Below are 72089 nucleotides of genomic sequence, written 5' to 3' on the forward strand. Positions count from 1 at the left end.
CCTCGATGCCCCTGCAAAGGCGCCAGCTCGCATTTGTACTCACAGCAATCTGCACGTGGGGTTTTCTCAGTAGTGAGCCCACACCATTTGGGATTCATTCACTCAATAAATCCTTATAAAACAGCTAATATATGTGGAGCATCCTGACTTGAGATCTGGTTCCTGAGTTTGCCCCTCATTCCCCAAAAGGGGGACGGACTTAGACAACCCTTCTCCCAGCCCCTTCCATCTGTGGTGACTGGGGCTTCCACCTGTCATTCAGTCACACCCTGCTTGTGTGCCAATACTGACCATGAGGAGACACCCCACTAATTGCGGATTGAACCTGTAGCAGGTCTTTCTGCTGTGGGCCCCGTACCCAGGTATCCAGTGCACCTGGAATGAGCCCCCTGCTTTGCAGCGCTCTCGTCCTTCCTGCTGTATTGCCCAATCCATACCATGAAGTCTACGCACTGATTCAGTTTCTAAACTTGTATCCCAGCCGCGCTCCCAGGCCTGGGAGGTGCCTTAAGCCAGTCCACTGAGGGGGCCCTGGCTCAGCCGGCTCCCAACAGTGTGTCTCCACCGTCATTGCCAGAACCGGCCGCTCTGTGCACCCACACGGAGTCTTGTTCTGTGCAGAACTGGATCGTAGGACTGGTTCTGAGACGCCTGAGGAAGAGCCAACCAGAGGGGCAGCAAAGCCTTGGAGCAGAAGGCAACATGGAACAGGGTGCAGGGGACACAGAGCACTTGGTTTGGAGAAACAGCAGGAGGAGGGACCTTTCCCATTTTAGAAACAGGAAGAAAGAGGGAAAAGATAGACAAAGTCACAGGAAAATTCATAAATTTGACAGCAGAAAACTGAGACAATTCCTGACCAATGGTATCTTTTTTTTTTCTTTTATCCCTATGACATTAGGAGATCAAGTGTCAAGGTCATAAATTTGAATACAATAAAGAAGGTTAGAAATAGTTATGATTGAAAATAGGAGTATTTAGAGAGACAAAGGCTCAGCAAAATATATGGAAAATTTTAGGAAGGGAATTTTCTTTCCTTTCTCTCTAATTTTTGAAGATACACCAAAATGGTTTTTAGGGAAAAAAACAAAGTGTCATTTCTAGTTTGTGTGGCACCCTTAAAGGCGTTTGCTCATCTTCCCTGGGGCCAGGCGCCTGCAGGAAGTCTCTGGTTAGGCTGTGGCCACAGCTGCCTGCGGTGATTCAGGAATGCAGCCCCTGCCCTCAGCCTTGTTTGCTCAGGAGGGACACGTTCCTCCTGCTTGATGCATGGTCTCAACTGTCTGTGTGACCTCTCTGCGGGAGGGCACACCTCCCTTCTACCAAGTGCCACCAGCCAACCTGGGTGGCACAAGCGTTCCTTTGTGAGGGGACCCTTCCAGCCTTCTGACAGGGGTCAGGGGTGGGGACCGCCTGGCACTGGGGCTCCCAGCATCCAAGAGAGAAGGGGGGAGGCAGAACTGGGGGTGGGCATGGGGGAGAAGCAGGAATGGGAAACTGGGAGGAAGAGGGGGACGGGGGAGAAGGGGCACATGCCACGATAACAGACTAGGATGGCAGAAGTAAATGGAAAGTCCTCAAAGCTCCTCTGCTCCCTCCAGCTGTCAAGAGGGGGAGGAGAAAACCCCGTGGGAGGGGGGAGGAGGGTGAAGGCTCTTAGGAAGTTATTTAAGAGCCAAGTTACTTGTCCTGTTTCCTGCCTGCCTGTGAGGAAGTAGCCGAGCCACAGAGGAGCCTGGCCGGGGCCGCAGGGCGCGCACCAGGTAAGCCGCCCCGACCCTGCTCGCCGCAGAGCCTGCTGCCGCACCCGCGCCGCCGCGGTGGCCCCAGTCCTCAGGCCGCTGCGCTGGGGTCCCGGGACGCCAGTTGGAGCCCCGCCTGCCCAATTCCCGCGCTTGGACCCCAACTCTGCATCTACCCAGTCCCACTCAGAAGTGGGGCTTCTCTCTCGGGCGCTCCTCGAAGGTCTCCCGAGGGCGCTGCTTGCTAAAAAGGCCACCAAATGGGAATGGGGGAGTTGGGAGAGCTCCCCCCAGGACAGGCCCCCTTTCCTCAGAGGACAAGGGACAGGACTTAGCTCCCTATGTCTGTGCATCGCCTCCCCTCATCCCAAAGCAGAGCTGAACTTGAGCCCCCTGCCCTCCCGGAGACCCCCAGAAAGGGGTGCTCCTGCCCACCTGTGCCCACCCAGCCAGGCCTGCAGGGGCTGGGACCTGGCTAGCACCTGGGGCCCCCAGTCCTCCCCTTCAGCAGCTCGCTCTCCCAACAGGGTGCTGCGCTCTTCTGGACGGTTCTCTTCACAACCCACACTCCCCTAGCGACCCCACCACCCACCCTTCCCATTAATACTTCTCACCAGGGGACTGCTTTTTCTTGCCTTTCTTCCATCATTAACGTTTTTCTCTCTCCTCCCCTCCTCTTCCCCTCAGGTCACTGGTGAATGTCTGTAAATGTGCTTATAGATATTTATGGATACCTATTCAGACCTCAGCCTTACAAACACTCCTGTCTCCTTCCAAGACCAAATGCCCGCGGAAGCAGTTCTCTTGTCCCCCAGTGTGTTGCCATTACTGCACATGTTTCTGGAACAGTTTCTACTCTGGTGGCCTCTATAATAGTGACTCTTCATCTTTGGAGGGTGTGCCTGGTTTTTGAAAACAGCCAAGCTGCCAGGAGTCATGACTGGGTAATCCAGGTGATGAAGGGGGAAAACTTCATTTGGTCCAGAAACAAAGTCCCCCTTCATTCGGTCAGTGGTCAACAAGTGCTTGCTGGGGCGGACAGGCATGTGGTGTGTGAGTTGGCTCCGCGCCCGCATGAACCTGGAGCAGGGAGAGCAGACTGGGAGCGAGGGCGGTGGGGCACCTCTCCCCACTTGCACGTCCGCTGATAGCCTTGCTTGCAGTTGCAGCGGGCCTCCTCCCAGCTGCCCAAGCTGCTCCATCTCCTTACCCTCCTCCATGTGGTTGTTTCCAAAGCAGTTCCCACCTCCTCACCCCCAGCTGGCTTTGTTCATGAATCTTGGGGAGCTCTTTCCTCACCCCACCAGACTGTATGCTCTCAGAGCAGAAATCCTGTTTTGTTCTCCGATGTATCCCAAGTACCTGGATCACAGCTTGGCACATCGTGGGCCCTCCGTAAATACTGTTTGAATTAAATTGCAGATGTGAACGCTTTAGAGAACAACACTGATCTGGACATGTTGTATGAGTTTATTCCAACAGTGACTTATAATCTCATAAATCTCTATGAAATGAGCACAGACACAGTGCATGTGTACGCCAGTCAACGTTTCTTACAATGATGTTGCCTTCAGAGGTACAGGGCTGGGGGAATCTGCTCTCCAAAATCTTTTAAATTTTCCATTTCTTCAAATCAGCCCCTGCTTTCCATATGTTTTGACCCAGATGAAATCTCCTCGAGCTCCTCCGGGAACTGCATTCCACCATTAGACCAATCTTTGCTTCCACTTCTCAGTTGTTATTTATGTGAAACTCAAAATGTGCTGCTCGAGTGCTACCACACACGGATATGTCTGCTTCTCTATTTTGGAATCGTGGTCTCAAATGTCCTTCACTTCACATGCCTTTTCTACTGTCTTTTTATTTTTTCCCCAAGGATTTTATAAAGCTGAGGATGTCGGAGACCTCCACGCCCGCCTTTGGAGGCAGGAGAGCGGTGCCACCCAACACCTCCAACGCTGAGGAAGATGACCTCCCCACGGTGGAGCTGCAGGGCCTGGTGCCCCGGGGCGTCAATCTGCAAGGTAGGAGCTCACCTCCAGCGCCAGGCACTATGGCCCTGGCCTCTCTTCCCTGCGGGAGAGCATCCTCTGTCTCCACAGGAGCTCCCACAAAAGGAGGCCCCCTGGCACGTCTCTAGTTTTTATAAAGAAAGGACTCAAAAAACCCCTTTTAAGTGGGAAAGCACCAGAGACCCAGATCCTTGTCCCAGTTCTGCCATTTACTGACCTTGTAACCTCAGGGAAGTCACTTTGTCTTTCTGTCTCTCAACTGTTTCCTCTACAAAACCAGGGTGCTGGATTAGTTGGGGCCTCTTCCAGCCTTACTGTTCAATGCTTTTAAGAATTTTCTCTGGCTGGAAGATTCCACTTCCAAAATATTGTGGCTGTTTTGATTGTCTGGCTTGCACCTCCTTCCTTCTCCCTCCTCCCTCCTCCATCCATTGCTGTGAATCTCAGAGCGGGGAGAGGTGCCAGACTCTGACAGTAGCAGAGATGGAAGCCTCTATTTCTCTCCAGGGAAGCTGGTGAGCTGGCAAAGCAAGCTGCTTCCCTGCCTCTCGCCTCTGCCTCATCCCAAGAAACCTGCTCTGGGTGCAGCAGCCAGCAGCTGACCTCCTCTCAGCCCTGTCAGCTGTGACAAGGCCCAGGTGCCATCGCTGGCTTGGTGATACAGACGCCAGTCCCTTGGGACACAGCAGGGACATTCGGACTCATTTCCCTGAATGGCAGCTAGTAGGGAGCCCTTTTTGTCAATAACGTTCATGCACCAAAATTCTGTTTTGCTCCTGAGGGTGCTCTGTACTGGGTTTTAATGGGGCCAGACACCCATTTGCGGGGGCAGGTGGGCACGATCATTCTGGAGCTGGGTGGCTGACTTGCCTCGTTGGAAGAAGAGCAGCTCTTGAAAGCCCCAGATTGACGCAGCCCTCCTGGTAGCAAAGGGAAGGGCAGTGCTGGTTGCCACCAAATCAGCAAGTCAGAGCCTGGCCTAGATGTTGCAGGCAGGTTTGATGGTGTCACTATCACATCTCTACAATTGCTATCAAACTGCAGAAACAGAGAGGTATCCAGTACCATCCATCAGGTACCGTCCAGGTTTGGGGAGGGGCTCACAGAACAGAAAGCCATCCTCAGTCAAGCCCTAGAGTTTGAGGGGCCAAAGCAGACCACTAGTTTTGAACACTCTTTCCCATCGGGAGCCTCACTCTGACATCCCACCAGGACAGCCGCGGAATGGAGTTGGGGAAGACTTGCTAACCACCCAACCTCCACCCCCAAGCTACAGGTTAGGAAACGGAGGCCCAAGGCAAGTAGTTGATATTCACTCTTTCCTGCTCAGCCTTCCCTCTCTTTTTATTTTTATTTTTGTAATAATGAAAATAAAATTGGAAAGCCTGCAGACATCAAACTGTCAAGCAGGTCACCTTGCTGTATTCAGTCTTCTAGCAAAATTCTCCTCTGACAGAAAGAACTCTGGGCCCCTGGAAGGGGGTCTCCAGGGACTGGGAAAAGTGGGCAGGAAGAGCAGGCAGAGCTCCCCCGGGTTGGGGAGGGGAAGTGCAGGTCTCCACGAAGCAAAGAGTGCCCTGGGCCAGGAGGCAGAGGTCCAGCGTCCTTTCCCTCATCTGCCTCTTCTTGCTCACTCTGGGACCCAGGGAACCCCCATCCTCAGTTTCCCCATAAGCAAAATGGAAGCAAGACTGACTTCCCAGGTTGTCATGAGGGTCTAAGGAACAGTGTCTGCGACAGTAGCTGACCCACAGCACACAACCAGCAAGTGTTCATTGGTTCGGAATGTGCGACTTACCGTGCCCCAGCAAGGTCAGGAAAGCTCTCCAGTGAACACTCATTTCTGCGGGGAATGTGTGCAGCCTGTAGCCCCTGCAAATATGAAATCTGGACAAAATGTTGCCAATAGCACATCAAAACTGCCAGAGAACTTGAGCCGGTAGATCAGTTAAGAATAAATCTGAGATTACTGTTTCTGTTTATTTGTTTTTGGGGGCAGAAGGGAGGAGTAGCTTCACTGAATTATTTTGAAAAATCAGTCGTTGCTTACTTGGCAGTCATATGTGTCCACAACCCAAGTGACACTCTGAATATTCACTAGACACCCTGGCATGGGAGTGTGAGTGAGTGTCCAGTGGCCGTTTGTAGAATGAATGTGCGGACACAGTCACTTGCAAATTGAATGCCTCATAAGCTCCGGCGTCATTGTTATTTTATTATTAATACCAAGTTCCAGATTTTGTAAATATGCATGCATTTAATGCTTTTTTGTGCAGATGGGCTAAGTGCCACATGCTGTGGGGTTAGGGTCTCTGAACCCAGGAATTATGACAGGAAGTCCCCGATGAGTGGGACAGGAAAAAATACCAGCACACAAACAAGGAGGTCTGTCTCCTGGTTACCCTCTGCATTTCAGATTTCTGTTTAATTATTCTAAAAACAGGTTTTCTGGCACTATGTCAAGTTTTCCCCAAGTCACCTGCTAAGGGACTAAATCTAGGAAGGCATAGTCACTCACCTGTAAAATGCCATCTTCGTACATTTCATCCAGTGGCCACTAGTGGCCTCTCAGAGGACTTAAGTCTCTGATCACTTCTGAGGGTGGCTGGCTTCAGGAACACAGGCCCTCAGTCAAACTCTCTCCATTTTTCTTCACTGGGGCTCTTTCCTTTAGCCAGCTGCCCTTGTGAAACTGACTGAGAAGCACAGAGACACAAGAAGAGGAAAATGCCGGTTTTTTCATTTTGAATAGTTTTGTAGCAGTGAGTCCAGCCCATCACTGTGTACGATGGATGTAATTAAATTATACAAGTATACTGAGTATGTGCAATACCTTTAAGTTATGGCTTTGGTGAAAATTTTGTTAAGAATTATTTTGGTAAAATCTCTATTTCAAAATGTATAAACTCATGTAAGTTCCCTCCCATACACACCATGGTATTTAAGAAGAATTGAAATAGTTGAGGGCACACTGGAATCCCAGAGGTGAGACCAGCCAGTTAGTGGTGGTGGTCAACATTGTCACACAGTTTTAGGCATCTTCATGTCCCCCTTTGAACTCAGTTGTAGCCAGGAAAAGTATCATGACAATCTCCTCAGATCTGGATTTGCATCAATTTCTAGTAGATTATTCTTCATGCTCAGTTGGTGTTTCTGAAAAATCTCTCTCTAGCCTTCCTGATCTGAAGGGTTGTGTGTAGCAAATGGAATGTTCCAGAAGAGAACCCGATATTCTTCGGCTGGTTTCACTCTACATTATTAACAATAGGTGGTCATTTGTAGCAGCAATTGGAATACTTATTTGACAGGTCTAATGTATTGAATTCAGACTGGAAAGCAGGCCTGGTTCCATAAAAAATCAAATGTAGGTGAGATCTAGTAGTTTTCAGGCCAGTAGGGTCTTATGCCTTTCTGAGAATCCCCTCCCTCCCACCACTCCTTGTTAGAACTAAATCAACCAATTAACCAGTTAATGACCAACCTCTCCTTTGTGCAAATTAAACCTCTCTGGTTTCAAGGTTATTAAGAGAATAAGAGAGGGATTCAGTGTATAATTAAGAAATAATGTTGTGTAGCACAAGTTTATCCTTTCATTCAGTTCATGGAAAAACACATACTGGTTGTCACATGTGTCAGGAGCTGCTCCAGGCTCTCTCTGGGAACACAAAGATGAGTAAGTCAGTCCCTGGCCTCAAGCAACTCTCAGTCTAGAAGACAAAATAAACAAATGAAAGGTAACTGCAATTCAATGTAATAAATACTGTGACTGAGATTTATGTATTAATAAGTTGCAGTGAAATAACCAAAAGGAATGTCTGGTGTGGGGTGGAGTGGGGAAGAGGGTGAGGAAGACTTCATGTGTTCTTGACAGACGAGCACATGGAAGGTCATTTGCAATAGAGGGAACAGCATATGTCAAGTGAGGCTTGACAAGGAGAAAAACAGCAGATGAGCCTGGGAAAAGATGGCAGGGTCACACCACAGCAGGCCTCGAAGACCTGACTTTTCATCCTGCGGATAACAGAGGCCTTGCAATGGATTCCAAGTAGCAGAATTACTTAATCAGAATCATGGTTTATAAAGTAGTAAGGAAACATGGAGAGAAGGAGATACATTTAGAAGCTGTCTTGATACCCCAGGTTAAAGAAGAGTAGACCAGAGGAATTTGAACCCCTGGAGAAGGCGGAGGTCTCATTTTTCTTGTTCTAGCTTCCTCCAAGGAGCTGAACATTTCTTCAACATAGTAGGGTAAAGGACATCATAATAGTAACATTTTTAAAAATAAGCCCCTTAAGAAAATGTTTCTAATCATTCTAATTAATGAGACTTAAAAATTCTGGGTATCCAAAAGAAGTGTAAGAAAGATCTCTTTTTTCTGTTTTCTTTTCACAATAAACAGACTTAGTTCCTTGTGGATAGCATTTATGCCTATAGTTTAGTAATATTACCAAAATTGCATGGAGAACTAAGTTCACCGGGGAATTCGTAGAATATGAACCTAAATATTTACCTTATTTCAAGATTCCATCTGTGACAGGTATAATCATTCTCTGAAGAATATTTTTAAAACCTAGGGAGAAAATAATCCACTTTTTTTCATATTAGGGAAAGAGTAGGAGGACAGGGAGGCAGCTGCTCCCAAGGAGAGACGTTTTTTATCTTCAACAGTCCATTTCCTAGTGTTTTTAGAATTAGGCTAAATTGTGTTAGGCAGACATTTTGAAAGCTGTGACACTGCAAGAGCGAGCTGTCAAGTCCCAGCTACAGGATCTCTTCAAAAGGACAGGGCTTAGCAAGGAGCTGCTCCATCTTGCCAGGACCTGGGCTTGGACAGGGAGAAGCAAATTCATTTCCTGTTTGTGGCAAATGGAGCCTGGATGATAAGAAGGCTTTTTCAGTCTAAACTATGTCTTGTTAAGCCAATAAACAAAGGAAAAATCAATATGCCAACTTAGTCAATGTTTGCTGAGTACCCTACATGGGAAGAGGCACTCTGAGGCAAAATGGGTGATAGAATGAACTACGATATTTTTATATCTATGCTCATATTTTGTGACAACTATCTTCAGAGTCCTTGCTACTATCAGATATTATAAGAACCAAATACTTGCCTTGATCTTTGGGTGACTGTCCATGAGCAACGGAAATAAGTGTTGTCTAATCAGTGGTATAGGGGACCTCTTTTCCTTTCCTAATACTTGGGTCAATGCCCAGTAAATCCATTGACCCACTAGGAGACTACATGGGGAAAGAGCAACATGGCTGTCATTTCCTTCTTTTTCTAAGGAATAAACCACTCACCTTTTAAGCTTCCAGATGTCTCATACATTCATTCAACTACAGTCTAGAACATTATTTCTTCAAACTCCTGACCTCTCAGTGTAGATTTTAATCTTCTACATCTTAGACAAGTTTTATTTTTAATGAAATGCCTTCTTATTTTAAATTATTTTCAGATGGATTTTTAAGAGATTATACAAGGAAATTTTACTTATCACTGCCTTAACTTTTCTCACTTAGTGTACCACTGTGATATTTTTTTCTTTCTTCCTGAAGACATTGACTTGTTAAAGTGATATTACAAAAGCAAATGACAGGATAACTTAGACAAAATAACATTTTTAAAAACTTCATACTTAGAATTAAATGTTGTCAAAAGTATGAGAATAATATAGACTACATTATTTTAAAGTAAACTATTTATAGATGTAGACATAGTTATATTTGTTTGTGTTCACTATGAAAAAAACTGTATACCCATGAGGTAGTTTTGTTTTGTTTTCTTTTGGCTTAAGTTTTATATACTCAAAGACATTTATTAGCACACTTTTTGCTTACCCTGTCTTGTAAGTAGTACGGGCAGCTATGAAGACACAGCATTTTTATTACAATATGAAACAAAACTGCTGATCTGGAGGCCTTGCATTATAAATCTTTACTTCACCACCTTCAACAATATATATGGTCTGAAACTGGCACATTTTCAGAAAGAAGGGTCTGATAAATGACATTTAAAAGACATCTATGGTTAATCCTATGGAAAATGGAATAATCCATTTTAAAATGAATAATCAACTCCAAATTTTCAGGTAAATGTTTTGCTCACATCGAAGGTGGCATGCTTGCTGTGGCATTTTTGCACATTGCCCCAGGCTGCGGTTCCCATCCTTTTTGGTACCAGGGACTGATTTCATGGAAAACAATGTTTCCATGGACTGAGGGTAGGCATAGTTTCAGGATGATTTGAGCACATTATATTTATTGTGCACTCAAACCTCTCTGCTAATGATAATCTGTATTTGCAGCCACTCCCCAGTGCCAGCATCACTGCCTCTGCTCCATCTCAGATCATCAGGCAGTAGATTCTCATAAGGAGCCACAACCTAGATCCCTTGAATGCTCAATTTACAGTAGGGTTTACGGTAGGGTTTACAGTAGGGGTCGTACTCCTATGAGAATCTAATGCTGCTGCTTATCTTACAAGAGGAAGAGCTTACGTGGTTATGTGAGAGATGGGGAGTGGCTATAAATACAGCTGAAACTTTGATGGCTCACCCGCCACTCACCTCCTGCTGTGCAGTGTGGATCCTAACAGGTCACGGACTGGTACTGGTCCTCAGCCCAGGGGTTGGGGACCACAGGCCCCAGGTGTGATGACAAGGTTGTTAAGACATGGTCTGCTCCTCAAGGGACTCATGGCTAAATAATCTCATGGCTAAAAAAACCACCTATAAAAAGAAAATACAAAGAGGTTAATGATAATATATATTAAAAAAAAGAGAAGTGTATTCTCTTGTGGAATCTTTGGGGTTTGCTAGGTATAAGATCATACTGTCAGCAAAAAGTGATAGTTTTATCTCCTCCTTCTTGATTTGGGTACCCTTAATTTCTTTCTCTTCTGATTACTCTGGCTAGGACTTCCAGCACTATGTTGAATAGAAGTGGTGACAATGGGCATCCTTGTCTTCTTCCAGTTCTTAGTGGAAATGTTTTCAGCTTTTCCCCATTTACTATGATGTTGACTGTGGGTTTGTCATATATGACTTTTATAATTTTGAGATATATTCCCTTCTATGCCTAGTTTGTTGAGGGTTTTTATCATGAAAGGATGCAGAGTTTTGTCCAATGGTTTTCCTGCCTCTATGAAGATGATCATATGATCTTTGTTTTTGCTTCTGTTTATGTGGTGAATCACATATTGATTTATGCATGTTGAACCATCCTTGCGTCCCTGGGATGAAGCCCACTTGGTCATGGTGGATTATTTTTTTGATATATTGTGGAATTTGGTTTGCTAGTATTTTATTGAGGATTTTTGCTTCTATATTCATACGGGATATAGATTTATAGTTTTGTTGTTTTGTTGTGTTGTTTCCTGGCTTTGGTATCAAGGTGATACTGGTCTCATAGAATGAGTTGAGGAGTATTCCTACCTTCTTGATGTATGGAATAATTTCTGCAGTGTGGGTACCAACTCTTATTTGTAGGTATGATAAAATTCAGCTGTGAATCCATTTAGTCCAGGGCTTTTTGTTGCTGGAAGATTTTTTATTTCTGCTTCAATCTCATTGCTCATTATTGGTCTGTTTAGGAGTTCTATTTCTTCCTGATTGAAGTTGTGTGATTCCAGGAATTTGCCAAACATATTAAGCAGAGTCTCGGGGTACAAAATCAATGAACTCAAATCAGTAATATTCCTATACACCAATAACAGTCAAGCTGAGAGTCAAATCAAAGAACCAATACCATTCACAATAGCTACAAAGGAAATAAAATACCTAGCAATATACTTGACCAAGGAGGTGAAATATCTCTATAAGGAAAATTATGAAACACTGAGAAAAGAAATTGCAAAGGATACAAACAAATGGAAAAACATATCATGCTGAATAATCTGTAGAATCAACATTGTTAAAATGTCCACACTACCCAAAGTGATTTACAGATTCAGAGCAATCCCCATCAAAATACCAATGTCATATTTCACAGATCTAGAAAAAATAATTCTACACTTTGTTTGGAATCAGAAAAGAGTCTGAACAACCAAAGCACACTTAAGCAAAAGGAACAAATCTGTAAGCATCACATTACCAGACTTCAAATTATACTACAAGGCTATAGTAACCAAAACAGCGTGGTATTGTCACAAAAATAGAGACATAGAATAATGGAACAGAACAGAAAACTTAGGTATAGAACTATCCACATACAGCCAACTGATCTTTGACAAAGAGATAAAAATATGCACTAGGGAAAAGAAGCCCTATTCAATAAATGGTGCAGGGAAAATTGGTTAGCCACATGCAGAAGAATGAAACAGGACCCCTATCTCTTACCACACACAAAAAATAATTCAAGATGGATAAATGACTTAAATGTAAGGCATGAAACCATAAGAATTCTAGAAGAAAATGTTGAAAAAACTCTTCTTGATATCAGCCTAAACAAAGAATTTATGAAGAAGACCCAAATGGCAATCACAGCAACAACAAAAATAAATAAATGGGATTTGATTAAATTAAAAGACTTCTGTACAGCTAAGTAAATAATCAACAGAGCAAATAGACAACCTACAGAATGGGGGAAAATAGTCACAAGCTACACATCCAATAAAGGGCTGATAACCAGAATCTAGAAACAACTCAAGCAAATTAGTAAGAAAAAAAATCAAACAACCCCATCAAAAAGTGGGCAAAAGACACAAACGGAAGCTTTTCAAAAGAAGATAGACAAACGGCCAACAAATATATGACAAAATGCTCAACATTACTAATCATCAGGGAAATGCAAATCAGAACACAATGAAATATCACCTTACCCCTGTTAGAATGGCTTTTATTAAAAAGTCTAACAATAATAGATACTGTCATGGATGCAGAGAGAAAGGAATGCTTCTACACCGTTGGTGGGACTGCAAATTAGTGAAATCTCTATGGAAAATAGTATGGAGATACCTCAAAGAATTAAAAATTGAACTACCATTTGATCCAGCAATCCCACTGCTTGGTATTTACCCAAAGAAAAAGAAGTCATTGTATCAAAAAGACACTTGCACTTGAGTGTTTATTGCAGCACAATTCACAATTTCAAAGATGTGCAACCAACCCAAGTGCCCATCAAATCATGAGTGGATCAACAAAATGTGGTATATGTGTACCATGGAATACTACTCAGCCACAAAGAAGGATGACTTAATAACTTTTGCAACAATTTGGATGGCACTGGAGACCATTATCCTAAGTTAAGTATCTAAAGAATGGAAAAATAGACACCACATATACTCACTATTAAATTGAAATTAACTGATAAGCACATGCATAGAAGGAAGTAAAACTTAACGGAAATCAAGCAGGGAGTAGGGGGGAGAATGGGGTGGGCGAAAACCTACCTAAAGAGTACAATGAACACTATCTGGATGACAGGCATGCTTATAACCATGACTTAAGCATTATAAAAGTGATTCATGCAACCAAAAATATTTGTACCCCATAACACTTTGAAATAAAAAAAAGTGAGAGAAAAATGTATTCTGAGAATTGAGAGGAGAAAAGGATTCCATCTACCTGTAGAAATACAGGAAAGGAAACGCAAGCCTGTCTGGCTCAGAAGACAGGGTGTGTAAAAAGGCATGTTTCCCTGGGAGGGTTGCAAGGCCACTTCTAAAAGCTTCCCCGGGGGCATTCTTTTCCAAGGTGACTCCAGTTGCTCAGATTCCAGCCTTCCACCATGCCTTCTCAGATACTGGATTTCTTAATTCCTTGACTCTAAGAGCCCGTCCAAATGTGCAGTGCTGTTCTGATAAGTATTGCTGTCATTGACCATGTGCCAGGCCCTGCACGATAGAGCTCTTGATTCATTTTCTCATTTAATCCCCACACCAATGCCATTTTATAGATGAGAAAACTGAGGCACAGGAAAAGGTCCAAGTAACTCGTCCAAGGTCAGAAAGACAATAAGTGACAGAGTTGAGATTTGGGCCCAGGCAGTCTGACTCCAGAGTCCATGTTCTTATCAACTATGCTATTCTACCTTAATAAATATTTATTAAGAATTTACCAGGTGCCAGGCACTCTATGAGGTAGGTACTGCATTCCCATATCGAAGACAAGAAAGCTGAGGCTCAGAGAGTTTGCATAATTAGTAATTCGGAGTTTGCGTAATTAGTAATTAGTGAAGCATTTCCCAAAGTATATTCTATAAAGCACAGATCTCCAAAAGAAAAGTTTTCATGGTCTTATAAGCCTGGAAACCATTGCACCTGTAGATTTATAGTGCACATCAAAATATTGAAGTCTCTCCCATAAATGCTACAGTAAAAAGTCCTGATCAACTTTGGTTAGGCCAGAATTTCCCACACTGGTTTAACCACGGAGTTCTTGTTCTTCCAATACCTATCAATATCCCACAAAACTAGCACTGCACTATGCAAAGATGGACTGGCTTTAACCAGACTCACTAGACATTAACCAGGTTCACTAGGCTGGGGTATAAAATTGGAAAGCCAGGTTTTCATTTGCTATGAGAACTAGAATTGAGAACTGAGTACCCAAAAATTACTTGAGTATTTGTCCCTCCCCAGCTTTATTTTTCCCTGTAGGTAGAGCTGCTTGGGAAGCTAAGGGAGTAAAAGAATATTATACTTGTTTCAGAGCACATTATCATGGAGGAGGAAGGGGAGGAGTAGAGGAGGCAAGTCCTGGGAGTGCTGGAGGAGCAGCTCACTCCTCCCCTACAGGCAGACGTCCCTCACCCAGAAGCTGCAGCAGCCTCCTAACTGGCCTCCCAGACCCCAACACTGCTCTCCTCAGCCCCCTTTCCACTCTGTCACCAAAAGCAGCTTAAATTCATTTATATATGTAAATCTAATCAGGTCAGTTTGCTGTTTCAGATTCTTCACTGGATCCCCAGTGCAATTAAAATCCAAACTCCTTAATATGGTCTGCAAGGCTTGCATGAGCAGGCTCCTCCCCACTCCACCTCTGTGGCTCCCACTGCTATACTCCAGCTACCCAATCATCTTTCAATTTCTAAGTCACCACACACTCCTTGGCCTCAAGTCTTTGGGTAGCCTCCTCTCTCTGCCTGAAGCATTCTTCCCCACCCGCCTTTCCAGAGGGACAACTTACTCCCATTTTGACCGCTGCTTCTATGTCACTTCCTATAGAACACTTCCTTAATCCCCCAGTTTGGGTTAGGGGATCCTTCTAGATACCACCCACCCAATACCCTATACTTCCTTTATCAGAGTATTTATTACACTGTATCATAATTATCTGTTCGCTTTTTAGTATCTACCACTGTGCCTTTACTTAGCTTATAGTTATTAGGCAGTTGTGTAGTCAACATTTATATCCGTATCTTGAGTGGTGACATAAAATAGCATAAAATTCCTGGAGGACAGAAAGGTAGGTAGACTATTAAATATATTGAATGCACACGTAGGTTCTAAAATTATCTTAAGAGCATGGAACAATGAACCAAATTCAATGAGAAGAAATTTCATATGAATACATGTAAGTCCTTAAAATTAAGCTAGAAAGAAGAAAACAACTGTACAAATAGATATGGCCAAATAGCAACAGGAGTGAGTGACTTGCAGGGGTATGGATTGAATTTTAATCCATTATTGGTAAAAATGACATTAGAATATATTTTTAAGGGTTTTGCATGAGCAGATGTTTAATATAAATCAACAATAAGAGTGTTCAAGACATTGATAATATCTGCAGCTGAAATAATAGCAATATACTACTTATTTTAGAAGATGTAATGGTCTCATTTGTTTTTTATTGTAAAAACCACAACCAGAGTAATACACATAATTATAGAGAAAACACTTCAAGAGAGAAATTGACAAACAGAAATATTCCAAAACAGAGTGATGGGTAAAAGTTCTGGAAAGAATTTCTTAAAGAACATTTGAAGAAATGGGGGAATGTTTTACTCAGAGGAAACCTAAGAGCAGTCTTTAAATACCTAAAGAATGCCAGAGGACTTATTCCATCTTTATCCAGAATTCCGAATGAGGATCCATGGTTAGAAAAATTACAAGGAAGCTGATGTCAGTTCATCTTATGTGGATTTTTCAAATATTTAGAGTTGTTTAAAAATGGACTTTTGCCCTGTGAGATAGTGAGTTCCCTGTTCAGGCAGAAGCTGGATGCCCAGGTATTAATACTAAGGCTTTCGTGAAATGTTTCATGTGGTATATAGCAGGTGTACCCGATGGCCCAGAAAGTTCATTGCCACCTGAGATTCTGTGAGGCTGTAGCATCAGTATATTCCTTCCATGGGTGCTGATGGATGGAGAACTGATTAAATCTGTTTCTGGGGATTCAATTTTTTAGCTTTTAAAAAAATAATAATGATCAAAAGCCAGTGTGCTAAGAAAGAGGACCAGATGAGCTGGTTATGAAGGTCCCTTTCAACCGGGACATTTATGATACTCTAGCTCTATAATAGGCTGGTTTATCACTGGGGATTGTAACCTTAATAAGACCAGAGAACTTAGGAAAAAGTCTACTTGGAAGAGAGAGGTCTAGAGAATTAAACATCTTTAGTCCACAGCATAATAGGAAGAAAGTGCCCTTCAGGGGGACATGTACTATGACAAGGTTCTGAGATGAGGTAAAAATAAAACTGCAGCTTGCACTTTCTGTTTGCTGTAATGCTGCAGTCAGAATAACCCCCGGAGCACCATGCCACGTGAAATGGCTCCGTCAGAGTTCGTATCCCATGAGCCACGGGTAAGCCTGTGGCCGTATGTACAGGCACAGTATCAGAGGAGTTGCATCATTGTCTCACTGACTCTTCATAGAAGTTCTTTTTTATTTGAAAATATTTTTATTTTAAAATATTAATGGTTTTGTTACATGGCATGAATCAGGGCTATAAATGTGCCCATCACCTGAATAGTGTTCATTGTACCTGTTAGGTGGGTTTTTGTCCCTCCCTCCTTACCTGTCCCTGCTGCTTAATTTCCAATGACCTTTACTTCCTTCTGTGCATATCTGCTCCCATCACTTAGTTCCAGTTTATTAGAGAGTACACGTGGTCTTTGCTTTTACATTCTTGAGATACTTTGCTTAGGATAATGGTCTCCAATTCCTTCCACATTGCTGAAAAAAGCATTAATTCATCTTTTTGTGGTTGAGTAGTACTCCATAGTATACATATACCGTATTTTGTTGATCCACTCATGAATTGATGGGCACTTGGGTTGATTCCACATCTTTGCAAATGTGAATTGTGCTGCAATAAGCACTCAAGCGCAAGTGTTTTTGTGATAAAATGGCTACTTTTATTTGGGTAAATACCCAGTAGTGGGATGGCTGGGTCAAATGGTAGATCGACTTAATTCTTTGAGGTATCTCTATACTATTTTCCATAGGGGTTGTACTAATTTGCAGTCCTACCAATAGTGTAGAAGCGTTCCTTTCCCTCTGCGTCTGTGCCAGGATCTATTGTTTTTGGACTTCTTAATAAAATCCATTCTAACAGGGATAAGGTGATATCTCATTGTGGTTTTAATTTGCATTTCCCTGATGATTAGTGATGTTGAGTATTTTGTCATATGTTTGTTGGTCATTTGTGTATCTTCTTTTGAAAATCTTCTGTTCATGTCTTTTGCCCACTTTTTAACGGGGTTGTTTGATTTTTTCCTTGCTGATTTGTTTGAGTTCTTTATAGATTCTGGATATTAGCCCTTTATCAGATGTATAGATTACAAATATTTTCTCCCATTCTATAGGTTGTCTATTGGCTCTGTTGATTATTTCCTTAGCTGTGCAGGAGCTTTTAATTTAATCAAGTCCTATTTATTTATTTTTGCTGTTGCTATAATTGCCATTGGGGTCTTAGTCATAAGTTCTTTGCCTGGACCAATATCTAGAAGAGTTTTTCCTATGTCTTCTTCTAGAATTCTTATGGTTTTATGCCTTACATTTAATTCTGTTCTCCATTTTGAGTCAATTTTTGCAAGGTTGGCCCTTGAGAACAAGTATCTGGGAACTTGTTTGATAAATAGTTCCTTGTAGTGATATAACACTTTCTCTGAACAATAGGTGTGATTCAGTGTGCCTAGACTGCTAGTACAACGTGGTTTGCACTGAACCCATCTTTCTTTCTGAGTGTCTGGAATTGCAGTGACTATGGTCAGTCACACAGGTGCTATGTGCCTGCACGACCAATCCTTATAAAAATCCTCAACCCGTAGGCTCAGGTGACCTTCCCTGGTAGACACCACTTCTTGCATGTTGTTGCAGCTCATTGCTGGGGAAATTAAGAGCATCCTGTTTGACTCCCCTGGGAGATGACTCTTGAACACTTGCACCTGTTTCCCCCAGATGTTGCCCAACGTTCCCTTCCCTTTGCTGCCTTTGCTTTGTATCCTCTCACTGCACTCAGTCTTAGCCATGAGTGAAACAACATGCTGAGCCCTGTGAGTCTTCCTAGCAAGTCACTGGACCTGGAGGGGGTCTTGAGGGGACCCCAGCACATGCAGTAAAACCCTCTGGGCCAAGAGATTTATTTTTTAGGATGGTTTTAAGTATGAATTTAATTTGAAATTGTTAATGGGTACAGGGATTTTCAGATTATTTATAGTAGTTCCCTCTTATCCAGAGGGGATACATTCTAAGACCCCCAGTGGATGCCTGAAACCAAGGATAGTACCAAACCTTATGTATGTATGTATGTGTGAGTATGTGTATATGTGTATACTATGCACAAATTTATTTTTCCTTTTTCACAATTTCTTGGATATAAGACTTGTTCTTACCATAGATATTAGCAACCTCAGCATAGTTTTTTCTCCTTTATCAAATCAAGAACTTGCACCTTTTCACTTAAAGGAAGCAATTTATGGTTTCTCTTTGGCACACACAAATTGTCAGCATCACTACTCTTGCACTGTGGGGCCATTAGGAAGTAAAATAAGGGTGACTTGAACACAAGCACTGCCATATCGCAACAATTGATCTGATAACTGAGAGGCTACCAAGTGACTGATGGCCGGAGTGTAGACAGAGTTGATACACTGGACGAAGGGATGATTGATTTCCCAGACAAGACAGAGAAGGATGGTGTGAGATTTCATCACACTACTCAGAACTGCATGCGGTTTCAAACATATGAATTGTTAATTTCTGGATTTTTATACTTAATATTTTTGGACCATGGTTAGCCACAGGTAACTGAAACCACAGAAAGCAAAATCATGGATAAAGGGAGACTACTGTATTTTATCTTGTTTGAGTTTTGGTAATTTGTCATTTTCAAGGGCTTCCAGCTTCTTCCAAGTTTTCAAATTTATGGTTAAATTGATAGTGTTCTCTTCTTACCTTTTCAGTGGCTGCAGGGTCCATAGATCCCACTTCATTGCCAGTATTGGAGGTTGGCTTATTCATTCTTCTTGTATTTGCCAATCTTGATAGAGATTTTTCAACTTCGCTGATTTTTTTTTTTTTTTTGCAAAGAACCAGCTCTATGTTTCACAAATTTTTTCCCTTATTTTCCTGTTTTCTATTTCATTGATTACTACTGTTATCTTTATTATTTCCTTTGTTATGCTTGCTTTGGGTTTATTTTGCTCTTATTTTCGGTGTCTTGAAGTAGGAATATAAGTTACTGATTTGAGACCTTTCCTCATTTATAATGTAAACATTTGGAACTATTATATAATTTCCCTCTCACCACTGCTTTAGCTACATCTCATTTTTTAACATCTTGTGTTTTCATTTACATTCAGTTCTGTGGGTTTTTTTGTTAATTTCTTGTGAGACATCCTCTTTGACCTTTGGATTATTTATTTATTATTTTTATTTATTTTTTTCATTTCAGAATATTACAGGGATACAAACACTTTGCTTACATAAAGTGCCCTTGCACTGCCAGAGTCGCAGCTACAAGCATGCCCATCTCCCAGACAGTGCACACTGCACCAGTTAGGTGTGAATTTACCCATCCCCTCCTCCCCCCTCCCACCTGCCCGATACCCAATGAATGTTATTTCCGTATGTGCATATGTGTTGATTGATTAGCACCAATTTAATGGTGAGTGCCTGTGGTGTTTGTTTCTCCATTCTTGTGATACTTCACTTAGAAGAATGAGTTCCAACTCCCTCCACTATAATATAAGAGGTACTAGTACACCATTTTGTTTTTTGTGGCTGAGTAGTACTCCATGGTATACACATACCACATTTTGTTAATCCACTCATGTATTGATGGGCACTTAGGTTGTTTCCACATCTTTGCAATTGTGAATTGTGCTGCTATAAACATTAGAGTGCAAATGTCTTTATTATAGCATGTCTTTTTCTCCTTTGGGTAAATATCCAGTAGTGGAATTACTGGATCAAATGGTATCTCTACTTTTAGTTCTTTCAGGTATCTCCATAAAGGTTGTACTAGTTTGTCTCATCAGCAGTGTAAAAGTGTTCCTATCTCTCTGCATCCATGTCAGCATTTATTGTTTTGGGACTTTTTGATAAAAGCCATTGTCACTGGAGTTAAGTGATATCTCATTACGGTTTTGATTGCCATGTCCCTGATGATTAGAGAGATGTTGAGCATTTTCTTATGTTTCTTGGCCATTAGTCCATCTTCTTTTTAAGAGTTTCTGTTCATGTCCTTTGTCCACTTTTTAATGGGATTGTTTGATTTTTTTCTTGCTGATTTTCCTGAGTTCTATATAGATCCTAGTTATCAGCTCTTTATCAGATATATAGCATGCAAATATTTTCTCCCATTCTATAGATTGTCTATTAGCTCTAATGATAGTTTCCTTGGCTGTGCAGAAGGTTTTTAATTTGATCAGGTCCCATTTATTTATTTTTATGGTTGCTGTGATTGCCTTTGGGGTCTTCTTCATAAATTCTTTGCCTAGGTCAATATCTATAAGAGCGTTTCCAACATTTCTTTCTAGAATTCTTATAGTTTCATGCCTTAGATTTAAGTCTGTCATCCATTGTGAACTGATTTTTGTGAAGGGTGAGAGTTGTAGATCCTGTGTCAGTCTTTTACATTTGGTTATTCAATTTTCCTAGCACCATTTACTGAATAGGGGTTCTTTTCCCCAGTGTATGTTTTTGTGTTCTATGTCAAAAATCAGATGGCAATATGAGAATGACTTTATATCTGAATTATCAGTTCTGTTCCATTGGTCTATGTGTCTGTTTTTGTACCAGTACCATGCTGTTTTGGTTATCATGGCCTTGTAGTATAGCTTGAAGTCTCATAAATTGATGCCTCCCAATTTGTTCTTTTTACTTAAGGTTGTTTTGCTATATAAGGCTTCTGTGGTTCCATACAAAGCATAGAATTATTTTTTCTAGATCTGTGAAAAATGATTTCGACAAACCCACAGCCAACATCACACTGAACAGGAACAAATTGAAAGCATTCCCGCTTAGAACTGGAACCAGACAAGGTTGCCCACTATCACTGCTTCTATTCAACATAGTGCTGGAAGTCCCAGCCAGAGCAATTAGACAAGAGAAGGAAATCAAGGGCATCCAAATGGGGGCAGAAGAGATCAAATTATCTCTCTTTGCTGATGATATGATCTTACATCTAGAAAACCCCAAAGATTCTGCCATGAGACTATTGGAATTGATAAACAAATTTTACAAAAAGGTTACAAAATCAACATACATAAATCAGTAGCATTCCTACATGCCAACAACAGTGAAGCTGAGAACCAAATCAAAGACTCAGTACCCTTCACAATAGCAACAAAGAAAATAAAGTACCTAGGAGTATATTTAACTAAGGAGGTGAAAGACCTCTACAAGCAGAACTACGAAACACTGAGGAAGGAAATAGCAGAGGATGTAAATAAGTGGAAAACCATACCATGCTCATGGGTTGGCAGAATCAACATTGTTAAAATGTCTATACTACCAATTATTAAAATGTCTATACTATCATTTTACTATAGAATCTGCAGATTCAATGCAATCCGTATTAAAATACCTTTGGATTATTTAAAAGTGTATTGTTTAATTTCCATGTGTTTAGAGATTTTCCTGTTGTCATTCTGTTACTGCTTTCTACTTTGATTCCATTATGGTCAGAGAACACACTCTGTATAATTTCAGTTCTTTTAAATTTGCTGAGGTTTGTTCCAGGATATGCTCTATCTTGGTGACTGTTCTGCAGAAGTTTTTTAAAAAGTATATTCTGAAGCTGTTGGGTGGAGTGTTTTCTATTATATCAATTATGTTCTGTTGGTCGATAACGTTGTTCACATGTTCTATATCCTGCTGATTTTCTGTCTAGCAGTTCTGTCAATTGCTGAGAAGGGGATCAATAAAGTCCCGTGATAATAGAAATGTTCACTATCTACACTGTCCAATATGATAGCCACTAGCCACATGGGGCTATTGAGCACTAGAAATGTATAAACTGCAGAGTTATAAACTTCGATAAGTATTACTATACTACTTCACCCTTTATAAATGGGGAAACTGAGGCTCAGGGAGGTCAGTTACAACCTTTAAAAGGCAGAGCTGGGCTTGAAACCAGGCCTGCCTGTCCCTAGAATCCACACCTCTTCCACTACAGTTTCCCACCTCCTGAGAATAGATCTAGACTCCTGTCTCTGAGGCCACAGGGGCACACTTTCTAGAAATGGAGCTAAACTGGCCTCAGGTCTCACTTTCAGGATTCTCCTCCTTGTTCAGATTTGGGCAGCAGTGACGCAGCTGGGCTGAAACCAAAGCAGGTGTTGACCAAGGACTCCAAGTCTGAGCAAACTCTGAACTGTCCACCCAGAGCAGGGGTGAGGAGACCCAGCTGAGCAGTATTGACCAGGGGTCTCCCTCTCATCCTACCTGTCACCACCTCCTCTCTCTGGAGTCACATCCTGGGCACAGACTGAGATTCTCCTCCCTGCTCCCAGCCAGACTTCCTCACCTGCAGTGAGGATTCCCCCAACTTTGTTGTAAACAAATACAGGTAAATAAAGGTGGCTGGAATTGGAAGAAAGTGGGATGGGATGAGGTTGTCATGAAGAAACGGTGTGACTGGTGTGAGTACATCCTGGGCGGGCGCAGGGGGTGGAGGAGAAGCCTGAGCCTGTTCCTGATTATTAGACACTGGAAAAGGCTGGAATGCATGGAGACAATTCTCCTCCAATCTCATCGCCACTAAGCCCAAACTGGGTCATTTATTAAAACCAAATTTTAAAATTCCTTTAAATCATTTTCATCCTGGAGGGAAAAAAATCATGCATACCTGGTGCCCCCTATAATAATGGCTATAATTAATATGTGAAGGTCTGTGCAATTTGAAATATAATAGACTGGAGACATGGCTGTCCTTGGCTATTCAGCCTTTGGCTTCAGAACAAAGACTGCAGGTTTGAGAGGTGATGAGACCACACCAAACCCAAGGGCTATCTTTTGTCAGCTCCTCTGTTATATCTTTGTCTTCAATGTCCTGTGGGTGCCAACTTCTGGGGAAACTGTTACATTTTAAAAATCAACTCTCCCAAGTCTGGCTATAAATCTCTTACGGAAACCAAAGATGAGAAACACATTTCTTTTTCACTGATCTCATTTGTCTAATAAATGCCTTAGGGACTCACAGCTCAATCAATGCTTCCAATCTCCTGAAATTAAATTAACTTTCTTTTGTGAGTTACATAAAAATGATTTAAGTAGGTGGAATAAATTTGGCTCTTATCGTAGTGTTATTGAGTAAAGGGCATTATCATCAGTATTTTCTCCATCTATGTTATTTATTTCAAGAACAACCTGGGCCTTCTGGGAAAAAAAGAGAGAGATTATTTCACTAAAGATACATTTCCAAAATAGTCATACTCAGTAACTACAGGTTGATCCCACTTCCCCTTTGGAGTGAAAATATAAACTTGAGGCCAGAGGACTTCACCAGATGCCAGTGGTTTGAGTCTCCCACCAAATCACAGCATGCATAGTAAATAATAAATTTAGGGCATTCTTACATAATACAATATAAGTGAATAAATTAGAACTACAGAAGAAACTTAGAAAAATTTCTCCATCCTTTGATAAAAATAGTTTATCTTAATATATTATATTTATGTTTATTGTACACACCTGTACTTAATAACTATACTATATTAGACTCAAGGCCAGACTCTATGTATATAAAGATGAATAACTCAGAGGCCTGAACTCACACAGTGTATAGGGGGAGAGCTATGCATATAAATAAATAATTTATGTCAATAACATGTGATAAATGCTATAGTTGAGACATATTACTTGCCCTAAATGGGAAGAAGCCTGGGATGCAGGTAAACCTGCGTGACACATGTTCTAGCAGCACTGTCCAATAGAAGTTCCTGTGATGACAGAAATGTTCGATATCTACTCTGTCCAACGTGATAGCCACTAGCCACGTGGGGCTATTGAGCACTAGAAATTTTTCATTTTATTTCATTTTCATTAACTTTCATTTTATATCTTTTTTATTAACTTTCATTTTCATAGCCTCATATGGCCAGTGGCTACCATACTGGATAGCATAATTCTAAAGCAATGGTACTCAAAGCTTCAGTATGCACCAAAACCACCCAAAGACCTTCTCAGTTCTGATTCAGTAGGTCTGAGGTGGGGCCCAAGAACTTGCATTCTTACAAACCACAGGTGACCGGTGCTGCTGGCCCGTGGATCTCACTCGGAGCAGCACCATTCCACAGAACTCCAGTCCTGGGTGATTGGCACAGAGCTACATCTGTCCTTTGCCACAGGTGGACTCACTGGGAAGGGGATGAAGTCAGCCACGCGGCCTCACCGCCACTGCTCCCTCTCAGCCCTGTCTGGTGGTAAGGGGTGGTGGAGGCATCTCGGGGCTGGTGCTGAGGGGACATTGGACTGGGCCCCCATTCTGTTGGTCAGGTGGGGCATATTTTTGTGGTTCCCAGTCACTCTGCATATAGAGTCACTGCCGGTGGTAGTGGTGGAAGAATTGCTTCCAGAATGCTCCTATACCCACTGTGTTGACTGTCAACACTAACTAAAGGTTCAAGCCCGGAGGTCATTGTCTTACAGACTCTCCATAGCACCAAACCTCAAAGGTGTGCATGTCACGGGGGAGAAACAAGGCTTGGGTGGGCTGTGTGGGAAATGTTTCCAATCAGCGGATTTCCATCCTTGGAAGTAGAGGATTCAGTCCTCACAGGCACCTCTGCAAAAGGAAAGTGCTCTTGGATTATAAATACACTTGATGATTCTGCTAACACAATTACAAACAAACCATCTCTTTTTCCCTCTTTTTGGTAAAGAGAGTAGAGTTTTTGATAAAGCTTGAAAACACCATTTTACCTGCAATTTGGAAAGAGGTTTTGAAGTGTATTGATAAAGTGAAATATTACCGAGTCCCAACCTGAGTGTAGAAAGCGGCATCTCTTGTGATCCTCCTTAAGTCTATTTCTCACAAAGCTACGAGAAAATTCCAGCTAGGAATTAATGGAATAAAAAACAGAAGCCATAAGGCTGAGCAATCCAACCAGGATTGGGAACTTCTCAACTGATATGGAAAAGTAATTGTAGCAAAATTTTTTTTCTTTATAGTAAACCAAAAGTAGTCATGCTTAAGAGGAAGTGATACATTTGAGCCAAAGTAAAGCATAGGCTCTCTGGGTTGTTTGATATTTCAGTTAACGAAGAAAGAGTCCAGTAAGCAAAACAAGAAAAGACTAAACTCCTAGTGAATTGGCACAAACCACCGATGTCAACAACGACAGCCTACAAACTCCTAAGAAACTGCTCAAAAAGCCTTGATAAAAAAAAATGGTTTGTGAGTGTTGCCAACTCAGATTGTTTTGGAGATTAATTAATATATTAAAAAAGTGGAAAAGTCCTTAAATATTACAGCTATTGTATAAAAGAAATTCAATAGTTGTTTGCCCAGATTTAACAATAATTCACCAATAACTAGGAAACTAAAAAATACATTTTTATAAACTATTGATAATAATAATGATGAATTCAATCAACAATGCTAGAGGAAAGACTAAATTATCTTCCTACATCTCTTTATAGGAAAATACTACAAAACCATCATCTGAAGAGAGGAAAGCTAAAAAAACCCTAGGAGAAACAGGTGCTTATAAAGGAAAAACAGACAGTTAACTAATTAAAATGTTATTTTTATGTATTTTTTCAATGTTTGCGGCATTTGTCAGTGTTTTAAATTTAATGATTTAAATTTAATAATGTTTTATTTGTTTTGTCATTTTAAATGTTGGATTTAAACATTCATTTGTATTTGGAATTTTGCGGTTTTTTTCCTCAAGAGGGCTCATCCATTGTAAAAGCTCTGTGCTCCCCAAACCCTGGACCCATCCCTGCCCTTCTCGAAGTCATTTTGAAGGGAATTGAAATAAAGCTTCTAGAAGCAAAATGAACTTAGGAAATGCTTTCTTTCATCATTGCACCCTTAGCGTGTGCCACAGTGCCAAATACATAGTAGGTGCTTAATAAAAACTTGTTAAAGAATAAATGAACAGTAAAGCCCACATTCAGATAGTAGTGAGGGATCCCGCCAGACAGAGCCACAGAGTCAGGGGGGCTGCTGGAGCCGGTCAGGGGGAGCTTCTTTTTAAACACTTCAGTTTGCTTCTCATTAGCCCAGATTTATTGATCCTCTGAAGCACTCTGTTGGATTCTTAAGGTCTAAAGTTGTATATGACAGTCCCTCCAGGAATTCTGAACGGAGACGAGAGGACAGACCAGTTGAGTGGAAACAGAGGGAGGTGTGCCAGAGAGCTGGCTGGGAAGACAGAAGAGGAATGGCCTTTTTGAAAGGAAATCTTTTGGAGGCAACAATTCCTATTTGAACAGCTGGAGTACTGCTTCCCTCTCCTGTTCTCCCAGCCTGACAAGTATTTTGAGCCCTGGGACTTTGAGAGAATCACTCCCCAGCTGTCCCTGACATTTTAAAATCTGTTCCCAGTTTGAATTAAGTGGAGCCTTTAGTCTTGGACATGAAGGTGATTACAAAAAGGTTCTAGACAGCAGTTTATTTCCAATTTTTCTTTTTGTTGCAACTTACCTTCTAGACAAAAATACTCAGTACAAACAGTCTTCCCCTGTCTGAGAGTTTGATGGCCTCATCTCTAAACTCTCAGATAGGGTTTGGTTCTGCCCTTCTCCCCAAAGAACTAAGCCATGGGCATATCTGAGGTTAAGCTAATAAAATGCCAGGAATTCCTTCAGGATGTCCCTCCATTTTCTCCAACTGTCTGAAGCTTTGTCCTTGGAGAAAATTCAAACACTGGGGTGTGTTCAGGAGAGATGTTCTTCTTCTGTTCAATAAAGGAAGAAATATTTATGTATTTCCACAATTTACATTCTAAGGAAGACATGTTGGTTTGTTCAAATATCTCCTGACAGATCCGTTTTAACGTTGTATGTTAATCTGTCAAAGACCACTCACCACAGGTGAAAAACAGCCCCGTCTTGCAAAAGTCAAGAAAGCTGATCACTTTAAAATTTCCTCTTGTCACGGACAATGTGAAAATGAAAGAAAAAACAACAACGGTGATACTACAACAGGAAACTGGCTTTGAAGATCCTCCAAACCTTCTTTAAGGTTTGATAAAATAACCTGAAAGTGAAAGTAACAATCTCTATTTGCACCAACTAGTTGAACGCTATTTTTAAATTTTCTTTTTAAATTGCTCAAATGCTATATAGTTACTGTGAAAGATACCAATGTTACAGAAGTATAGTACCAGAGTATCCGTTCCTTTGCTGCATATCTCAGAATGTCAGACTGTTGTAAAAATTACATATAAAATTTTTGGAATAAATTTAAAATATATATTGCAGGGATAATGTAAAGAACTTAGACTGTATTATATAGGATCTCTTAGGGCTCTGTGCCACTATAAAATGGCCCTAGAGTCCTTGATTCAGCTAAAAATACCTTTTTTTTTTTTTTTTTTTTGAGGCAGGATCTTACTTTGTTGCCTGGGCTAGAGTGCAGTGGCACCATCTTAGCTCACTGGAACCTCAAACTCCTGGGCTCAAGCAGTCCTCCTTCCTCAGCCTCCTGAGTAGCTGGGCATACACCACCATGCCTGTCTAATTTTTTTTAATTTTTTGTAGTGACAGGGGTCTTACTATGTTGCCCAAGCTGGTCTCAAACTCCTGGCATCAAGGGATCCTCTTGCCTTGGCCTTCCAAAGTGCTGGTATTACAGGTGTGAGCCACCGCACCTGGCCTCCCCAAATACCTTTTGAGGTGATGATCTCTCTTTCCAAAATGCTTGCCCACAGATACATAAAACATTTTTACCAGGCCCAAGCAAAATAAGAAAAATAAGAATCATTTAAATGTCATTGTGGGGTTACCAGCTGTCTTGATTGTGAAGAACTCTTCTTTAATCTGAGAACGCATTTTTCTTTCCCCTTTTTTGGTGTTGAATTATCCTTTCTGTAAAAAGAAATTACAGAAAATAGTAGATGATAGTTTGGAGTTTGTTTTTTAATGTCATTTATTACAAAATAAAAAGTTGACAATCCTAGTTTAGCCCAATTTTTAAAAAATCATTTTAATCATTTTTAAGCATACAATTCAATGGCATTAACTACATTCACAGTGTTGGGCAACCATCAAGACCACTTCCAGAATTTTTTTAATCACCCCAAACAGAATCTCTGTAACCATTAAACAACTTTCCATTTTCCCTCCCCCAAGCCCTTGGAAACCTCTATTCTATTAAAATTTGCCTATTTTAGGCACCTCGTATGAGTGAATCATACAACATTTGTCCTTTTATGCCTGGCTTATATAACTGAACATAATGTTTTCAAAGTTCATCCATATTGTAGAATATCATAATTTTTACTCCTTTTTAAAGCTGAATAATATTCAATTGTCTGCATGTACTGCATTCTGTTTATCCATTCATACATTGATGGACATGTGGGTTCTTTCTGCCTTTTGGCTATTGTGAATAATGCTGTAAATGCTGTGCACAAGCAGCAGTGTGAGTATCTACTTTCAATTCATTGGGATACATAAGTGGCATTGGAATGGCCGGATCACATGGTAATCTTATGTTTAATTCTTTGGGGAACCACAACACTGTTCTCCACAGGGGCTGCACAATTTTACAGTCCTACCAGCATGCTCAAGAGTTCTGTATCCCTGCCAACACTCGTTCCATTGTTCTTTTATTATCCATCCTGAAGGATACAAAGGGGTATTTCATTGTGGTTTGAATCTACATTTCTCTAATGACTAGTGATGTTGAGCATCTTTTTCTGTTGTAGATTTTCTTTGGAGAAATGCCTATTCAAGTCCTTTGCCCGTTTTTGAGTTGGATTCTTTGTTTTGTTGTTGAGTTGTAGGACTGCTTTTTATATTTTGAATGTGAATCCCTTATCAGATATATGATTTGTAAATATTTTCTCCCATTCTGTGGGTTGCCTTGTCACTCTGTTGATAGGGCCCTTTGATGTCCAAAAGTTTTAAATTTTTATGAAGTCTAATTTGTTGATTTTTTTTCTTTTCTTGCTTGTGCTTTTGGTGTCATATCCAAGAAATTATTGCCAAATGCAGTATCATGAAGATTTCCTCCTACAATTTTTCTAAGAGTTTTTATAGCTTTATATCTTAAGTTTGGGTCTTTGACCCATTTTGAGTTAATTTTTGTATGTGGTATGAGATAAAGGTCCAATTTTATTATTTTGCATGTGTGTATCCAGCTTTCCCAGCACCGTTTGCTGAAAAAAAACTGTCCTTTCCCATTGAAGGGTCTTGGCACCTCTGTTGAAATTCACCATATATGTGCTCTCTGTCCTGTTCCGCGGGTCTATATACAGTACCTGTCTTTATGCCAGTACCACCTGTTTTGATTACTGTACCTTTGAAGTCAGGAAATGTTCTTGTTTTTCTTTTTCAAAATTGTTTTGACTCTTCAGGTTCTGTTGAAATTCCATATAAATTTTAGCATGAGTTTTCTGTATCTCATACATTGGGTTTAGCTGACAAGGACTTTAGAATAACTATTATAATTACAATTAAGGACTTTGAGGAAAAGATGGAATGTAATGGATGAACAGATGGGTGGTCTCAGCAGAGAAAAAGAAATTGTAACAAGGAGCCACATGAAAATTTTAAAAGTAAAACACATATTATTAAAAATAAAAAACTACTAATATGTTTTGAATTTCAAATAGAAACTTTCCAAACTAAATACAAAGATAAATAAGATGAAAAAAAATAGACAGAGCCTCGGTGATCTGTGTGACAATATCACACTATCTAACACACAGGTAATCAGATCCCAGACAGAGAGGAGATAAGTAATGTAGCAGAAAAATATTTAAAGAAATAACAGTCTAAATTTTTCCAAAATTTTAAGTAATTCAATTCACAGCTCCAAGAAGCTCAAAGAATTCTAAGTAGGATAAGCACAGATAAAACTACACAAGCCATATTAAAGTTAAACCTCTGAAAACCAAAGATAAACAGGAAATTTTGAAAGCAGTTAAAGAAAAAAAGAAACATTAGATACAAGGGAACAATAATAAAAACAATCCCTAACTTCTCGTCATATCCAACATAAACCAGAAGACAATGTAACAACATCTTTAAACTGCTGGAAGAATAACTGTTACCCAGAATTCTACATACAGTTAAAGTATCCTTCAAAAATAAAAGAGAAATAAAGACATTTTCAGGTAAACAAAACCTGACCGAGTTCATTACCACCAGATCTGTACTTCAGAAAAATTATAAGTTCTTCAGGTTGAAGGGAAATGATAATAGATGGAAACTAAGATTCTTATAAAAGAATACAGAACACGCAAAGGGGTAAATATGTGGATGAATATGAAAATCATTTTTCCTCATATGTCAATTTCTTTAAAAGGCAACCGACTGTTGTTGAGAGAGGCAGTCTGCCATGGGCCAGGAGCATCTGTGCAAGTTCTTGCAGCATGCGTCAGACTGCAAGACTGATCTGTCTGCTGATAAGGAGCAGATTCTATAGCTAATCGCAGGGTGACTCAGTAGCAAGGCAGTGACAGTGTGAGCAGTGGGGGAACTGCTCCCTGACCAGTGGTGGGAAAACTGGCTTGTTGGCTGCTTTCTACAATGTTTACTCCTTGCTCAAAAAGTGCCAGGTCCTCAACCCCAGGTTCCTTAGCTGCATCACAAACCCTCTGCATGTGAAGCATCCATCTGGGCCCAGTGCATCGCCCGTGTGGGACTTGGAGGCGATGGGAGTCAATGCAAACATGGTCATGCTCGTGCTGCTCATTGTTCTGTGAGTGATAAGGTCCTTTGTCTCTGACCCAGGAGTCTCATGTCAACGGTCAACATCCACGAAATAATAATAGGTTACCTACAAGCTTGCAAGAAGGGTGAAGTCTCTGAACCTTCACGGTTCTTAGCAACTAGTTAAGAAAAAAATAATGAAAATGTATTGTGAGGTTTATAATGTATGTAGAAGTTAAATATGTGCAATAGAACAAAGAATGGAAATAGTTAAATGGAAATGTATTATTGCAAGTTTCTTATGGATGCATATCATAATCCCTAGAGCAGACACATGATATAAACCATAAATTTAAAATTTTCTAGCAGCCATATTAAAAACATAAAAGAAATTAATTTTATTATAATATTTAGCCTAGTATCCTCAAAATACTATAATTTCAACATGTAATCAACATAAAAAATTTATTAGTGGGATATTTATATTATACTCTTTTCATACTAATTCTTCAAAAGCCAGTGTGTATTTTATTTTATTTTATTTTATTTTTTTGAGACAGAGTCTCACTTTGTTTCCTGGGCTAGAGTGAGTGCCGTGGCATCAGCCTAACTCACAGCGACCTCAAACTCCTGGGCTTAAGCGATCCTACTGGCTCCCGAGAAGCTAGGACTACAGGCATGCACCACCATGCCCAGCTAATTTTTTCTATATATATTTTTAGTTGGCCAGATAATTTCTTTCTATTTTTAGTAGAGACAGGGTCTCGCTCTTGCTCAGGCTGGTCTCGAACTCCTGACCTCGAGCAATCCTCCCACCTCCGCCTCCCAGAGTGCTAGGATTACAGGCGTGAGCCACCACACCTGGCCCAGTGTGTATTTTATTTTATTTGTGGACCATGATGCAAGGTTGGTGCAACGTCATGAATAGTGACAGCACAGTCTCACTCATCCAAACACTCATTTCACCTTCACCCCCAAAGCATGGCGATACTTGACCTCAGCCAGTGATGGCACTCATTACTGCACTCATTAATTCATTCCAGGAGTGACCATTGAACACTTTATGTATCAGGCACTGTGCTCTTAGGATACCTTCCTTGTTGCCCTCAATAAACCAGCAAGTTGCGCATGATATTGCCGGAGCCATTTCGGCAGCCCCGACTTCTCCTCTCCCAGGATGTGCAGATCACACTGTGGGCTCTGCAGCCCCTTTGCCATCCTGTGCCCCCGCCCCAGCCCTCTCCTTCCAGTGTCACTGGACCTAATGTCTGGCTCTCTTGCTCTTGCTATGGGGCCAGAGTAAGATGGATAGGTAGACTTTATCATTTGCAGACAAAGTCTACAAATATCTTTTATATTCATAAAAGTGCCACTATGTTAGAAATTAAAAGAGGAAGAAATCCAGAGTTTAAAAGATGTTAGTTGCTACTAATAACTATATGTACATAATTAAACCAGCTGGAACAGCAGGCTGTAAGTGCTTGGTGAATCAGAACTTTAAAACCAGCATCTGGCTGGGGGTGGTGGCTCACATCTGTAATCCTAGCACTTTGGGAGGCCCAGGCAGGATCACTTGAGGCCAGGATTTTGTGACCAGCCTGAGCAAGAGCAAGACCTTGTCTCTACAAAAAAATAGGAAAATTAGCCAGGCATTGTGGTGCGTGCCTGCAGTCCCAGATACTTGGGAGGCTGAAGCAGGAAGATCACTTGAGCCCAGGAGTTTGAGGTTACAGTAGGCTACGATAAACATCCCCAGGATTAGTAAAGGCCCTGGGTAGACTCTCCACTCACATGTTCCAACAGTGCAAGACAGCTGTCACAGCTTTCCAAAGACACCAGCAGAACTCAGCTGTTCCCTTCCTGGTCCCTTTACCCTCTTTTTAAAATTGACAGTGTGTGTATATGTGTGTGTGTGTGTGTGTGTGAAAGAGAGAAAGAGAGTTTCAGACCCTATATGTTTGGATTAAACAGGGACTTCCCTATATGGAGCAGATCGTAGCCACATCTGAATACACAAGTACACAGCAGTTTCACTAAGGACATAATTTGAGAGGAAAAGAAAATGTTTCTTTGCCCCAAAATACGTCGTTTTTTTTTTTTTTTTAGTGTCCTGACGTGGGCCTTAAATTTCACCTTTAGTTTCATGCCAGTAAGTTGAGAAAGTATTTCAATGTTCAGGGGTCTCCTATTAAACATAATACAAACAGCCCTGGCAGGAGAAATGCCAGAGCCATTGTTATTATTTAATACCCTGGCAGAACATGGAAACACAGATCGAGTTGGGAGTGGCAACCCAGGATGGAGGAGGTGTGAGGAGGTGACCCCAAGCCGAGCTCTGTCGGGCCAGCCACCCGCGTGGTGTCGGGCGGGGACAGAGTGCCCGCATAGTCTGCCAAAGAACACAGATTGACTTCTCCTCTTCTTATAAAAAGAATTACTACTGTTTCAAAAATTACCATCAAAAATTCCAAAAATTTGTCCTCGAGAAACTTTCCTAAAGAGGAAAAATAGTAACAGTGTGGTTCAGGATTATACCACGCCACCGGAACTCTCGAAGAACTCCTGTGAAAATCAGTCTGCTCCAATCATTTTGGTGCCCAGTGGCCCTTCTCTGTATTTTGAGAGCAATTTCAATCCTTCTGTATAGAGTTTTTTGGGTTTTTGTTTTTTTTTTTTTTTTTTTTTAGGAAATTCTAGTTTTGTGAGGCTAGGGTTGGGGCAGAATGCTGAAGAGCCCCTTGGGACAGTGCCATCGCATCGCTTAGAACATCTGGCCGTGGGTCACAGAACGCACCTCAGTCTGGCTTGCACACATGGGGACTTGGTTGGCTTGTGGGACTACTGAGCCCCAAGGTGGTTCAGGCGTCAGCCGCGGTTCGCTGTGGAGGTTCGGGCAGCACCAGCCCTTCCCCTGCATTTCTCTGGTTTCCCTGAATGTGGGCTTCACTTTCAGTGGTCGGAGACCCCCACCTACACATTGTCCATGGTACAGAGTGCTGGAGACACTTTTACCCCAAAGCCCCGCCGTCCATTCTGATTAGAATGGCTTGGGTCTTATGACCACTCCGGACTAATCACTTTGGCCCTGCCCTGATTGGCTTGACCTAAGTCACATGCCCCATCCCTGAAGCTGGATCAGAGTTAGTCCCACTGGAACCACACATATGGAAACAAGAGGAGTAGCAAAGGGGTAAAGGGAGAAGAAGGGGGGAAAAGGCTAAAGGCAAGAACATGTATAGAATTAGGCCAGGTTTTGAGTTCTAGGTCTCCCCCAGCCGTTCACTGCACAAGTGCCTCACATTGTACAAGCCCCAGTTTCCTCGCCTGTAAGTGCTGACTACAGTAATACCTACCTGGTAGCGCTACTGTGAGAATTAAGTGAAGAATTCATGTGAGATGCAGAGAACAGTGCCTGGCGTGTCACTCAGTAAGAGCGACTTACTATTATGTTAGGCTGGGTGGGTGTTCACCTGTGGAGCTAAAGTCCCTTTTCCTAATTCACCTCTCCTATCCTTCTGTATTATTGGGAAGCAATCGTAGAAGCCTGGGCCTCACTCGCAAGCCCACATTCCCTGTCCTGAAGCAGTTTCTTGGCATCTTGATTTCGTATAGCTAGTTTGTTAGACCTGGCATGGGGGCGTGTTTCCTGAGTTACATGCTTGGACCAGGAATTCTGAAAAGAATTTAAGGGAAATATTTAGGTAAAATTTCCTCCAAAACAAAAACAGTGTAACCAGCCAAAGGGGCCTATGAAAGAAAATGTATTTTTTAATTAAACTTGTTTCCTGCAAATAAAGACACACATCCCAGACGTGAAGAACTAAATGTAACATCTGCAAATGTAACAATTACGTCTGCCTTCAGAAAACAGCCCAAAATATCTAGTGAGAGAACAGAAAGGGCCACATCCTGATTACAACTCTGACTTGTTAGGGAGGGCAGTTTATCATCTCAGCTGCTCAATTTCAGATTTGAATTGGCTGTGTTTCTCTCAGCCAGTAAAACAAGTTCCTCTGCCCAATTTCCCAACCATTTCGCCAGAGTTAGTTTATGTCTAGTTTGTGAATGCTTTCAGTTGTTCACTTTGGAACTGACGCCTTCAGCGTCCTGCAAATGCTCCAGCCTGAAATATTCTTCTCCCCCACACTGAGCTTCCCTTAATAGATGTGACAAAACCAGATTCTTCCTCCAACATCTTGGTCTCATCGCTCCCAAGGATAAGAATGTTTGTATCAATGTCCCTTTAGCAAAAAGCAATGATTTATTCCCCCAGCTGATATTTTTCTGGATTTCCCTGAAACCCACCCAAGGATGGAAACAAAGGAAGCATCCATGCCCCTGGAGCCTTCATCGTTTTATTGTGGCTTTTCTTCCCTTTCTTCCGCTGGAAGAAAATTTGAGAAAGAGCCAGAGAATATTATTGACATGATCAAAGGGCTGCAACCAGGTTTCCACATAAAGATAGACTAAAAAGATTAAAATGCGTGAGTGCAGAAAGACCACATCTGAAAAGGCAGATACTAACAACGTTGTGACAGGTAACAGTGAAGAGAGGCACTGTGCTAGGTGTTTCCCTGCAAATCGACACGTAATCTCTAGAGCAGCCGTGGCTGGTACACAATGGTCCATATTACAGGAGAGGGGTTGGGGTTGGAGAAGTTGGGGGACTGGCCTAAGGTTCCGCTGGCTCATGAGCTCAGCCGGGATTCAAATCTGTCTGATTCCAAATCCAAGCTCTTTCTGTCTGACGTTGCCTTGGCCATTTGGTTAGAGACTATATGACTACACTTTTAGTTGTGGGCTTGCAGAATTTGTTAATTCAAGCAGCAAATAAGCTAAAAACAAAGGAAGGCTAACACAGGGTTAGATTAATTCATTGATGAGAACACTGAAAAAAATCATGGCTGTTTAAGGAGTGTATTGAACTACTGAGTTTCCTGATTCGCTCGTGCTCTTCAACAAAAATCTTTGGTCCCTCACTGTCACACCCACCTGGATGGATGGGGCCACCAGCATAGTCTGGCTTTCTCACTTTCTCTTTCCTTCTTTCCATAAATATTTATTCAACACCTTTGCTGAGGACTGTATTAAGCACAATACATAGAACAGAAATTCAATAATGTATAATATAATCCCAGTTCAAAATCAGTTTATTTTTTGGTTCCATGGAGAGTTCAATGGAGGCTTCCATGAGGAGGGGATGGAAGAAGTGGGGCAGTCCACTGGGGACAGTCCCCTGGGGACACCCCGCATTGCTGCCACATCAGGCAATGAACTCAATGGGAAGAAGAAAAGTATCAAAATTGTCTCATGATGGGGAGACCATGGTAAGTACAAAAAGAGAAGAACAAGGCACTGTCACTGTGAGGTGGGGATGACACCAGGCTTGGCTTTGTGGTGGAGGGAGCAAGTGAGCTGGCCCTCGAAGGTAGGCTGGGACGCTGGAGGTCCTGGCGCCCACCTGGGACTCCCTGGCCATCCACCCTGGTGTTTCACTTCCAAGGACAGGGACACCCTGCTTTTCTGCTACCATCAGGCAACGAACCCACTTTCAGACTACATAAAGTGTAAAATAAATAAAACTTCCCCGAAGTGCAGGCTTTTCTGTGACTACTCAGTTGTGATTCCTGACACTCAAGTGAATTGGTAAGTGTTTCCTAAGGCCCACTGGGGACCCAGATCTCCCGTGGCCACTCTAAGCCTGGCTTCCATGCCAAGAGCACCCTTGTCACCCTCCTGAACAATTGATTTTGCATCCCTCCCTGGCCAGAGGTTATTCTCTTCACCTGGTGGGTCCTCACCTCTTTTCATGTTTGACTCATGTGCTCTGAGTCCTCTCAGGGGTGGAAGGCGTGGAGCTGATCCAGTGAGCGAGGGTTCCATGGGGTTCCGTGGAGGGTTCCGTGAGGATGGGGTGGATGAAGGGGTGGCAGTCAGCCGGAGGAGAGCATCGGAACAGGGAGGCAGCATCGTGACCCAGAACAAAAGCTGTGAGCAGGTAGCAGAGCACAGGGTCAGAGAATCAGGAGCAGAAGCCACCATGTTGAGGGTCACAAGCAGGAGGTGCCCGCAGCAGCCTGGATGTGCACCGGAGGCAGGGAGGCCGGGACCTGCGTGGCTGCAGCCATCAGCTTTCTTCTCCCCTTTGCCTTCCAGAGCCTGGCGTGGAGCTCAGTACAAACTAATACTCACAAGCCACAACTTTCACAGAAACCAGGAAAGTGATCTTTGAGACTTTTCTTCCTCCCTTCTATTTTTAATTTTTCCCACCTCGTGTTTGGCAATGACTTAGAAGGAATTGAAAGACAGGTTAACTCAGAAACTCCCCTAACTGGTTGCCAGGTGTCAAGTCCAACCTGGCCAACCTCCACGGCCCTTAGCAATGACCCCCCCCACCCCCCGCCAGCTGGGGTGGCAAATGTCACATCTGGAGTCATTTAGAAGAGAAAGGCTCTTATTTCTCCTGCCTGGTTCCCTGGCCACAATTTTTCATTATCATATTGAATTTCCCCGCTCCTGGCTCCCGAGGTGCCAAACTTTGTCTGTTAGTTTGGTTTCGTTTTATTCCCCCTTTACAGTCACACCCTGAGCTGTCCGTCTGGAGTTGTTCCTTTCTGTTTCCTTGTTTCAGCTGGCTTGCATCGTGCAATGTCGTGTGTGCTGTGACTTCAATACTCCACAGTCACATTCCAGCTTCCAGAATCTTGGAATCAGGAACAAGTAAGTCACTAACGGGAGAGCGCGGTCCCACCTGGCCTCAGAGAGCTCGTCCCCAGAGACCATTTAAGGCTAGAGAAGCATCCTAGGAAATAAATCATTGAAAATAAACACAACTTTGAAGGAAACGGATTCTCACCTTAGCAAAGGACACCACGCCATCTCCTGTGGATACTTTCGGGGTGGAGGTGATGATGTCGGCATTGTGTTGTGGGCAAGCCCCGGGGGCAGAGGCAGCGTGGGAAGGAGGGCCTTGTGTCCTGTCTCCCCACACAGCACCTGGGATTTCGGCAGAGCCCCCAGGACAGAGAAGCTACAGCCAGGAGTTGACTTTACAAGGGAGTCAGAGAAACATCAGGATACCTGCAACATTTTGTGGGGTTCTAGAGGCAAGGGGCACAAGGTCAAGAGGGCAGGACACAGCATGGCTTGTTCCATGCACGGGGCACCCAGCACAAAGGGGAGGGAAGGCTGGCCAGGCCTGGGCTCGGGCGCCACACCCCCCCACAGCAGCCAGACGCTCTGCCTGCACGGAGCTTCAGGAGTTTGGACAGCAGCCCCAGGATTGGGGACTGAGGGTAAAACAGGAAAGAACTGCTCTTGAGCCGACAGGAGGCTTCCAGCAATACCGGGTAGACAGCAAGGAGGGCCTACAGAGATTCCCTAACATGCAAGTGGGGTTAGAAGTCGGTGATATTTAACAAAGTTATTATTGCTGAAGTGTCTTCATATGAACCCATAGGACTGTTGTTGGCACGTAAGAAATTCCAGTGCCCCTGACGAACAGGCTTTCCCTCCCCCAGAGCCACACCAGAATGGGGACCCCGGTTCCTTACCCAGCACACCACCCCAGCTCCGTCTGTTCCCCCCACTGCCATCTGGAAGTCCATGTGGCTCTACTTGTGACGCCTGCACTGTCCCTATATCACTGTTTTTCCCTCTGCTCCTGTTGCAAATAGAGCCTCTTCCTCACTGTGCTCTGCACCATAAGCACTGTCCATATTTTGGGCGGGGGCACACTTCCTGGCCCCACAGCATGTCCACTTCCCTCACTCCCAAAGAAAATTGGGGGAGGGGGCCATGGTGTTCTAGAGGAGAAGAAACTCCAAACTCAGGGTAATTTTCAAAGTATCAGACATTTAAATATATGACAAGAATGGAATTTGTAGCGACCGTTGTCCTAGAAACCCAAACAATATTTATAACACACATTTATTAGCCAATTATTTAGAGCTTTATTGTGTCCTTGACCTTCTAGGCTCCACAAAAACTAGATGTAGCCTTGACTTCAGGTGCCTGAGCCAAAAGCCATAGAGTACGACTTCAGGCCCGGAGGTTAGCTGGGGGGTGGTAATCTAGCTAATGACATAGGCGTACATACTAAGGTCATGCAGGGCCTGGCTCTAATCATATAACAAGGACTCCTTGGCAGCCTTCCAACATGTAGAATGGCCTTTGTTTCAAAGAAACAAATGTCTTATCAGGCAGCCAGTCTCAAAGACCATGCTTGGGATTCTACCAACATAGATGGTACCTCTATGTGAGTTAGAAAAAGAGGCCCCTGTTTAGTGGAACCAGGATCAGTGGCATATGATTTGGCAAGCAGGTGGCACCTTTGTGCAAAAGGAAGGGGCATCCCAAGACACACAGCTTCGGCAAGTGAGCACAAGCTGGATTTCAGTCCCCACTCTCCCCTTGGTCAGAGGTCCTTGTGCAGTCCACAACCTATACAACCTTACCCAGCAGTGCAGGCCGTGCTTTGGAATCATCTCCTGCCATGTGGTACATGTTGAAGAAAGAAAGCTAAATAAAGGGAATATTTTGCCTCAAAAGACATCAGTTTCTGCCTGTTGATTGATGGTGCCTGATCTCATCATCACCTACCCTGCTTCAGCTCCCACTCACCACTACCAACCAACCCCCAGTCTTAATAAGGAAACACCCCAGCTAAAAGTTATTTTGGAGGCCGAACTGCTAAGTAAAACAAACACAACGGCTTCCCTTCTAATTTTGCTTGGTCCTGTCATTTCTCATGTAAACTTGGAAAAGGACTTGTTCCATTACCACAACAAAAAGTCATTAACTCCCTTGCACCGTAACAGGCTTGTTCTCTTCCAAATAAAACTACAACTCTATCAACTTGGGAACATCACTCCCTCAGAGAAGCTGTCCTTCTCTGATGCCCAGGCTGGGCTAACAGCTCCTCTCTGGGGGTCCAGAGCACCCTCCCGTGGGCCTGCCTGTGGCTGGGCACTAACCACACTGGACTGTAATTGCGTGTTTACTAGTTATTCCCTGACTGGGACATGAGCAACCTGGGAGCCAAAACAGGATCTCGTTCGCCTCTGAGCAAATCCCTAGCACCTGCCTTAAAATATCTGTTGAACGAATGGTCTAAGAAGGAAAAAGAACATTGATTGTGTGCTCTATTAGTTTCCTAGAGCTGCTGCTAAAAAAAAAAAAAAAAAAAGGGACCACAAACTGAGCGGCTTAGAACAATGGAACTGTACAGTGGAGGCGGAAGTCTACAACCGAGGTGCCGGCAGCGCCACGTTCCCACCGCAGATGCTGGGGACGGACCTGTCGTGCCTCTGTCCTCACTCCTGGCAGCCCCAGGTGCTCCTCAGTTTGTAGATGCATCCCTCTCACCCTGTCTCCACACGGCCTCCTCCCTGCCTGTCCGCGTCACCATCCTTCTGTGGCTGTCTGTTTCTCTGTTCCCACTTCCCCTTTTAATAAGGACGCCAGTCATATTGGATTTGGGCCCACCCTTGTGGCTTCATTATAATTTGATTACCTCTGTACATACCCTATTTCCAAATAAAGTTGCATTGTGAGGTGCTGGGGCACAGGCCATCGACGTATCTTTTGGAGGGGGGCACACAATTTGACCCATAACATTTGCCTATGGTCTGGCCAGCATTTCCAGGTTGGTACTTTGACTTAATCTTCATAGCAGTCCCATGAAGTAGCTGCTCTCATTCCCCTTGTTCATAATATTAGGAAACCCACGCTCAAGGAGAGATCGCCAGGCAGTCATTAGTGAAGCCGCGTTAGCGCCCACGCCTCGGCGACTTCAACACCAGACAGCCGAGCGCCAGGTAGAGGCCAGCTCTGGCTGGGGTACAGGTGGACCTCAGCTCAGATCCTGCCTCGGCACCCACAGACTGCATGTCCCGTTTCCTCATCTGCTAAATGGGGCCAATGACAAAACAATTGCCATATAATGTGTAGCACAGAGACATGAAAATGAGCTCATATCACATCATGATATCACTGGAACTAGGTCCTCCCAAGAAGCAGCCCCAGGGACTCTTAATTATGAAGAAGTATCTGTTTCCTTTTCAACTCTCCCGGCTCCATCAGGGGTGTCCAGGGGCAGCCCAGCCCGGACCCTGTCCCCTCTGCTGTAGCATCCCATTGCCTCAAGCTCTCTATACCTGTCACTTCTACATCTTTGTCCCTATTGTCACTGTTTCACAAAGATAAGTAACAATGGGGCTACTTTGGGGTGGCCACAGTCACGGAAATCCTTTAGGGGGCCTTTCAGTCAAAGGACACCCTAAGGAGAACTGACACTTCCCAAGAAAGCAAAACTCACGCATTCTCTCAGTCTCTTTCAGTAAGTAGCAACCCTACAGTCCTAAAGTTCATGTTACCCTGTTCCCTCCACATTTTCTCTATTTTTTCTTTCTCTCTCTCTCTCTCTCTCTCTCTCTCGCTCTTTTTTTTTTTTTTCCTTAAAGTGCTATAAACTTGAGGGGGTTGAGTCTTAGCTCCATCACTTCCTGGTTATGTAGCCTTAGGCAAGCTACTTAATTTTTTATACCTCAGCTTTCTCATCTGTAAAATGGGTTAACAATCTGCTTTAGTGATTGCATGGAATATGCAACATGTCAGGCTTGGTAAGCACTCTGAATATTATTTCCTCTTCCTTCCCTTCTTCCTTTGAGTCCTTTTTAAGTACATGCATTAAAACAAACGTGATATTCATATAGAACATTAGAACAATTTTCAATATAGTCAAGAAGACAATGTAGACTCTAAATTCAGTTATGCAACTGGTATCTTAAAAAATAGAAAAGTCAGCTCAGGAAGATGAAAAAATTCTGGAGATAGTGGTGATGGTGACCCAACAATGTGAATGTACTTAATGCCAGAGAACACCTAAAAATGGTCAAAAGGGTAAACTCTATGTTCTATGTATTGTACCAAAATGTAAAATACTTAAAATTGAGATATTTAAGTTAAAATTGTGTTGAGAAAATAGAAAAGAGTTCATTCTGAATTTATTTTCCTTACTGGGCAAGGAAAAAAAATAGATCCATGAATGTTTAATACTTGACATGCCTTTCCCAATAATTTAACATTTTTTACGAAGTGTTCACTATTGTATAAGTCTATTCAGATTTCTTTGATCCTGAAATGTTGGCAGACATTGACACTATAATAAAAATTCATTCAAAAGCATTCTTTAAATTTTTCTCAAAATTTAAAAGTATATCAAAATGCTTTGTTCTTTATAAGGGTAACTAACAGTCCCTTCAGCTGAGGCTGGAACAGATTCAAACTCTTAATGGAACAGGAAAGTATCTCTTATTAGAGAAATACAGAGGGTGAAGCCCTCATGGGCTTTATAATACTGAGGTTTCTCTCTCTTCCCCCCCCACCCCCCTTTTCTGAGGAAGAGAAGGGAAGGAAGCAGGAGCCCTGGCGCTACGCAAGCAAATTGGTTCAAATATCCCAGAAAGAATGAAAACAGGAGAAGAGAGCACTTCACTGAGAATCAGTGGCCTTGGGAACCTTGACCCTGAATTCATCTGAAGTGGTTTCTTCAGTCCTCAAATGTGGATGGACTTGCTTTTAAGGGTGCCGTGCTAGGTTCTTTCTCCTAAATTAGGTAATTTAAAAGTTACCACTGTCCTGTGAAATACTACGGCCCCATTTTTAAAAATGTTTTTAATGAGGTTCAAGGAGGTTAAATAAATTGCCAACTTACCATGAGTGAAGCTATTAATAATATCTGGTCAGAGTAATTTAATAGAGCCATTCTTACCAGAACCATGTTTCTGCAGAAGTATGGAGACCAGTGTGTGTATGTCAGGAAAGGGGCCCGTCCTCCCTGCCCACCTGGGGCTGCTGTCCAAGCTCCTGAAGGTAGAGCCTCCCTCACTGCTGATGTGTGTTTGGGGGACAGTCTATGCCCAGACTCGCTTGTCCTTCCTCCCCTTCGTGTGGACACAGAGCAACCCGGTCACTTGGACCTCCTCAGTGCTCGTTAGGTTTCCCCCACGAGGCCCCGGGATAGAGTACAGGGGGTGAACAAGGCAGGGGTATAGTGTGAGCACAGTGTCCGTGCCTGGGGCCCTTCCAGTGTGACAGGGAACTTGTTATAAACAAGTACGAAATGTGAACACAGGACAGACACTGCAGTACCCAGTTATATTAGTTATCCATCACTGCTGCAATGAATTACCACAAACTCAAAGGCTTGCACAACACAAATTTCTCATGTCTCAGCTCTGGGGGGTCAGAAGCCTGAAATGGGTCTCACAGGACCAAAACCCAGGTGTAAGCAGGACTGCATTCCTCCTGCAGGCTCTAGGGGAAAAGCCCCATCTGTGCCCTCTGCAGTTTCTAGAGGCCACCCACATTCCTTGCTCGTGGCACTTTCCTCCATCTTCAGAAGGCTGCATCTCTCTGTGCCTTTCTGCCATGGTCACACCTTCCTGTGAGTCTCTCCTGTCCCCCACTGTCCACCTTTAAGGACCCTTGTGATTACATTGGTCCCACTGGGATAATTCAGGGTCATCTTCACACCTACAGGTCCTTAACTTAATCACACCTGCAGAGGTCTCTTTGCTATGTATGGCAACAGGTTCTGGGGATTAGGACACAGACATCTCTAGGGGCCATTATTCTGTCTTCCTTGCCAACCCAGATTAGGGGACACAGGACAGGCTCCCACAGAAGGGGCTAAACTCAGCTAAGACCTTTCCTAGCTTTTTAAAAAATGAAATCAATTCCTTGTTAAATTAAAATATTCAAGCCTAGTGCCACAAGGTAACGCCAAATCCCAGATAATGTTGAATTGTGCATAGTCAGTTACAGAGAGGTGACTGATTTGTCTGAACTGACCGCCAGCGTGAGAGTCTTTGTGTGTGGCGTGGCAGTCTCCCAAAAAATAAACATGGAATTACCATATTATCCAGCCTCTGGTTCTGCCTCTGGTTATGTAGCCAAAGGAACTGAAATCAGGGATGTGAACAGATATTTGTACACCCAAGATATGTCAATGACAAATGAATAAACAAAATGTGGTCTATACATACCATGGAACATTATTCAGCCTCAAAAAGGAAGGAAATGCTGACACATATTACACCATGGATGAATCTTGAAGACACTATGCTCAGTGAAATAAGCCAGTCACAAAAGGACAAATATTGTATGATTTCTCTTACATAAGATGCCCAAAGTAGTCAAATTCATAAAGACAGAAAGTAGAAGGTGGTTCCCAGGGGCTGGGGGGAGGGAGGGGGAGCTGCCGCTTGAAGGGGACCCAAGTTTCAGATCTGCGGGACGAAACGTTCTGGAGATGGACGGTGGCGATGGCTGCACAACAACGTGAATGTACTTAATGCCACTGAACTGTGCACTTAAAATCCTTAAGATGGTAAATTTTATGTTATGCATATTTTACCACAATTTTATTAAAAACTGTGGATTTTTTTCAACCATTGATTAAGAAATGAAACCAAAATGCTGAAAAGTTAAGCTTTGAGGAAGTTAAAAGTGCCATCTTTTAGTAAATTTTTAGGTTTTTTTTTTTTTTTAATCAGCTCTTCTATTCTTGGAGTTTACGTTGGTCTAAATGGGCAGACCAGGCAGGGGCAGCAAAAGGGCCAAACTGTCCCCACACACCTTCCTCGGCCTTGGGATCTAAGCCAGATCTTTCTTTCTTTTTTTAATTTGTCATTTCCCCTGTCCGTGTCCCATTTCCGTCAGCTCTCCTGGAGCTCTGTGACAGCTCGGCTGCCCCGCCGGCATCTGCGGCTGTCGCTGCTCCCCGCCCGAGCCCGCGGTCCCGCAGCTGCCGGCGCGCTCAGGCAGAGGCCCGGGCTCCGAAGCTTCAGGGTTAGGCAGCGAAGCCAGACCCTTCCACGCGGTTCTGCCTATTAGGTTTGTATCCCCGCAAGACTACATTTCCCTTAAACGTTTCCGATGTTTAGGCGGCGCCTCCTTCCGCCCGTCTCCCTGTTGGAAACAAGAGCGCGCCAGCCGCGCAGCAGGACACTCGAGCTCGCGGGAGAGGGCGGACAGGTCCCTCGCAGAGCCCGGCTCTGTCCCGTGCGCTCCCAGGACCCTCGGAGCTCTGGTGGCTGGGACAGAGGAGATGACACGTCGAGGCAGCCACGTGGCCCTGCGCAGATACGTAGACGGTCCAGACGGGGAAAGGCCACACTCCGGGCGGGCGGGAAGCCAGCAGAGCCTCAGGGACGGTGGGCAGGTCTGCGGGTGGGGACACGGGAAGCGCGCCACGCACCGCTCCGCGCACACGCAGCAAGCGCTCCACAACCCAGCGACCACCCTCAGCTGCGGGCACTGTTACTGAGTGACTTGGGACATACTTCAATCCAATCCAGAATGCATGCTGGGCTTGCCATTTTAACCCAAAAATAACATGTCTTCATTAATTATTTTATGACCCAAGTACAGACCCAGTCCGTGGTCTTTCTTCATAGTTTAGAAAACAGGAATTGGAGGAGTCAGAATTTGCATCTCTCAAAGATGGACCACAGGAGAATTCCCAACCGCTCGGCAAGTGGAATTAAATTCTTGCTCTGATTCTATGAGTGCCCAGCAGCCTTCCAACTGTCACTCGGTTTCCTGCAAAGGGCCAGGGGCGGGGCGTGTCCAATCCTGGGGGTCCGCCTACAAAATGGGCTGAAGGTTTGAGTTCTAATCCTGCCACGGACAAGCTGCACAGCTTTCAGTGTGCGTTTTTACCTCTCTGGGTCTCAGTTTCTTGGACTAAATTATCTCAGACGTCTCTTTGGCCCTAACAGCCTATGACTGTGACCAGTCCAGTCCACTGGCAGTTACATTTGTCACAGCACTAAATGAACTCAGTATTCTCCTTTTATCACCTGGCCTCTCCTGAGGTTGATTTAGATGTGCCACTTTCTCTGATTCTGATTATTCCAGGGGGAAATAATGAAAATTTAGTTTCTGGATTCATTAGCCTGAGAGCAAAGACCTACCTTACGGAGAGGCACCCAAAATTTAGTAATTCTGTCTTCAAATTTTTCAAATACATAAGCTCCCGCCTCTTTTCCATCTGAAAAATAAAAGTAAAGCCAAACTTCAGTTTGCAAAGAATGATTGAATGTTTAAGGGGAAAGAAAGTTCATGAATTATACATCTGAGTAAGCACAAGTTATATCATTCATTTACTTTACAAGGGTCCCTGGGCTGCAAATTTACACTACCAGTCAGATAGGAAAAAGAAAATGTAATCTCTTTAGTTCTGGTCTGTAGCTGGTCTGCTCTTCCTCCTGAGCTCCACCTGTCAGGGCACAGAGGAAAGATAGTTAATGTATAGACTGGTTTTCAGCCTTACTTAGATGCAGTAACTTAAGCAGTCCTTTTGGAGCTCAGTTTTAGGGGAATGCTGTCTCCATGCCCCTTTTCCATACCCACCGCTTCCAGGACAGTATCTGGATATGAGGGAGGAGGCTTCCTGTGATCTCATGATGGTGGGATGAAGGGTTTTGGGGACCCAGGGACTATCCTCAGCCTCTTGCTGTCTTGGCCAACCTGGCTTGATTTTGTCTGTTGGATCTGCCAGTCTGCTGGTGATGTCTGTGCCCCACGAACCCATACCTCTTCTTTGCCAGTGGGATCTCCCGTTGTCTCAGTCTTCTCAGCTCTAGCTGCCCAATAGGCCACTGAGGCTGAGTTCCCCGCCCAGGCTGTGTCGGGGGTGGGTGGGGGGCACTTACCTTACCTTACCTTACCACAGTTGGCCCCTGGCGACTCACTGCCTTTCTGCTCAGCGTTTATGCCATGACAGAAACAAAGTAGGGATGAGAGTGTTAGGTAGACTCATTCTCTATGCAAACATGTCACAGTACCATGTTGGATCACCCCACAGTGGCCTAAGTCCCTGCATAGCACTTTTTCCAATGTTCTAAATGGTAAACAGGGAAAGCATGCCCAACTCCTCTACCCACTCCCATATGCTCTATGATTTATCTGTCACCAGTCCTGTGCTGGTAGTTTAACAACAGGCTTTCCAGGCTTTGAAGTGTTTGCCGCTTACCATGATGTAAATATTCCCACCATGTCCAATCTTAAGCTGCTAACTATTTAACCATCAGCTTGCAAAATTCCTGGAGTTTTACCATCAGCTCTCAAGACCTGGTACAAACCGGCTCCCACACACCTCTGTCTGACACTCTCAGTCCTCTTCAGGATAAAGACAGAAAATTGCAACAAAGTTCCAACCAGCTATCTCTCTTGCCTCTTTCCCTATATTTTTTCGCTTATCATCTCTAAGAACATTATCACTTCTCAGACTTCTGGCTAAGATCCAGTGTAGTATCATCTCCAAGAATGAGAAGGTATGAATTTTCTCCTTTCTTTTAACACCCAGAGTAACAATCTGCTCAGCCAAGACAGGCATCTTCTCTACACTTAGTCATGAACTCCAAGATCTGAGCTCCCCAACGTAGGTTCTTAAGATGCTAAATAGGAGCTAAAAATATTAAAATATGTTTTTCTTTTCCAAATCCTATTGTCAGGCTATTATAACAAAATTTGAATGTCAGAAACTGAATATCCTATCATTCATACTGGATCATTTCTATTGATCTACCTTCAAGTTCGCTGATACTTTTTGTCATTTCCATGGAGGCCATTCAGTTAGTTTTTAAATTTTTGGTTATTATATTTTTTGCTTCCAAAATTCCCATTTGATTCTTTTTTCCATTTAGTATCTTTATTTATATACTGAGATGTTCTTTCTTTCCATTCATTTCAAGAGGGTTTGCCCTTGCTGCATTGAGCATTTTTGTAATCACTGCTTTAAAGTCTTTGTCAGGTAATTTCAACATCTGTGATATCCTGACCTTGGCATTTTCTGGGGCCTGCTTTTCCTACGCAAGTTGAGATTTTCCTGGATCTTTGTATGCCAACTAATTTTGAATTGTTTCCTGAATATTTTAGATATTATGTTATAAGGCTTTAGGTCTTATTTAAATCCTATGAGAAATGTTGATATTTTCAGTTGGGCAGGCCAACTGCTTTGTTTAGCAAACTCTATTGAATTCAGGCTGTAAATTCTAACCAACTTTCTCTCAATGTGGTTTCAAGGTCAGTGTCATCTTCAAAACTTTTGCAGTGCTGTTCAGACATGTCCTACATGTGTGCCATCCAATGACAAGTCTGGTGCTGGACTGCAATCTGTCCCCAGTTCAGTTCTCAATGATGTTCTGTTTAGAGTTAGGCCCGTGCATATTTAGCCCAGGAATGAGCTCTGGAGCTCATAAACTTTCTGAGGTTGATCTTCTTAGATCCTTCCTCCCCACATTCTCCCCAGTGTTTCCTGCTTCTCTTTTCTGTTTCTAGCCAGAAAGCTGGGGATCTATTCACCTCACTCTGCCACACACTTGCTGCAACTGAGCCCATATCTGGGGCCAAATGGTGGAATAAGGAATTTCAAAAAGCAACAAAGGTCCAGCCCACACTCTTGGGACCACAGCTCCTCCAGTTGGAGGGGAAGTTTCCCTCTCTCAGAGGTTTGGGCTCTTGGGGGTCCCCCCTGCTGCCACTGTCTCTGGTGCCACCTCAGGATTGCTTGAGGACTGGGATGCAAGAGATTGCAGGAAAAAAGTAAAAAGGAAAACTTCCCCAACTCTTTCTTAGTATCAAATGACACCTTTCCCACTTCTCAAGCCTGAACCGATGAGCTTTTCCTGGATCTTCCTCAGTGCCATGTTTCAGGCTGTGCTGAGTCCAGGAAATACTGGAGGGGAAAAATATGTAAACTCACTACCAGTTTAGCATTACTTCAAATTCTAGTCTTCTTATCCAATCCACCTGCTGCTATTTACTTTTCAGAGCCTCAAGTAGCTGCTCCATGCATTCTGTCCAGGTTTTATAGCTGATTTTAATGGCAGTGACAGGGTGGCATGTATTTAATCCATTTTATCTGGAGCCAGAGCCCCCACAGTGTGAGCACAGAGATCTTGCTAAAGCACAAATCTAGTCCTCTCTGGTTAAAGTCTTTAAACCACTCCCCACCCCTGTGCCCTTAAACCCTTCCATCTGTGATGCCATCACCTCTGTAATCTGTCGTCCTCTCTTCCTCGCTCCAACTTCCCATTCCCACCTCTCGCTCTGCCCAGCAGCAGCACTGAGCCACATGCAGCTTCTAGAACACACGTGCTCCCCTGACCTCCTGGCCTTAGCACGGGCAGCTTTCTTACCTAGAAGATGCCTCTCCCTTTTATCTCTGGCTACTTTCCCATAGGTCTTAGAGATGCTGCTTTCTCTAGGAAACGCTTCCTTATCCATAAGAATGGGTTGGCTTTCCCTTCTGTGAGTCCCATTGCATCCTATGACAACACTCACCACTCTGTGCTATGACTGTCTGTTTACCTGTCTTCCCCACTAGATGGTGAGCACCTTGAAGGCAGGCACTGTGTCTTCACCAGTTCCTAAGAGAGGGTCTGGCACATCATAGGTTCTCAATGAACATCTGTGGAACTGAACTTGGGTACCAATAGTGCCTCTGGGAAGTGGACTTCCTACCCTGATAACAACCTGCCATTGGTTCTTTGTCAACAACATGCTCTACCCCGGATCTTAGACTTCACCTTAGATTGATGACACTACATCTTTCTAAACCCCCATTACCTGAACCGCCAGATTTCTAGCCTGTCTTCTGACTCAGGGAACCGAGTGTGGCCTCCTGACATGACCACCCCTTGACCTCAGTCTGTACCTGAGGAACTGAATCATATTGGTACCGGCAGTGCCCTTGGGAAGTGGGATTCCTCCCCCAAACCTCTGCCTCCTTTGTCCCACCCCCCAACAACCACCAGATACCGACAAAGGGAACCGTGGTGTCCTTGTTTCCTTAACCACTCCCATCCCATCTGTCTGCCTAGACCTCGTCCAAAAAAAATCTGACATGCAAGCCATAGAGGTCATTTTAAATTTTCTGGTAGTCACATTTTTTAAAAAAACAAAGAAACAGGTGAAATTAATTTTAATATTAATAACATATTTTATTTAACCCAATTATCCAAAATGTTATCATTTCAACTTGCAACCAATATTTTAAAAAATCATTGCAGAGATATTTTACATTCTTGTTTTTATACAAAGACTTCAAAATCCAGTCTGTATTTTATACTTACAGCAAATCTCATTTGGACTAGCCTCATGTCAAGTGCTTATTGGGCACTTGTGGCCAGTGGATACTGTATTGAATAGCACATGACTTGAGATTAGGTATTAATATTAATAATAATAATAGCTAATACTGTGTACTTAGAATATGCTCAGCACTCTACTGAGCCCCAAAGACTTTCTATGTATTATAAAACTTAATTCTTACAGCAATCTCTAAGCTACGGACTGTTATTAATCCCATATTATAAATGAAGAAACAGTGTCACAGACCAAGCGCTTGCCCAAGGTGACACAAGCTGTTGAGGGGCAGAGCCAAAGCTAGAAGCAGACTGGTGAGTCTCTGGGCTCATGCATTTATCACAACTGTGACACTGCCTCCTAACCCATGGGACAGTTCATAAACTTACGGAATTTGCTAACCTTAAGTTGCCACACATTGGAAATACATGCGAGGGCTAAAAATGTTATGGATAACATAGCCAAAAAGTTTTGTTGGGTAAAGTCATGTTTTGAAAGTCATCAAAGAGGGTAACCATATCCTTCCAGAAAATACCCCCCAGTGCCACGGCCAAAGAACGGTACTGGGTTGAACAAATGACAAGCTCAGCAAAGGTAATATTTATTATGTTCTCGAGCTTTGAAAGCTTCAAAGAGGATTCATTTAGAAAAAGTTAGTTTTCAACAGATTTGGCAGACAATTAAAATCAAGCTGGTTTCCTCCTTGGTCCCCTCATTCGACAAACTTTACCCCTCTGGAGCCAGTGTTCTTAGCCCAGCACACAGTGGGGGACTTTTAGCTGCTTTCCCAAGTGCTGTTTTCAGACCTGCTCCATGAGGGACATCAATGGCCTCCTTCTCTTGTCCTTGCTAACTAAGTGGAGCACCCTCCCAGCAACAGGAAGGGGAGATTCGCTACCACCTTCACCATTTAGAGCAAATAGCATCTCCCAGGAATAGCCTTGGGTAATTAAACTTTTATTTTTGTTATGATTTATTCTCTGGGAAATATTTACTCCTTTAATCTTTGGACTTCACACATAAAATGTAGAATTTTTATTTCAGTTAGGATTAACTCCTATGGTAACAGAAAATCAAGCAGTGACTTACACATGTTAATTTCTTTCTCCCATGAAACTAGGCAATCTACAGTGGCCCAGGATCACTGGGGTTCAGATTTCTTTTATTTTGTTTTAATAACTCCATCATCCTCCACATATGGCTTCTGCCACATGGTCCTGAATGGCTGCTGGAGATCCAGTAATCTCATCACATTCCAGCCACCAAGAGACAAGAGAAGGCAAGGAGGTGATAGCACTCTTCTTTTAAGGACTCTTTTCAGAAGTTGTGTCTACAACTTACACATACACCATATTGGCCAGAAGGCCACTTCAGAAGACTGAGGGTCTCAGTTCTTTCCTGGCTGTTGGCTGGAGGTCACACACAGTTTCCTGTTACATGGGACTTTCCAACAGGGTAGCTTGATTTGCGAAAACAAGATCCAGCAAGCGCAAGAGAGACACCCCAGCCTCGAGGGAGGATGAGAAATGTAATCTTTGCTCTCAGTGTCTGTGGTAGCCACGAGATTATGCCTCTCAGATCTCTGACCGCAGGGAACGTAGTTGTCCAAGGCCCCCAGCTGCTGCACTCTGAATCCATCGCAACATCTGCATGAGGCCACATTGCCCGCGGGCTGTGCCCAGCTAATGACTGGGTGCATCAGGGCTACTAAGGCAGGCGCATTTCTGGGGGTTGTAAAACTTCTCTCATGGGAGAGGTTGGCTCAAGGGCCACATTCACTACCTGTTGCTGCATAACAAACTACCCCAAAACTTAGTGTCAGGGGTGGGGACCAGATGTCAGGTCCACGTCCCCTGGTTCTTGGTTCCCAGTACCGAGGAATGGTTGCTGGTACTGAGTGGACGGAGCAAATGAGCAGATGAAGCGGATGCAAGCAAAGTGCCGAAGTGTGTTAATGCACAGTACGTTCCGGAGAAGAAATGGATCAACCCCTGCGAGTGCGGGAGACCCTGAGTTTAACAAGATTTTCCCCTGTGTGCTGATTCCCTAACTTTATGTTAAGTGGCGGGGGGATGGAATATTCACGGTTTTTCTTGCAAAGTGGTGGGGAATTCCTGGAACTGGGAACCCTCCCCATTTTTCACCTTATAAGGCAATTTCTGGGGGTTGCCATGGTACTTGTAAACTGTCATGGCACTGGTGGGTGTGATTTTTACTATGTTAATGAGGGTAGTTCATTTAAGGGCACAGTTACCTCAACTGTGTGTGTTCCAAAGACCTTCTTTCATGGCCTTTTTTGTATCTCCACTTTGTGGGCTTTCCACCTCTTTCTGGTTGGTCAGTCCTTGGAGACCCCTTATCATAGACCTTACATCTGCTCTTTCTTGGAAGCCCCCTTGACATGTCATCTGTTCTTTCTTGGAAGCCCCCTCCCCTTCTGGTCAATTTGTTCCTCCTTTTGTAGACAAAGCAGCTCCTAGTGTCATCTGCTCCTCAATGGACACCCCCTAGACTAAGCATCTGTTCCCCTTCCTCCTTGTGCCACCCTAATATTAGTGGCTTAAAACATCACACATTTGTCATTCCACATTTCTGTGGGTCAGGAATCCAGGCACAAGTTAGCTGAGTCCTCTGCTTCCAAGTCTCTCCTGAGGCTGCAGCCAAGGTGTCACCCCGGGCTGGGTCTCATCTGAGGCCCGACTGGGGAATCTGCTTCCAAGCTCACCTAGTGGTTCTGATTAGGACTCAGCTCCTCATGGGCTGTTGGACTGGGGGCCTCAGTTCTTTCTTGGATGTTGGCTGGAGGTCACTCACAGTTCCTTGTAGACTAGGACTCTCCAATCTAGCAGCTTGCCTCACCAAAACAAGATTCAACGAGAGAGAGAGTCTAGCAAGATGACATCATGGAAGTGACATGCCATCACTTTTGCCGCATTCTATTCAGCAGAAGCCAGTCACTAGGTCCAGCCCACCCTCCAAAGGGAAGAGATTACACAAAGGCATGGCAACCAGGAGGGGAGATTGCTGGGGGTTACCTTTGAAATTTTCCCATCACAAGGATCCCAACAGCCTTGCCAGACTTCCCTTGGAATCACTGTAGCCCCAGATGCTTCCATTCAGCATCCTTTCCCTCCCTCCCTTCCTTCTTCCCTCCCTCCCTCCCTTCTTCCCTCCCTCCCTTCCCTCTCTCCTGCACCTGGGCTCAGACCTGCATTGTGGTCTGGTCGCCTTCTCAGCCTTCCTCCAGCTCCCTCCCCATCTTGTGCAACAGGGTTTCCCCCTAATAAATTCTTTGTATATTTATTTATGATCATTCATTTATTGCACATTTTATTCTTATTACATTGGGCTGGGGCATGCACCAGTGTATAGATTATGTGATTCTGTTGCTTCCAGGCAGAAATGGGATCCAGGTTCTAGTTGCCTCCAAGTTCAGGATCTGGATCACAATTAGCAGAGGGTGACCACTGCTGCTACAGGGGAGGGGGTGGTTGGGGGATGCCGGGAGAAAGGCAGGAAATAGGCATAGAGCTGACCAAGCAGGGTTCATGCTCCAGGGCTCCCATCTTGGGTGCCCAAGGATCCTGCCTGTGGCTCATGGGTAGAGGAGACCATGACAGCCCCTCAAAGTAAACGGGGATGGCACAGGCCCAGGGCTGGAGCTCAGGAGTTGGAAAGATGACCACATCTGCACAGGGAGGGCCTACAAAGGTGTTGTTCTTCCATCTGCCTCCCAGAATCCTCTATAGGGCCTCTCCATGAAGACAGGGCCAGGGTTGCTCCTTGGCCTCCTGATTGTCCAGTAAAATCCTGCAGACTTGTCACCAGCTGGAGACACTCTTGCCAGCGCCTATCCACCCCCCTCTGTTTGAGAAGCTGGGCAATTGCTTTGGGCCATTCAAGATTCTTCTTCCTCAACTCTTCTAATTCAAGAGAGCTCCATTCTCTTAGGAAGGTCTGTATCTCCACGTCACACCAAGGGCTAATTAACTGGTCTGATGGTTTCTCTGGTTTCTTGGTTTCTTCTTCCTTCTTGACTTCTGAGGGTTTCTAGTAATTTCAGTCTGAAGTCTTACTTTGTCCATTTTTACTCCAGTTTTCATCTGGGGTACTTTTCACTGCCGCTGGGGGACCTACCCCAGGGTCTGCAGACGCCAGTACTTACTTGCCCTAGGGGGACCCAGGAGAGGCAGGAAGCATGTTTGTTCGCTCCTCTCTGCTTGTGGCGGCCTCTTCCTGCATGTTTAATCCCTTCTTAGCATCTGCTTCTCAGAGGACCCAGACTAACGCAGTGGCCACGGGCAGCTAGCATCTGGCAAAGGGGAAGAAGGGGAGAGAGAGCTCTGGGGAGTCTCTGTCAGTACCCTTAATATAGTTCCAACAGCATCCCCCTGTGGATCTCGGCACTCTTTATATTACAGATAAAATACAGCCTCTTCCAAAAGCATAATTTAAGTAACTGAAAAAGCCTATCTCTGTGTATGTGTATTGTATGTATGCTACAATAATCCTTTATCTAACTTAGAATTTACATTTCTAAAGGCTAAGGGCCTAAGCATAAAACCAATATGAAATAATGAAGAGGACAGATATCAAATCCTACATTTTTTACTTCATAATTTAAAGACATGCTTTAGATTCAATAATTTTATATTGCAATTTTCCCTTTAATCCTTTAATTTTGCACTAATTTTCCAAAATGACGGGTAGATTTCCCCAGTATGCTAAGAAGTCAGCCTTAGAGAGTGGACACGGGTCTTAGAAACTCAGAGAAGGGCTTAACGCTGACTTTGCACAACGCTAGCCCTGAGTCCGAAGGTGCAGTAAATGGCACTGATGAACTCTTTTCCCTATTGCCTGAGATGACAAAAGTCCACTATGATTTTATTCCTCATTCTTGTGTCTGTTTTATCTTCACAGTTAATATTAAATATACCAGTAAATACCCTATCTTAAAAAGTAACTCTTTTCGTTTCCCTTTTGCACCACAGCGAACTTGTGGGAAGGGGGAGGTGGAAGAATTGAGTAACTTCCTTAACACGGTTGGCCCGGGAGGCCCGTGCTGTGTAGTTCACAAACGCAGCCAGGAGGTGGCGGTAGTGACCAACGACAAAATCCTCCCGCGCTGCCTCTATCAGCTCCTCGCTGCCCTGCGGATGCTTCCTGGATCTAATCTGATACTTTTGAAAGAGATTTCCTTCTTTCAAAAACACCAGGCCCAAACAGAAACTAACCTCATCCTGCAGATAAAGAATGTTTGTGCCTTACAAGTTGTGTCAAACCCTCCCAGTGACAGCCAGACCTTCCGTAAATATTTTCCCAGCAGCAAAATGCAGCTGCACAATTTAGGCAGCCGGGAGGCAAAGTCCCCCTGCGGAAGCCCACGCCCCATCCCACCTCCCCGTGGGGGGGGGGGGGAGGTGTGCAAAGGGAATAGCGACCTCCGCTAGGCCGATCCCAGCTCCGGGAGGCCGAGCGCGCTGAAGGGCCCTGCAGGAGGTAGCGGGAGCTGAGCCCCGTGCTGTGCAGGGGTAAGGGTGGTGCCCCAACCCTGACTCACTCCCACCGGACGCTGCTGTGCCTGCTCAGACCCTGAAGGGTCCCAGAGGACATGGGAAGCCACAGTGAGGAGTCCAGACCTCACTAGAAGGCAGCAGCACCACTGAAAGCTGTAAGGCCGGGAGTAGCACGGCTCAAGGAGTTGAGAAGTGGCCGAGAAAATAAGCTGTAGGACGTTGAGTAGGTTTTCCTATCTTTGAGTCTCATAGTGAATTTCGGATAGTGTATCTTGAAGAATGCTGAGGAAGAGTCTAGACATGAGCCCTCAGGCTCCTTTCTCTACTGCAAAAGCCTTTTATGATCTGGGGAAGCAGCCTCATCTCCATGTGATCCCAGGGAGATGGGTGGTGGCAGAACGTCTCATGAGCTGTGGCCTCGGAGGGACCCGGCTCAGGATGCGGAAGAGGCGAGTGAGCCCTCGAGCCTCCCTCTTCTCCTGCGTTCAGTGCAGGGTCGTGTGAGAAGTCAATGAGATCATGTATGTAGGTCACTGGCCGATGGCAAGTGCTCAGCAAACAGTTGCCATGGCGGACACTTGGCCTGCCCACCAGGCCATAAACACACGTGTTCCTGCCCACACACATGCACACAGAAGGTCCCTCCTCCACCTCACACACGGCAGGTCTGCCGGGAGTCACTTCTGTGCTCCAGCCAAAATGCCCTGGAGGTTCCCCTTTTGTGGTCTGCATGAAAACGCTTTCGAGGGTCCCCACTGGGGTTTCAGCGCTCTCAGACTCTGCACCCCTGGGGGTGGCCCTGACTGTGGCCACCATTCCAGGGCTTCCCGGAGCAGACCTCTGCTTTTATTGTGGCAGAGTCACCTACTGATGTTGGTAAGTCACTGGGAAATGTTTGTTTCTATGGCATCGGATGCCTTGAGACTAAGCTGAGGCTGCGTAGCGCATATTTGAACTACAGGGAAGGGAAGGTCAGTCCTGCCAAGGTTAGAAAGAAGGTGGGAGCTCATAGAAACCACACAATGAAAAGCCACTGCTGATAAATACCGATTTCACACCTGTTAACCACGGAGAATGAGCTTGCAGCAGCCCCGGGTGCCTCTCGCAAGGGACCTAGGTGTGCCGTCTCTGCCTGGTGCGCAACCCACCCCACCGTGCCCTGCGGTCTCATGGGAACTCGTGCTGTTTACAGGCGCCAAGTCGGAGTTCATCAGCGTTCGCTCAGACCTGTTCCAGATGACTTCTCCCGCCCAGCAAGGCAGGGACAGCGTGATGCAGCCTTCCCGGTGGAAGCTTCCAGTGTTCTAAAGGAGTCTTACAGCAGGAAGGAGTTCGCTGCCGGGCCCAAACTGCATTCCTTTAACAAAACCTGTGCAGGCCCCGGCTTACAGCGGACTGTGCTCCAAATGTTGGTTTGGAATCTGTTTTCCCACCCAGTGAGGCTTGGGGTGGGTGTGTTTCCGGAACTCCCACCGCTAGCCCTCCTGCAGAGGCGGGGAAGCCAGGGAAAGCCTGGCACGTCTGGGGGACTGCACTGAGCTCAGGTGGCTGGAGAACCGACCAGGAGAACCAAGGAATGGAGAGAGAAGAGACGGAAGGTGCGCAGAAGCCCATTGTATGGTGAAGAGATTTTAGAGGCCACTTTAGGGAGTTTGGGCCACGGTTACCCTGAGGATCACGGAGTGCCATTTAAAAGTTTTAAATAAAGAGCCCCCTGATCAGAGAGGCTGAAACCCTTCTCCCCCCAAGGTATTGTGACAGCGGGAGCAAAGTCTACAGCCTCAGACTTGGCGCTGCAGCGGTTCGGACAGCTGGGAGGAGAGCAGAGAAGCAGTGAAGGGCCTGGCTCTGCCGCGGTGTGTGGGCAGGGGTGTGAGGGGAGGGGTGTGCAGGGAGGGGACCCTGAAGCTCTTGGCTGCAGGGTTCCCTGGAGGAACCCTGGAGGGGAACCAGGGAGAAGGAGAGGCCAAGAAGACACCAAGCCCCACTAAATCCCAGATCGAGGAGCTCTTTTTAGGTGGGGGCTGTGTTTAATGCAGGTGTTTGTCAATTAGCACCTGTCTGTGTTCTGCTTTCTTAGAAAAGGCATTTCCTCCAAGCCTAGAAACTGCTATCATTTCAGACAGGATGGCCGCACGGCAGTGGCCATACTCAAAAAAAGGTGCAAAATGGGGAATAAATGGATCTATTTTATGTGGGACGCTTGCTATCTGAAAAAGCGTGACAAAAACCAAAGTCCATTGCCCTTCAAGCCAGAGTATATTGATTTCTCTTTATGCTCAGATATGAACTGCCTGAAACTGGAAGCCTATGGGAAGTAATTTAAGGCTAAAATTTTTAATGATACAATAATGTTTTTCTAAATGCAAAGATAGTATAAATACACCTGCAGCACTAATGAGAACGTTAAAATTGTCTATTTAACTATATTAATAAATAAAACTATGGGACAAACTAAGGGAACTAGAGGAAGCACAGATTCCTAATCATGAGTCAGTCAATTAGAGCAAATGGGCAAAGCTTTTGAACTGAAATATTTTGTAAAAGCAGCACCAATTTTGCACAAACGGTTTTTTGTTCTCTAGAGTGCACATTTTATAATGCAAGCATTTTAATTGTGCTCACCTTTCCTTTATTTTATTTCTGCTTTAGACACATGCCAGGATTAACAAAAACTTTAAACAAAAATATATCTAGAACAGCGTTACAATGTTGGAACTTCCCCTCTCGACAGCAAGAGAGCTTCTTAGCTACATTGCAAAATCATTGGCAGGCTTCTGTGAGATTTCAGAAATAGTTTAATGGCAAGATGGCTCACATATTTTTCCATGAATACATTGGAAACTGACTGATGACTATTGAAACATAAAACGTAACTACTACCATATTTCGTGGAATCTACAACTGCATCAGTGTAAGATGCACTATTATTTAATGAAGGACTCAGAAAGGAAAAACGCTGACACAGAACTATATCTGTCACAGTACTTTCTTACCACTTAGAATTTTTTTAACATAATAAAAGAGCTCTTTTAGGCCTATTTCGGTTTGTTGTTGTTGTTGTTGTTGTTGTTTTGAGACAAGGTTTCCCTTTGTCATCCAGGCTACAGTGCAGTGGCATCATCGTAGCTCACTGTAGCCTCCAACTCCTGGGCTCAAGAAATCCTCCTGCCTCAGCCTGCTGTGTAGTTGGGACTACAGGCGTGTGCCACCATGCCTGGCTAATTTTTCTATTTTTTGTAGAGATGGGGTCTCACTCTTGCTCAGGCTGGTCTTGAACTCCTGACCTCAAGCAATCCTCCCGCCTCGGCCTCCCAAAGTTAGACCTACTTGAACTTAGAATTCGTTAGTCACATATCACTCTTCTGCATAAGCTAAAATGGAAAGATAGGTAAGTAAATGAGTTAAGATATGCATAATATTTCTTCATAGTCAGAATCTAACTCTTTAAAATCGCTCTTTGATTCAGGACCTTTTATATCCGTGTCTTCCCAGACACTGTTGAACTATGAACCATCAAGAGCTTCCAGGAGAGTCTCAGTGAAGCCATATTTCTTTTAAAAGTGCCTCACAGTTGTCTTCGGGATTTTCCTCCAAGTCCGACACCGGTTGTCTGAGCTCTGATGTTCACAGCCAACAGCGTGTGCAGGGCACAGAGATTTTGGAGCAGCTAAGGCATGAGAAAGCATTCCCCTTAGAATCGATGCAATACTGTCACTGGCATTTAACATGTACTTTTGCTGTCTTTCATTTTCACTTCTCCTCCTACCCCTAACCAGACACATTTGTATACATATATGTCCAAAGATAACTTTTAGGGAAGGAAGAAAATCTGACATTCACAATAAAAAATAGGGAAAACCACATTTCAGACAACCATGGCAAACCTATACTTGGGGATTACGGTGGCGGTCTACCCTCCAGAGTGTCCCCGACTGGTGCGCAGTGTCTCCAGCGCTGGGAGCGGGAAGGAGCAAGCGCGGGGTAAGAAGCCAGGGAGGCTCGGAGAGGCGGAAATGGCCAGGCCTTGGGGTCAGGCGCCACTGGGTTTGGATGGTGGTTTTTCTCATTTAACTCACCGCGTGATGCTCATGTTCCCTCACCTCTCTAAGGCCCAGGCTGCTCATCTGAAAAAAGGAAGATTGTAGAACACGTCCCACAGAGTTGTCATAAGGAGTAAATAGAGTACCAAATGGAAACACCATCAATAAGTGCCAAATACTTTGGGGTTCCCCCACTTACCCAACCCTCAATAAAGAGCCCCAGGCATCACCCCAAAGGCTGAAAATAAATCAGAACCACTCCAAGAAAAAAAAATAACCAAACAAAATTAAGCATGCTTTTGTCTGTATTACATTGAGATTCATGAATGGAGACAGATTCTCTTGAAAGTAACATTTTCCCCAGCCTGAGCAAGAGTGAGACCCTGTCTCTACAAAACACAGGAAAATTAGCCAGGTGTTGGTGGCACACGCCTGTAGTCCCAGCTACTCAGGAGGCTGAGGCAGGAGGATCTCTTGAGCCCAGGAGTTAGAGGTTGCAGTGAGCTATGATGATGCCACTGCACTCTAGCTGGGGTTACAGAGTGAGACTCTGTCTCAAAAAAAAAAATAAATAAACCCAAAATCATATTTTTCCACCAACACTTAAAAAAATAACAGCTGAAACATTGGGGGCAAATGTTTTTGGCACTCTACTGCAAACAGTGATCTTTTTAAGAACAGTATGTTAACATGTCCCAAGTCTGTAGAGAAATGAGTTCAGTCATGCCTGTTGGAGTTCTTGGATGGAATCAGACTTTTCTACGGCAGTGGCAAGTTCTATCCTGGGCAGGCAGTTGGTGACGACAGGGCCTGAGCCCAGGCCCAGCTCACTCAGAACGGCCTCTCTCCCCTCCCTTTCTGCAGGCACAACAGCTGCAGCATCCTCCTGCCTGCAGCCACACAAAATGCCCTGCGCAAGACATGCAGATTCAGACCTCTGCCTTCCAGGAAACCTCACCCAGAGCTGGTTCCAGTACAAGGTGGGGCTCCGCCACAGTAGGTGGGAAGCCCAAAATGCAACATCAAACTCAGCAATGACTTTCTTTTATGGCTTTGGGGGATCAAGTAATCATTTTGCCTCTGTTTCCCATCTCTAGAATGGGAGTAACAGGCTTATCTCCTCTAAAAGTGTGTTATAAGGATTCAGAATGTGGGAGATGTGGCTGTTTTGTATGTTCTAATGGATGGAACAGAGAATACCAAATACCACCCCGGCATAATTGTGGGTGAACTTCCAGCCTGACCCTTTCGTAGACCATATTCCTAGAAGTCTGGTTTCCATCACTACTCAAGGCCTCTATAGATGTAGTAATTAACTCATATTCTCTCTCTCTCTCTCTCTCTCCCTCTCTCTCTCTGTCTCCTGTTTTTGGTCTGTGCAGGTTTATTTTCCTCTACTGTGGTAACAGCACCTCTTCCCTTTAGGCATCTGCTGCTTGTCTACTCTGCCCACAACACCCCATTTCATGCTTCTCCTATTTCGGGGCTCCAGGCAAAGACCCAGTACTCAGGCCCACCTACTTATGATATCCCCTCTTCCTTAGCCTGGGTTTCCCGAAAGCAGAATCTCGCATGCAGGTAGCTGGCCTGGGAAGAGGGTACGGGGAGCAGGAGTGAGAGAAGGAGGCAAAGCCAGTGCACGGATGGTTACGGAGTCGGCCACCGAGGCGGGTGTCTGGAGAAAGATCTTGCCAGGGCTGTCAGGGCAGCCTGTAGGGTCCACCTGGAATTATCTGCCTAGGAAATGAAAGGCAGAAACATTTTATCCATTGGTTGCTGCCCCCAGCCCCACTGGTCTTATCTCCGGGTGGAGCAGACGTGAGTGTTGGGTGGCTCCTGCCAGTGTCCCCACCGGGGTTTAGAAGAACTGTCACGGGAAGCTAGAAGCAGCCCAAGCAGAGGTGAGGCACACTCTGCACAAAGTGGGTGAAGCTGCAGCTAAGATGAGGGATGAGTCTAAGGAAATGCAAGACAGGCACAAAAGCTGTCTAGTGCACAATCCCCGGGTTTTTGTTCAATTAATCTCCTTTTTTGCCCATGCTGTTCCAAGTTGGGATTTTTCTCATGTGCAACCCAAAGAATCTTGATGTATGGGGTGTCGATGTAGCACCCAGGCAGCCCTGCAGAGTAAGAGCATCAGGAAAGGAAGGCCCCAGGCCCGCTGGGAGGACTGTTTTGCAGCTGGTAATGAACAAGGAGCCTTTCTTAAACTTGTGTTTTGAAGCTAAGAGTTTGAACATCTAACAATTGTGGTCCAATTTCTATAAACATATTTAGATGTTTACAGGACACCCCAAACAAAATTTTAATAGGTGTATTTATCTATATTTTACAAAAATGATGGCACTGTTTCCTACTATCTGTTTACCAGCCACTTCAACATTTTATATTAAGTATGATCCATAGAATACCACTTCAATTATTTATTTGAAAAGTCAAATAAATTTGACAAATACAGTGCATTACCGTATTTCCTTGATACTAATACTCAACTTTTCCCTGTTCTGCAACATTTCTAAAATCAGAATTCATCTTAAAATTTGTGTGCAGCATTTCCTTACTACCTGTTAGGGGCTGAATTGTGTCCCCCCCAAATTCCTATGTTGAAGCCCTAACCCCGGTACCTGGGAATGTGACTATATTTGCAGACAGGGTCTTAAAAAGCTATTAAGTTAAAATGAGGTCATGAGTTTGGGCCCTAATCTGATCTGACCAGTGTCCTTCTAGGAAGAGGAAATTTGGACAGAGCAACAGCAGGGAAAGCCAGGGAAGGACACAGCAAAAAGGTGACCATCTACAAGCCAAGGAGAGGCCTCAGGAGAAACCAACCCTGCTGACACCTGCGTCTGGGATTCGCAGCCTCCAGAACGGTGAGACAACACATTTCTGTGGTTTAAGTCACCCAGTCTGTGGTATTTGTTATGCCAGCCCCAACAAAGTCACTTCCTCTAAAGCTGTTATTACCCTTATAACACTTTTAAAATTACAGCAGTTTAGAATCCAGGAAGCATGATACATCCCGGGGAGATTCCCAGTGCGCATTAACATATTAGATTATCTTAGCAGGGCTGCAACTTTCTTAACTGCAGCGCTTGTTCCCCGTGTTTAATCACCACCCAGAAAAATGCTGTGGATGCCACACAGGGAAGCATCTGTGGAAACACCAGAGAAGCAGCCCTCCCTCAGATACCTTCTGAGCAACCGATTCAAGGAGAAGACTGGGAATGCCCTTCCTAGGAGGAGTGAAACTCATTCACATATGGACAATCTGATACCATCAACAAGAATGTCTATGAATCTAAAGTCAAGAATAATGAAAAAATGATGATACACGCCGGTCTGTCCGGCCCACACCACACTGTGGAACATTCCAGCGGTCCTCACCTGTGAGTTTCCAAACGCGTATGTTTCCATTGCCCCCTGGTGAGTGAAGTTAAATAACACCACGGCTCCGATTTCAGCCACCATTCCACGTTAACTGGGAGTGATTGCAGGGGACAAACTCTGCTGCCTGGTCGCTAGCCCACGCTCCACTGCATAAATAGCAGACATGTGTCCTGACCAGGGACCAGCCGGGTCACTCCCTACAAAGTCTGTCGATAACCGGTCACCATGCACCTCTTATCAGTTCGTGCACAGACAGCAAAGCCTATCGCTGTGCTGCCTCCTTGGCTTTCAGTGATAAGCCCGTGTGACATTTTACAGAAATGAATACTCAAAAGAGGAAACTAGCCCACAAAGATGAAACTGTAACAAAGAAACAAAAAGCGAGACTGCCGGAACTTACAGTTAAGTCAGATGTAAATGGAGTTAGAGGAGAAACAACTGAGTGTGGGAATGTTGGTGGTGCTGTTGTTGGAGAGATTATAAATGTGCAGCCAGAGGGACTTGGGATGAAGATGCTGGCAAAAAAATTCATATGAAAGGAACTCTTGGAGATATTTCACGGCATTGAAAGTGTAAAGGATAAAATGTGAGAAGCTCGCCCAAATGTAGAAAGGAATGTGACAATTCCCCAAGCCATAATAGAAAAGATACTTGGTCCGTATTGTGAGTTTTACAATGACGAGAAGGCAAGCCACGTTCAATGTATAAAGGCAAAACCCCCCTATTTCAAATTACAGCACACAAAATAAATATTAGTTTTGCTATTTTTTAATTTCCTTATACATTTAAAACAAACAGTAAGAGAGTTCTTAACGTTTTGACAAAAATTTTGAAGGTCATGAAGCAATCATAATTTTCCTCATTGCTTCTTCAAATTGCTTTGCACGGTTTCAGCCTGCATGGCCCTCTCTTCAGTCCGGCACGACCCTGCAAAGCAAAGCCTGTTGCAATGCTGTGATGTTATAGAGAAAATTCCTGTCTCCCTGTTTGGAATCGTTTGACAAACATTACTGACCCTGCCATGATAGAGGGTGTAAAGGACATAAACATCAAGGTTACATGGACCTTGTCCTCACAGAGCCTGCAGCTGAGGAAGAGGATGGATGCCAAGTATGTAATAATAACGACGGTTAGTGCTGGCACTGCTTGGTGGCTTCCGGTGTGTTGGGTCCTTTCTTCAGGGCCTGGCCTCCCAGTAACCTCAGCAGGCGGGGAGCTTTAGGAGGAGCTGAGAGACCAATGGCGGCTGTCGGGACTTCACCCTTCTGAGCTTGGCCACATGCTTGTGTGTCAAGATAGGCCGGTAAAGCAGTGTCCATCTGTCCTTTCCACACTTCCAAGCCCCCCGGAGCAGGGCCAAGGAGGATGTGGGCCGTGAGCTGGGCGCTCCACACAGCAGCCTCCAGTCACGAGGACAAGGCGGCAAGAGAGCCAGTGTTGGCGGCAACCACTGCGTTTTCATCATCGCATGAGATGCAGATGCACAGGGATTCTCCTATGTGAATGTTAGGCAGACGTACTCCTCATCTTTTCCCTGCTTATCTAATTTCATGAAGCTTCATTGCAGGGGAGTGAGTTGCTGCAAAGAGTGTGCGTTAGGCCTTAGAGAACTCCTTGGGCGTGAAAACTATAAATGAGCCATCGAAAGTACCTTGGTATTCGGAAGATCATGACTGCTAATATGCTGTGTCTGGGCTGGATCCTGTGCCTGCAGGCAGCCTCTGCAGGCCCGGGCTATTTAGCCTTCTCTCCAGCTATACTATTCGGTATTTTGTCTTTGGTCACAGGCAAAAATATAACACATATATACACATATATATGGCTATGTGTGTATAAATATGGGGTATATGTGGCTATGGATATGGGTATTTATCAATATGAATATTGTATTAGTTCCTAGGGCTGCCATAACAAAAGACCACAGACTGGGGGCTTAAATCACAGGAATTCGTTTATTTCCTCACAGTTCTGAAGGCTGGAAGTCCAAGATCCAGGAGTGGGCAGGCTGGTTTCTCCTAAGGCCTCTCTCTGCCTGGTAGACGTGTCTCCTCCCTGTGTCCTCACATGGTCCTGCCTCCGTGTGTGTCTGTGTTGTCATCTCCTCTTCCTAGAAGGACACCAGTCAGATGGGATTAGGGCCACCCTGATGACCTTATTTTATGTTAATTATCTCCACAAAGGTCCTGTCTCCAAATACAGTCACAGTCTGAGGTAGGAGGAGGCGAGGGCTTCAAAACATTCATTTTGGGAGGACACAATTCAGCCCATAACAGAGGTGTAGACAGATAGATAGGTAGATAACAGATAGATAGATAAATATCCTACAAATGAGAGTGTGAAGATGGATTTTAGAGATAATCATTTTTCACTTAATCATGATCCCTCAGGGATCTCATCACCTCTTAGTCCCAATTGTCACTGCTGAGAGATGATGTTCCTTGCCACATCTTATGCCCAAATCCCTCTCCTGCAGGTCAGACCCGTCTTTACAGTGACAGTGACAGTAACTGGACATTTCCTGCCAAGCTTTCTTCAGCAGTTTCAGATCTATCCTTATCCAGTGACCTTTCTGCTTCCATTCCAAGCCCTGCCCTGGCCACACCTCACCCTCCTGCCTGGGAGCCCCCGTCTTCCGCGACTCCTGAGCCAGTCAGTGGCGAGTCACAGACCTCCAGAATGTTGTCGGCTCCGTGGCATTCCTGCAGGTCCCACCGCAGCCCCACCCAACTGAGGGCTCCCACAGCGGCCCCTGCACCTCCCACTCCCAGGCTCCCTCCACCCTGGGCAGCCCGCACCTGGCACTCCCTGGCACGCCCATCTTCCACTGTCCCCACCTTCCACTAAATGCAAGTTTCTCACCCTGCAGTTCCGAGTCCTCTGTAACTGGTCCCCCTATCCTGACAACTGTACCAGCCCCAGAGCACTACAAGCTGGCCAAGAGCCTCACCAACCTCTTCCACCAAACCGCTGCTTTAGAAAGCGAAAGTCCTTCCCAGGTTTCTTCATTCCTGGCACTGGTAGAGGTTGCTGGCCCAGCAGGGGTGGTGCAGACTGTCTTTTTCTTCCCCTATAGTTGCCTTCTTCTCCCTCCTTCCTTCCTTTCCGTTTCTACACACACACACACACACACACACACACACACACATACACACACATATACACACACACCCCACACATAAACAATTCCCTTTTCAAACACAGAAGAGCTCTTATCTGAAATAACCAACAAAAATCAAGGAGGTGAAGACATCATACAATGAGCAAAGGGTGGAAAGAGAACATAAGGAAAATACACAAATCCCAAATTCTAACCATGTAACCACCACAGGCTCTGACAGCCTACACCAGAGAGGCTACACCAAGTTTCTACCCCTGCAGAAACTGGACAAACCCTGGGCTATAGTCTCCAGGACACAAATTCTTCCTCAGAAGGAGCAATCAGGGTAGGAAAAGAGATTTTCCTGGGGGTATCAAAGGTGAGTAGGATTGTTTTTCCAGGTCAACAGGCGTTAGAGACAGAAGGTGCATCCAGTATGCCTTAAGAATACAAGAATGCCCTTTCCTTGACACCAAAGAGTTAAACAGAGAAATGTGTTTGTGGACAATTATTAGAGGAAAGGAGAAAGGGAAGAGAAGGTGACCCATTTCCTCCGTGGGTCAAAAAGAAGAAAGAACTTAAATAAAACAATAAGACGCTGTCATTAGCAGATACTGTATGTGTGTCGGCTGGTGAGCTATTAATACACAGCTTGGCCTGGAGCTCTGCTGACTATGGAAGTGCTTCCAGCCTTTTTGCAACACCACTGGTACGAACGCTGCTGAAACATCAGTGGGAACTGTGTGTGCACGAGTGTGATTGTGCATACACACGCAAGTGCACAACGCACCCCACAGCCCCACCCACTCCGTTCTGCATACGCACATGTCCAACTGTCCTCCCTCCTGTCTTCATAATGGTGACCACAGCCTCCACCCTATACTTCCCTCAAGCAAAAGTTGGCAACGAACCCAAGGATATGAATGTCTTCCCAGTGAACCAAGGTTTTGCTATTTACTCTTTGGATGATAGCGTCCTAAGAGAATGCCTGGAAGTTACAGAATATACTTGTTAAACATAGCTGCCGGTTTGTAAGCCCTTGGAATACCTCAGGACTCCCAGCAAAGAGTTTTCTGGGGACAGAGACCAGGCTGATGTCTGGGTCCTGCTGGAGAATGAGACTGTATCTCAGAGAAGACTTGCTACGCTGTACTGTGAATGTTTCAGCGGCTGAATCAGTCCCCCTGGGGAAAAATGCCGTCTGAATGTGTGCCTTGGGTGTGGAAATGGGAGCGGCACGTACTTGCCATCCTTGCCGGAGTGTGCTCAGGCATTGTCTCGCAGATCTTTGTCACCTCCCGTACGGGAAGTATCAGTCCGCATTTCCCCATTTTATGAATCAATACTCCAGTCATAGTGGAGTAGAAGCCACCCAATGACCTCACCTTCACTTCACGGGTTAACTCTGGGAAGACCGTGTTTCTAAATAAGGTCACATTCTGAGGTACTGGGGTTAGGACTTCAACAGATCTTCTTTTGTGGTACACAATTCAACCTACAACAATAGTCCTTATCCAAAGGGACCTAGGAACATTTACTCAGGTGACAAATCACTGGAGAAAGGGAGAGTCCCATACGGTCCAAGGACTACTGAACACAGGGTCTGAGTTGACATTGACACTTGGGTACCTACAGTGTTGTCACAGCCCCCCCAGGGCCAGGCACCAAGTAGAGTCCTGGGTAATGTCCAGCTCACAGTTGTTCTGCTGGGGCCACTGACTTGCTGCAGACAGTGCCCTGTTTCCCGATTGCACAGTTAGACTTGGCACACTTGGTAGTTGGGTTAGCTGCAACACTTGGCCTCTGGCTCTGGGGTAAGACCTGTCACCTGTCACGGTGGAGGGCACCAAATAGAAAACTCAGGAAATACCCCATCAGCCAAGCTTGCAAATCAAAAACAATATTGCATTCTGAAGGGGATGGCAGAAATTTGTACCGCCATTAAAGACCTCAAGGAGTGATACTGATCATATCTCCATTTAATTCACTAGTCTGGCCCCTGTGGAAACTGGACAAACCCTGGAGAATGACTGTAGTCTACAGCAGGATGCAAAAAGAAGTAGCCCCCATTACAAGAGCTGTGCTAGGTGTAGTGTCTTTGCTGGAACAGATTAATAAGGCCTTGGGCACATGGTGTGCAGCCAGTGACCTGGGAGATGAATTCTTTTCAGTTCCAATCAAGAAAGAGGATCCGAAATAGTTTGCATTCATGTGGAACAGAAAACCATGTTCAACTGGAGATTTGCTGCAGGGCCATATGGACTCTATTGCCTTCCGTCACAAAATAGTCTGAACGTCCCACAGAACATCATGACATCGTGGTGACTGGACAGAACAAACAAGAGGTGGCCCTGGTGAGGCACACACCACAGAGAGGGTGGGAGACACAGCCTGTGAAGATTCAGAGACCGTCATGTCAGTGAAGGCCTTGGGGGTCCAACGGTGAGGGGTATTCCTGATGTCCCCTCTAAAGTCAAATAAAATCTCTGCAGCATTCCCCACCACAAACAAGGAAGCACAGTGCCTGGTGTACCTCCTTTGATTCCGAAGGCAACACTTTTTGCACCTAGGAATGCTGCTCCAGCCCATATCCTGGGTGACACAGAGGGTGCTAACGCTGGGTGAAGCCTGGAGTAGGAAAGAGCTCTGCAGCAGGTCCAAACTGGCCTGCAAGCACACCTGCCACTGGCGCCACGTGACCTGGTGGACCCCATGAGGTTGGCAACGTCAGCAGTGGGACAAGAAGCATCACAGGATGGAAGCTGTACAACCAAGACCAAACCCAGGCAGGACCAGAGGATGCAAATGAACTGCATGAGCTGGTAGCCCAGACCCCTGCGTCACCTACTGCTGCTGCAGCAGGGCCCCCCAGCTTGCATCTATGGCCATATTGGAGTGCTGGCATCTGATTTGGGGTGACCCACTCACAGCTGACACTGGATGAGTTCAGTGCTCTGTGCCAGTGATGGTCTAGCCCAGATCCTCACCACCGACAGCATCAGTGGCCCACACGGCAGCTCTCCCTGCTCTGTGTTCACACTCAGTGCCAGCTTGGGTCTGCAGCACCCAAAATGGGAGGGGGTGGGGAATGGCAAGCATCCTTCACCCTGTGCCCCCGACCAATGGCACCCTCAGCCCCTCTGCAGGCTCTGTGCTGTGTCAGGCAGTCCCCACGGGCTTGTGAGACATTACTCTGAGTTGCCAACCCAATCCAGGTAGCTCTTAGTTCCAGTTGATGTGGTGACATCATGCTCTCCTGGGGCTCAGGGTGTGCTGGAGGAGAGATGGGCATTCCTTGCTGAATGGGATCTCTCTGGTTACTCCACCCAGGGCCCCTGGCCTGTCCTTCCCAGTGGTGATGGTGATGGAGTGTGGAAAGCAGGCAGGGAGTCAATGTGGAAATGCAGGATGGCAGTCCAAAGAGTCGAGAGAAAACATGGTTGGAAGAGGTGTTCTTCTACCTTTACACCATAAAATTCAGAATGGTGCATACCATGACTGGAGGACGAATTATGGTTCACATTTTTCTGTGTGCTCTGGGTAAGACTTGAGACTGTGGTCATCACCAACGAAGCATGGTAACAACTTTGAGAGAGTGAGTAGAAGCCAGTGTGCACAGACACACACTGCGTGAGGCAGCCTCTCCAGCAATGATGTAACCACCACTAAACACGTGGTACCAGGGGGCTGCGGAGGCCAGACCTGTGCTGCTTCCATATAGACAAGTCCAGAAGAGTCACAGTGCTGTCAGTAATAAGCATGTCGCATGAGAGATATACAATTAACCAGACACTAAAGAAAGTGAAGAGGTGGTTTCTGGACCTGAACAGAAAGAGATGGTGCCTAGCCACTAAGAAGAACCTTTACTCTTAAAGGACAAAAGGTAAATATGTAAGTGCATCTTGTCTACCCATAACTCTGTCAATCAATAAATGGACAATCACTGTGCCTCACATGGGCCCATGAATTTTTTAATCACATTGTTTATGTCAGACAGGGAAATCCACAAGAAACAAATAATCAATCAATATATATCTGCCCTGAATTCATCAATGACATTTGCTAAACTCTAATATGAGCAAGAATTGTGCTAGACACCATGGCTACAGTAAAGAATAATGCACAAAATGCACTCAGTGCAACTCACTGTCTAAACTTGCAGTGGTGTGTACGGAGATATATGGAGTGTCCTCGGGCAGGGACGTAGAAGGGGAGATGGAGCGAGCACAGAGGAATGGTTCCAGGCTGGCATCCCTGGTTGGAGATCAGAAGGACTGCCACTATAGACACAGCAACTCCCTGCAAGGGGCTTGTTTAATGGGAATTTTCAGCCATCCTCCAAATCAAGGTTTCTTCTTCTCTTATTGAACTTCTCTTTGATGTGTTCTCCATTGACCAGAAATTCTGCGAGATGTCTGTGGAAAGACAGAAGAGTCCGTTCCATCTGTGTGTCCCAACAGCCTACTCTGAAATCACCAAAAATGAAGCAAGACAAAAAGAGTTGAGTATTTAGCCAACCTCCTCCCTTTGTGTCCACTCTAGTTTAAGAATCTGGGTTGAATAAAAAGGTCTTTATAAAAGAGTCCTCCCAACCAACCACATCTTGTAGATTACAGTTTAAGAACTGCTGCAAAAGAGTCTTTCAGAAGGAGGCATGAAGGGGAAAGATAAGGGCGCTGGCCTTTATCTCTGGTCCTGGTCCGAGTCACCTAGGAGTCTTTGCTCAATGGGTTTTCCAGCCTGTCTGTCATCCTTGGTCAGACAAGCCCCAGATTGTCATCGTCAAGCAGAGTGGGGGAAATCCTGCACTACCGGCTAGTGGGCAGCACCGGGAGCCCGTTGTTACTTCAAGAGTTGGTATCAGCCTGGTGTGTGGGGTGGGAGTAAAAATTGTCATTACCAGGAATCATCATTGCCAGGTGCTGGGCCCAGTCTGGAGATGGTATTTGGCCCAGACCCCCCATAACTCCTGGGGGTCTTTTCTAGGACCCATGCTACAGTCTGTGAAAAGAAACCCACTTGTGGGCCTCAGCAACCTTCTGTCCTCCAGACCTAGCCAGAGCAGTCATTTTTCTCACTCTCTTTGGGCCCTCTTTACTTGTTCTTGCAAAGATAGGCCCTGTGTACTCATAGGGAGACACCAAGGATATAGCCTTGGATCAGAGCACAGTGTCAGGGAAAGCAAAATCCGGTGACTGCTGGTCCCAGGGCAAGCTGGCTGTCCAGTCCTCAGCTTTCCACCCATGCCCTCTGCTGTGCTGCTGCAGGGGGCACCTACCCTGCCTGTAACGCAGGCTCATGGCAATGGCCTTGCAAAGGGCTGTGCAGGCGCCACGTGAGGCCAGAGGGGGAAAGTGCAGAGATGCGACCACACCCCAAGAGATGAACGCAGTACAGTGAGAGGAAGGTGGGAGGTAAGCGGGTAGGTTGGGGGAGATGCCAAGTTACTGTGAGATGTTCTGTCTTTTAGGGAGGAGAAGACAAAAAATACAATTTAAAAAAAATCCACTGGCGAGGCAAGCACTGAATGTGCGAGAGGGAGGGTTAGGAAGGGCAGTGTGCCAGGGAAGACAGAGGGCAGGGAGGGGTCCAGACCCAGGGAGGGAAGGCAGCCTCAGGAAGATGTTTATTTTCTAAGAGAAAGGGAGACTGGGAGTGGAGAATTTTTGAGGGTGGAGGGTGGGAAACTCAGGGTGGATGGAGCAGATGGCCTTAATCTTCTAAGTGAGAAAAGAGGCAAGTGAGCTTGGCTGGGGTGGGTGGGAGGCAGGGCTGAGAGCGGTGGCAGGAACATTCCCTAAGCCACACAGGGTCCAGGATGGGGCCTCCTGGGTGAGCCACAGTTGGGCTCCCAGAGGACTTGCCCGCAGGGAGGGGCGAATGCGGAGCCCCAACTCCTCCCCTGGGACC

The 72089-nt window shown here is 44.6% G+C and overlaps 1 long non-coding RNA gene across 3 annotated transcripts; it reads left to right on the forward strand.

The window, feature by feature from the left end:
- Positions 1-1679: 1679 nt before the first annotated feature.
- LOC123638219 lies at positions 1680-39535 on the forward strand. 3 transcript variants are annotated; one of them, XR_006735247.1, is made up of 4 exons: positions 1680-1763; positions 3619-3766; positions 25404-25543; positions 25789-25925. It is a non-coding gene; the product is annotated as an uncharacterized LOC123638219 (long non-coding RNA). The 3 variants fall into 3 exon arrangements; XR_006735246.1 differs by lacking the exons at positions 25404-25543; positions 25789-25925 and adding an exon at positions 37610-39535; XR_006735245.1 differs by lacking the exon at positions 25404-25543.
- Positions 39536-72089: the final 32554 nt, after the last annotated feature.

The sequence above is a fragment of the Lemur catta genome, chromosome 5 (genome assembly GCF_020740605.2).
Source record: "Lemur catta isolate mLemCat1 chromosome 5, mLemCat1.pri, whole genome shotgun sequence".
NCBI lineage: Eukaryota > Metazoa > Chordata > Mammalia > Primates > Lemuridae > Lemur > Lemur catta.